The sequence below is a fragment of the Muntiacus reevesi genome, chromosome 2, assembly GCF_963930625.1.
Source record: "Muntiacus reevesi chromosome 2, mMunRee1.1, whole genome shotgun sequence".
Taxonomy (NCBI): Eukaryota; Metazoa; Chordata; class Mammalia; order Artiodactyla; family Cervidae; genus Muntiacus; species Muntiacus reevesi.
In genome coordinates this window covers 44,341,072-44,413,160 of record NC_089250.1, presented here as the reverse complement: position 1 = coordinate 44,413,160, position 72,089 = coordinate 44,341,072, and positions in this window count along the sequence as shown.

Sequence of the window (72,089 nt, the reverse complement as noted above, 5' to 3'; positions counted from 1 at the left end):
GTAATTCTAACTGCAAAAGATTGTTAGAAGCCCTAATACTCTGTTCATTTACAGAAACATACAATCAAGAATATACTAAGTGTACTTGAAAAGTCAAGCAGATGGAAAGAAAAGTTCATACAACTGACATGCGGTTGGGTTTGGAAAAATCATAACATAAGACTTGTTTAAGATTTATTAATGGAAAAATGCAATGTGTTTTAGCAGAGATCAGGCACAACTAATTAAAATTGATTAGATTGCAATGATTCAGTGGTACAGGAAGAGAGGGGAATATTGGGGCCAACATTTCAAAAAATATGATCAAACTTCCACGATATTAGCATGCTGGTGTAGAATGTGATATTTATACAGTGGGCATTGAAGAGAAGATCAAATTGCCTTTTTATGTAAGAAATTGGATAAAGAACAGGAATCAACTAAATCCAAAGTGTAATTTTCTCATGAACATGAATTGATGGGATGTGCTCAGGTCAAAGATAATGTGTGTCGTTATCCAGCCAAGGCAGGAATCTGACATTTCTTTGGCCTTGGTATAAAATTTAAAGTGACAAGCTTTTATTTTCCACTGGGACAGCTGTTACAATTCTCCAGTGAGAACTGGCCCCAGCTGGCACGTTTTAAATGGAAATACATGTGGATAATAACCATAGACTCGTGTGCTCGGCCAGCAAACCAGGAATCAAATTAAGGGTAAGGAAAAGCTTAGTTTATATTTCATTTGCTTTTAAACCTTTGCAGAGACTTGATTACACATTATTAGCATGGATATTATGGAAGAAAGACCCTAGGAGCCCATATAGCACATTTAGCATTGAGATTCCCTAGTTGTGTGTGTGTACCTGTACACACACAGGTCTTCCCTTGTGTGCAAAACTAAGATGAGTAGAATGTGTACCAATATGCTCACACTTCATTGTAAGTGGGGAATGATGCTACTCAGGGCCAAAAGCAATGCCATTTTAAATCTACTTTTATTTTTGGCCATATCACACTATGGGATCTTAGTTCCGCTATCAGGGATTGAACACTAGCCCCTCATGTTGGAAGCACAGAATCTTAACCACTGGTCTATGAGGGAAGTCCTAAATCCACTTTGGTCTTCTTCTCTTCAGGGAGGAACATTGCCTTTTCCATCTCTTGCTGGTACCCAAGGGTCCAGTGGCCTACTTAAGCAACAATTGCGGATCTGAAAAACGGCTGAATTCCTTGGGGAGTGTTGGGGAAATCACTTATTGCATTACTTGCCTTCTCTAGTTAATGTTTGGCACATTTTATTTGGGAGTCAGGACTGTGAAGTAAGTCCTGGGGGAAATGATGAAAAGGGCATGGGAGGAGGAAGGAAGAAGGACCCCGTGCTGTTCAACATTCCTGTTGCTCCCATTTCACTGATGAGGGAGCAGATACAGGGTTCAATTTGCCAAATCACACCAGCTCCATCACTGGAAGTCAGAACTGCCAAGACCAAAGAATCCGTATTTCACACCACACTACATTGTTTGTCATCTAAGTTCGTCATGTTTTCCCTGAGTGTTAGAACTGAACAGCACTTGCACATTTTAAGAAACATCTTCAGTTGTTTGATGACAAATGTAATTTTCCAACTGACAGAAAGAAACAATACTTGGCTATTCACTCTGGGTGAGACTCACCCCAGTGACTCGCGCTTGGTCAGAAGTGTGTTTCGAGCACAATTACACTCGCAGCCGAATCCTCTGCCTCGTCATAAATAAGAAAGTGCAGCTCCCAGCACTTTGCCTTCTGTTGCCATCTGACAGTTTTCAGGGTCCCATGCGGTCTGTTCAGCAAGGGACGATGGCGCTCAGGCACGCACCGCCGAGCAGCTCATGGGGCGGCCAAGTGCTCCTTTACATGCAGCAGTCTACAGTCTTCCCTGACTTCACACATCTGAATGGAGAGGAAGTTTTGCACATTGCAAAAATAACTTGACTTACAGAGTGCTTAGAAATTATCCCCCAAATGCAAACACCTCTTCTTCATCTTGGAAAATATGCTGCAGAATATAGCCTTCATTCACTGTTTAGGGACCTTTCTTGGCATCCTGGCACCAGAGGAAAAGTTCAAGGTCATTCAGGTCACTCTGATTCCCAGGATAAAAATGCACTGGATGCATCTTCCTCCAGACTGTTAGTCCTTTTTCAAAGAAGAGTTTTCATTGTGAAATACTGGAGTCACTCTCTACATTGTTTTCCAAGTGGTACTCATTCTGTCTTTATCCTCCCTGTGAACCACATCAGATAATGAAAACCATTTGAAAACCAACATTCACTGTTCCCCTTTCTACTTTATTGTTCTTCAGATCAAAAGTCCAAAGTTCTTTCAATTTTCCCACATGCAGTTTTCTCCCATACTCCAACAATTCTGACCTCTGGCCTTTGTACCATCTCTGAATCCACTTGTAAGTATTTTTCTTATTCCAAACCATCCACATTAACACAGATATCCAAACATGGTCCAGACAGCACCACAATCTCACCAATCATGGCATAGAAATCACCTTGCCCTGATCATCAAACACTAATTGTGGCAAAAGGACAAAATCCTTTCCCCCTGTCCCTTTTTCTGGAGCTTCACTTTGAATTGCATTTCATTGCAAATTTCCTGGTATTTCTCTTATAAATTCTTAGGTTAAAGATAATGACATCTTACAAAAAGTAAGTTTTGAAATTAAATGCAGCAATTGTAAATACTCTTTATGGAGTTTCACCTTTAAAAATGAATCATTGTCTCATGAATAAAAATAATTTTCAAAAATTATGCTTTTCTTTCCAGGATATATCTTGTGCTATTTTGCTGGAAAAGAACAATGATAGAACCTGATAGTAGGCAACAGAAATTCTCTTTTGAAAGTTTTGGTTGCTTTACCCCTCCAAAAAATATCCTTTTTTTTTTCTCCTGTTGTTCAGTCAACAACACATCCTCTAAATCTTCATAGCTGTGATATTATTAACTCCAGAGTAAGGAATTCAAATGTGTTTAGACATAGCCATTCCCTAACTGGGTATCCCTGGTGGCTGAGATGGTAAAGAATCTGTCTGCAGTGCAGGAGACCCAGGTTTGATCCCTGGGTTGAGGGATCTGCTGGAGAAGAGAGTGGCAACCCACTCCAGTATTCTTGCCTGGAGAATTCCATGGACAGAGGAACCTGGTGGGCTACAGTCCATGGGATCGCAAAGAGTTGGACAAGATGAACTAATAACACTTTCACTTTCGCATTCCCTAATTTCTGCTGTATGAGCCTTTTTGTGGCACACATGTTCCTCTCTTTGTCCCAGAGGAAACTGGCTCACATACATGCCCCATAGTCTCCGAGGTTTCCTATAGACTCACTTGAAGCCCATTTCTTTTTCCTTTTTTTTTTTTTTTTTGACTATTTTTTAAAGTCTTTATTGAATTTGTTACAATATTGCTCCTGTTTCATATTTTGGTTCTTTTGACATGAGGCATGTGAGATCTTAGTTCCCAGATGAGGGGCTGAACCTACAACCCCTGCATTGGAAAATGAAGTCTTAACTACTGGACCACCAGGGAAGTGCCACCCATTTCTTGCTATTAGTTTATAAAGCCACTCATTAATTCCTGACAGCAAAGTCATCTACTCTCCTTTAATACTTGCTTCCTTAGATTAGCATGTCTCACCTCCACTCTTGAGCCTGCCTATGGCAATAAAATAAACCAAGAGCCTTTCTTTGGGGCTTTTATTGTCTCCTCTGTCCAGGAGGGATGGGAGTAGATAGGGTGGCTGGGGAAAACTGGCCTCAGCCGGTGGTGATGCTGTAGATTGCAAACTGGAGAAGCATCCTGGCTAAGGCTTATTAGCCGGAATATGATGTAGCCGAAGTCCATTTCTGCTGCCCCATCCCTCAGCTCACGTTACTTCCTCCATTTTCAAAAGATAAATTTATTCCTTTAGAAAACAATAGCCCAGGTTTCCACTCTGTGGTGCCCCATGCGGGTCCTTTCCATCATCGAAACATTCTTATCCAGTTACTGACTACTTAACAGCCCAGTTGGAAAAAATGATGGTGAAACCTGGCAGGCATCACATTCAATTTAACTGTTGCCTTCCACCCTTTGATGAATTTCAGTCATTGAAGCTAAGTAAGGAGGAGAGTATTTTAGACAGGGGCCCTTTGTAAGCAACATGTTTTTAAATTATTTTGACAGTTGCTAACTTTTTTGTGCATTGTTGTCTTCTGAGTAGTAGGTAATTTGAGTGAGGTAGACAATTATGGAAAAAGAAAACACTAAGTTTGGAAAGATCCACCACACAAACCTTAATTGGAACCTTTTAACAGAGTCTTAGCACCTCTGCAGTGAGACCCAAGAGAGAAAGAGGTCAGGCAGGCCACACTGGTTGCTATTTAACCTGGAATGTTTCTGGCAGAAAACAAAATAGATCCTTGAGATACACTTGCTTTGCATCAATATTTTATTTGTATTTTGGGAAATAAGCAAACTGTGGAAAAAGAGACATTAAGTAATTCAATGCCCATAAAAGATTATATTAAAGTAGATGTACAGCTCTAACTAGAACAGTGCAATGGTTTAGTTATCTGATGAACAAGTTACAGCAGGTTGAATTATGCCTACAGCACCCTGCTATAAAAGATGTACCTTATTTGAAAAGGGGGGGTCCTTACAGAGGTAATCAAACTAAGATGAGGTCATGTTGGCATAAAGTGGACCCTAGTCTATTATAGGCTTCCCTGATGGATGGCTCAGTGGGTAAAGAATCTGCCAACAATGTGGGAGACATAGTAGATGTGGGTTCAACCTGTGGGTTGGGAAGATCCCCTAGAGAAGGAAATGGCAACCCACTCCAGTATTTTAGCCTGAAGAATTCTATGGACAGAAAAGCCTTGCAGGCTACAGTCTGTAGGGTCATGAAAGAGTGAGACACAACTGAGTGACTAAGCACACAATCTAATACGACTAGTGTCTCTATAGAAGAAAGAAGAGTGACCTTTGGAGACGGAGACACAGACTTCTCAAAAAAAAAAAAAAAAAAAATGAAGCAGGACTCCTGGGATAAAAAGCAGGTTCCAGGCTGATGTAGGGAAATGACAAGATGGAATTAGACTACATGATATCTGGAAACAGAAAGCTGCACGAAGGCAGCGGAGTGGGGAGTAGGGTGGAGACCTGTCAAAAGATCACAGGAAGGCACTTAGCCTGATCAACTTGAAGGCACTTAGCCTGATCAAATTCAGGACAATGTAAACAGTATATACATAACAATGCATTGTGATTCACTGACTAAAACAGAAATGAACTAGTAAAAAAAAAAAAAAACCAAAGAATACATGAAACAAAAAAGTAATAATAAATGAGGAAAGAAAGCTTTTCCTTATGGTAGAATGCCAACTTGTAACCATAGGAAGAAAGATGAAAGGGTGATGACCATCTGGTGACCAACACAGTCACCATTGACAAGCAAGAGACACACATGGTGCTACAGCCATCAAATGGGATTTCTGTAAGAAGCAGGATCTTAGCATTATCTCAGCAAGTACCTGGGAAATATTTGCTGGATTCAACAGGGAACAGCATGGTGGCCTTTATACTGAAGAACCAGGGCAGACATGGGGCGCAGGTGCTCTGCTGGTGGGGCTGGAGTGACACACGGGGGGCCAACTGATGACTCTCTGGTTCCCAGCCTTGAGATGGGTACGTGAGGGGCTCTGGTAAAACACCAGACCCCATAAGGGAATTCTGGGGAATGAAAGACCCCTTCCCCTTCCATTTATCAACGTCAAAAGGGAGAAAGAGACTAAAGACTCTTTGAGACCAAAGGAGCTTGAAACTGAAGGACAACTAAATGAAGCATGTGATTCTGGGTCCTGAGCCAGAAAAATTAAAAGGACATTGTTGGGAATTTGGTGCAATGTGAGCGGAACGTGTGAGCTGGTGGGAAGCTTTTTTCCAAGGCTGACTTCCTGGTTTGGAGGTTTCTGTGTTGCTAATGTATGATGATTTCCTTGCATGTTTTCAAAGTACATATTAGAATTTTGCATAGGTTGCTAGGGCAATTGTTAAAAAATAAATCTATTCTATAGTGTATCTTTGTCTTTAACTCTGCAGTTTGCTCACAGTAAGAGGCTATTGATAATGTGTGTATGTGTGTGTGCACCTGCATGGACAGAGATGAGAGAGGGTGGGTCATAGAACAAATGTGGTAAAATGCTAACAAATGATGAATTGGGGAGTATAATGTGAAAGTTCTTGGTGCTAATTCAAATTTTATCTGTAAGTTTTAAATTATTTCTAGAAAATAAAATTAATTTTTTCAAAGGTGAATGGCAAGTAGAATTCTGGACCTAATGATGGCTTCAACCTGCTAGAAATTTCCACTGCACCAGTGTCAGATGCTTTCTTGTAAGGCTTTTTTTTTTAATGTGTTCGGGAAATGGGAAATATCAAAAGAGGAACTGAATGGCCAAAAGCCAAACCAGCCCTTCCCTAGCCAAACCCCGGCAGGAAAACAATCCAAGGCTTCAGTGGGCCCTCGAGGCACCAACCCTGTGCACCAGCCACCCCTTATCCCAGCATCTCAGCGTCCCCGCTGAGGCCACGCTGCTGTGTGAGGGCTCTGACCTACCTCCCCACCTGTGGGACCCCACTCCCCTTTCCTGCTGAGTGATGGTGGAGGAAGCTGATTTGGTGGGGATGGTTGGGCATTTCCTCCTCATATCAATGTGGCAGAATAAAGCCAGGCAACACTCCGTTCTTCCCACAGCAGAGTCCATGGGCCCACAGGGGCCTCGGTCACACCCCTACTTCACAGCAACAACACATCATGAGTCAGGCATCCACTTCCCTCGGCTGGTGACAGAGGAGCCCAGTGAAGACCTGTATCAACATCACTACTCAGAGGTAATAGGTGCTGCCAGTCACTACTCCTTCTTCATGGAGGCATCCATGGGGACATAGGAGAGTTGAAATCCCACCCCATTCTTCTGTAACCAGGCACTCTGGGCCAGCACTCCTCTTCTACCTGGGTGGGGTCCACAGGGCCTGAGAAGAGGGTCACATGCCCACCACGCCCATCCTCCTGCTTAACCAGAGGGTGGCCTGAAGGGAAGACAAAGAGAGACAGGAGGAGAGGATGTTAAACAGGGACTCATAACCCTAGAAGCATTCATGACAAAATAAAAGTCCATCCATCACACCAAGAGCCGGGAAAAGTACAAGTTGAATTAAAAAAAAAATCAAGAGACATCACAACCTGATGACTAGATGTCAGAATTATCTGACACGATTTCCAGGTGGTCAGATAACAATCCTCATAATAACCCTTCTACAAGCGGATATGAGTTCTAATTAAGTAAGTGAAAAGATAGAAAATCTCAGCAACAGTATTATTTTCTTAAAAGAGAACCAAATGAAAATTACACAATTGGAAAGGAAATGGAATAAAAATCTCAGTGAATAGGATTAATAGTTGAGTGGAGAGATAGGATCAGTAAATTCGAGGACAGATATATATAATTTACCCAATGCGAACAACAGAGAAAATAGATGGGAAAAAAAAAAACAAAAAACCTCAGTGTCTTGTTGGAATCTGAGAAATCATAAGAGCTAACATTCATATCCCCAGGTTCTTAGAAGTAGAGGTGAAGAAAGCAAGTGAAATGAAAAAGAAAAATTTTTAAATAATGGATCAAAAAAAAGTCCCCAAATTCAGCAAAAAGAACAAAATATAGATCTACAATTCAAGAAGCTGAGTAAAATCCAAATAGGAAAACTAAAAGAAATCACTGTTCATGACACATCATAATTAAACTTCTGAAAACTAAAAACAAAGGCAAGAAATGACAAGGGCCAGAGAGAAATGATGTATGGCTGATGGGAGGACCAATCAGTGATGGCAGATTCCTCATCCAAAACCTCGGAGGCCAGAAGAAAGGACCACCTCACCTTTCAAGTTTTGAGATCAAAGGAGTGTGAGATGAGAATTTCCATCTGGTGAGAATGCCCTTCATGAGTGGAGGAGGAATGCAGACATTTTCCCAGGGAGAAAACTAAGACAAATATCACTAACAAACCTACCCTGAAAGAGCAGCTCAAGGAATGAGTCTTAGGAAACAAATTTTGGAATTCTAAAGTTTCAACAAAAAAGAACATATGTAGAGGAAATACTTATGACAATTATATTGAACCCATGGAGAGAAAAAGGGATTTAAATGAAAGTGAGGTTTCTACACTTCATATGCAGGGACAACATGTTGGTAGAGGAGGCTGTGTATGTGAAATACGTGTATTATAACACCAAGAACATTAAGAAAACTGCACACAGTGACATAATCAGGAACACCATAAATAAATGAATGGAATCTAAAGCTTTCACATTTCTGATCTCTTAAAGATTAACCATTAAAGTAAATCTTTAAGAAGAAGTGAATATGTTTGAGGCATAGCAAGTGAGAAAAACAAAGTATGGCAGGGAGAAGAGAGGAAGACAGAGACAAGGATGTAGAGAGAGGGAGAGACGTTGATTTTATTTGCAACATAGAGATGAGAAAGAGAACAGTGTTGTAAAAAATCAACAAATGCATCGAAGAGTGAAAAGAACTGTTTTCTGAAGCACGCACATAGGTTACTGTTTGTGTATGCTCACTAGCTAAGTCATATCTGACTCTTTTGTGACCCCATGGACTGTACCCCACTGGGTTCCTCTGTTTATGGGATTCTCCAGGCAAGAATACTGGAGTGGGTTGCTATTCCATTCTGCAGGGGATCTTCCTGAGCCAGGAATAGAACTTGTGACTCCTGCGTTGTCAGGTGGGTTCTTTACCACTGTGCCACCCAGGAAGCCCCACATAGGTTACTCTGGCGAGTGTTAAAATATAAATAAATATGTTTTAGAGTTTATCTCCTTTAAAAGAAAATGGTTCTTCTAACACCTCAGAATTATTAACTTGTTACTTCTTTTCTTCACACCCATCTGTCTCAGAAACGACAGAATGATCTCTGTTCGTTTCCAAGGCAAACCATTCAATATCACAGTAATCCAAGTCTATGCCCCAAACAGTAACACTGAAGAAGCTGAAGTTGAATGGTCCTATGAAGACCTGCTACTGCTGCTGCTAAATCACTTCAGTCGTATCCAACTCTATGTGACCCCATAGACGGCAGCCCACCAGGCTCCCCTGTCCCTGGGATTCTCCAGGCAAGAACACTGGAGTGGGTTGCCATTTCCTTCTCCAACGCAGGAAAGTGAAGAGTGAGAGTGAAGTCACCCAGTCGTGTCTGACTCTTCGTGACCCAATGGACGGCAGTCTACCAGGCTCCTCCGTCCATGGAATTTTCCAGGCAAGAGTAATGGAGTGGGGTGCCATTGCCTTCTCCAATGAAGACCTACAAGACCTTTTAGAACACCCAAAAAAGATGTCCTTTTCATTATAAGGGACTGGAATGCAAAACTAGGAAGTCAAGAAACACCCGGAGTAACAGGCAAATTTGGCCTTGGAGTACAGAATGAAACAGGGCAAAGGCTAATAGAGTTTTGCCAAGAGAACACACTGGTCATAGCAAACACTCTCTTCCAAGAACACAAGAGAAGACTCTACACATGGACATCGCCAGCTGGTCAATACCAAAATCAGGTTGATTATATTCTTTGCAGCCAGAGATGGAGAAGCTCTATACAGTCAGCAAAACAAGACTGGGAGCTGACTGTGGCTCAGATCATGAACTCCTTATTGCCAAATTCAGACTTAAATTGAAGAAAGTAGGTAAAACCACTAGACCATTCAGATATGAGCTAAATCAAATCCCTTTGGATTATACAGTGAAAGTGAAAAATAGATTCAAGGGATTAGATCTGAAAGACAGAAAACTATGGACAGAGGTTCGTGACATTGTACAGGAGACAGGGATCAAGATCATCTCCAAGAAAAAGAAATGCAAAAAAACAAAATGGCTGTCTGAGGAGGCCTTACAAATAGCTATGAAAAGAAGGGAAGTGAAAAGCAAATGAGAAAAGGAAAGATATACCCATTTGAATTCAGAGTTCCAAAGAATATCAAGGAGAGATAAGAAAGCCTTCCTCAGTGATCGGTGCAAAGAAATAGAGGAAAACAATAGAATGGGAAAGACTAGAGATCTCTTCAAGAAAATTAGAGACACCAAGGGAACATTTCATGCAAAGATAGGCTCAATAAAGGACAGGCATGGTATGGACCTAACAGAAGCAGAAGATATTAAGAAGTGGTGGCAAGGATACACAGAAAAGTGTACAAAAAAGATCTTCAAGACCCAGATAATCACAATGGTGTGATCACTCACACTTACCTAGAGCTGGACATCCTGGAATGTGAAGGCAGGTGGACCCTAGAAAGCATCATTATGAACAAAGCTAGTGGAGGTGATGGAATTCCACTTGAGCTATTTCAAATCCTGAAAGATGATGCTGTGAAAGTGCTGCATTCAATATGCCAACAAATTTGGAAAACTCAGCAGTGGCCACAGGACTGGAAAAGGTCAGTTTTCATTCCAATTCCAAAGAAAAGGAATGCCAAAAATTGCTCAAACTACTGCACAGTTGCACTCATCTCACACGCTAGTAAAGGAATCCTCAAAATTCTCCAAGCCAGACTTCAACAGTACGTGAGCCATGAACTTCCAGATGTTCAAGCTCATTTTAGAAAAGGCAGAGGAACCAGAGATCAAATTGGCAACCTCCACTGGATCATTGAAAAAGCAAGAGAGTTCCAGAAAAACATCTATTTCTGATTTATTGACTATGCCAAAGCCTTTGACTGTGTGGATCACAGTAAACTGGAAAATTCTGAAAGAGATGGGAATATGAGACCACTTGACCTGCCTCTTGAGAAACCTGTATGCAGGTCAGGAAGCAACAGTTAGAACTGGACATGGAACCACAGAAAAAAAGAAAGTGAAGTCACTCAATAGTGTCTGACTCTTTGCGATTCTGTGGACTATAGCCTACCAGGCTCCTCCATCCACGGGATTCTCCAGGCAAGAATACTGGAGTTGGTTGCCATTTCCTTCTCCAGGGTATCCTCCCAACCCAAGGGTCAAGCCCAGGTCCTCCACATTGCAGGCAAATGCTTTACCTTCTGAGCCACCGGGGAAGCCCTGAAATAGTAGACTGGTTCCAAATAGAAAAAGGAGTATGTCAAGGCTGTATATTGTCACCCTGCTTATTTAACTTATTATGCAGAGTATATCATGAGAAATGCTGGGCTGGAGGAAGCACAAGCTGGAATCAAGATTACCAGGAGAAATATCAATAACCTCAGATAAGCAGATGACACCACCCTTATGGCAGAAAGTGAAGAAGAACTAAAGAGCCTCTTGATGAAAGTGAAAGAGGAGAGTGAAAAAGTTGGCTTAAGACTCAACATTCAGGAAACTAAGATCATGGCATCTGGTCCCATCAATTCATGGCAAATAGATGGGGAAACAGTGGAAACAGTGACAGATTTTATTTTTTGGGCTCCAAAATCACTGCAGATGACTGCAGCCATGAAATTAAAAGATGCTTACTCCTTGGAAGGAAAGTTATGACCAACCTAGACAGCATATTAAAAAGCAGAGACATTACTTTGCCAACAAAGATCTGTCTAGTCAAGGCTATGGTTTTTCCAGTAGTTATGTATTGATGTGAGAGTTGGACTATAAAGAAAGTTGAGCACCGAAGAATTGACACTTTTGAACTATAGTGTTGGAGAAGACTCTTGAGAGTCCCTTGGGCTGCAAGGATATCAAACCAGTTTATCCTAAAGGAGATCAGTCCTGAGTGTTCACTGGAAGGACTGATGTTGAAGCTGAAACTGCAATACTTTGGCCACCTGATGCCAAGAGCTTACTCATTGGAAAAGACCCTGATGCTGGGAAAGATTGAAGGCGGGAGGAGAAGGGGATGACAGAGGATGAGAAGGTTGGATGACATCACTGACTCAATGGACATGAGTTTGAGTAAATTCTTGGAGTTGGTGATGGACAGGGAATCCTGGCATGCTGCAGTCCATTGGGTCACGGAGTCAGACACGACTGAGTGACTGAACTGAACTGAATCGATCTGTTTACCAAATCTTGTTGCTTCTGCCTCAGTAAGATTTCTTGAATCCATGCTTATTTCTACCTAATTTTATGTGAAGGGAGGAGAGATTTGCTCCTACTAGAAGTGACCTGGAAATGACTGACTTGTAGCAGGAGTCCCCTTCCTCAATGGCAGTCTTGCCCCCACCCAAGACCCCTTTTTTCCTGCTAATTTTCTTCTCACCCCAGGTGTTCCCTAAAAGGGGTTTACAGGTAAATCATGGATGCCTCAATGTGGGTTTAAATTAGCAACTGGTTTCTGTCAGATTTATCTGTACTGAGAGACTTGTTTTCTCTTCTGTAAGTTTAGTTACATGGCAAGAAATGGGAGTGAAGTTTGGGGTTTAGAAGTGATCTCACTGTGTTCAGTAAAGGCTGAAGGCCATGGAGGGGTCACCTTCTCCATCTCTCAGCTTCCCCCGTACAAGAGAGGAGGTCTTCAGTTTGGATCCCAGCAAGCTGAGGGTGGAACACGGCTGGGCGGCAGGGCTGTATATTGTCTGCCCTGTCTCTTCACCCCATCCTAGGAAACTGGGATGAAATTGTCATGTAAGCCCAGTTACCACCACCACATGCCCTATGGGAAAGGAACAGCTGTGTTCTTCTCCACAGGCGACAGGGCGTGGAGGTGGCTGGTGGAGGACAGAGAAGCAGGGGGGAGCATTGAGGAACACCCGCCGTCTCACCTGTGATGCTCCCACGTTTCTCAGTGAGTGTGGTTTGATGCACAATGTTTCTGCAAAATAGATCTTGATTCCCTTTGAGAAAATATTGTAAATCACACATTCTGTTTGATTCTATCTTTTTTTATTGAAGCACAGCTTATGTGCAATATCATGTTCGTCTTGGGCATACAACAAAGTGCTTCCATTATACATATACATACATATATAAAAATATATATTGAGATTCTTTTCCATTGTAGATTATTACAAAATATTGAGTAGGGTTCCTTGTGCTATATAGTAAGTCTCTGTTGGGTTGTATATTTTTATATATAGTAATGTGTTGTTGGATTACCTACCTTATTTATAATAGCATGTTGTTGGATTATCTTTTTTATATACAGTCGTGTGTATATGTGTTAATCCTAACCTCCTAATTTATTCCTCCTCCCATTCCGTTTCCTCTTTGGTAACCGTAAGTTTGTTTTCTATGTCTGTGACTATCTTTCTGTTTTGGAAATAAGTTCATTTGTTTCGTTTTTTTAAGATTCCATGTACAAGCGATATCATGATATTTATCTTTTTCTGTCTGGCTTACTTCAGTTTAGTATGATAATCTCCAGGCCCATCCATGTCACTACAAGTGGCATTACTTCATTCTTTTTAATGGCTGAATAACATGTCATATATATATATATATAAATGAGATATTATATATCTATACCTATATCTATATATATATATATATATCACGTCTTCTTTATCTATTCAATTGTCCATGGAAATTTAGGTTTCTTCTATGTCTTGGCTATTGTAAATAGCCCTCTAATGAACACTGAGGTACATGTATCTTTGTGAATCATGGTTTTCTCCAGATATATGCCCAGGAGTGGGATTGCTTGATCTTAAAGTAGATCTGTTTTTGGTTTTTAAAGGAACCTGTTTACTGTTCTCCCTAGCGGTTGTACCAATTTACATTTCCACCAAGAGAGTAAAAGAGTTCCTTTTTCTCCACACCCTCTCCAACATTTATTATTTGTGGGGATTAACCTCCAAAATATGCAAACATTTCATAGAGTTCAACACCATTCTATGTTGTCATGGTGTGTTAAGTTGTCATGATTCAGCATTCTTGTTGAAAAAGAAAAGCATTGTTGCACTAGCAGTCTGAAAATCTTCAACTGCTGCCTCTGCAGGGTCATCCCATTGATATGATTATCCCTAAATTCCAGTCAAAAGAAGGTTTTCTCAACCTTATTTTAATCATGATTTGAGGTAGCTCAATGAATACCTCTGTAAAGATGACTGAATAAAACAATGACATCAAAGAACAATCAAGACTAACGTCAGTTTTCCACCATGAGACCAGGTGTGGGAGACTGTTATGGTTTCTGATTGGTGTTAATTTAAAGTTTTTTCTATGAGTCCTTAACCGTCCACAGTAATAGAATAGTTGTATGTCTCAGGTGTCAAGTTATATGCAAACTGTTCCTCAACCGGGACAGTTGGAATACATTTAAAATGTAGGGGCTGCCTGTGGTGAAAGGCATTTTGCTCTGACTACCAGCTCTGTTGGAAGCACTGAGTGCTCCCTCGTGCCCTAGAGCAGAACGTTTGTCACTGTTGAAGTCAGAGGCTGCTGGATCCATGAGAGACGGCAACTCCCTCACCATTCCCTGCATGGTGGGCACATTGTTCTGCTGAGCTGGGACCTCAGGAAAGACAAGAGAGGCCAGATGTCATTTCTATTGATGACACCTCTGTTGATCATATTGTGAAACACTCAAGCACAATGTCTCAATGAAGCATCAACACAATCGGAAAGAAAGCGTATTTTGATAAGAACATCTTGAAGTGCTGTGCTGGGTGGCGTGGGAATGACCTTGAGTGCCAAAGGGGCCCCAGCAAAGAGGAGGCTTGGGGGAAATGTCTCAGAGTCACAGACTCTGAGAATAGAGGGAATGGTTTTGTTTTGCTTTTTATTTAATCACCAATATCTGCTAGAGAAGCTCGAACTCTTCAGGAGCGTTTGTCTTTGTGATTCATGATAAAAGGGGAAAGACATGAAAGAACTGCTCAGAATTACTTTCCTTTACCACTAGTCCAACAATAAGAATAATATCTTTAGTGTGAAGCCATGGAAAAGGGTGTCACATTAACCATATGAAATGCATTTACTTCCTCGTCAATGCTAAGCCACTCAAAGGAGTATTTGATGAGAAAATTGAATGAGCAAAAGGTTAAAAACAATTGAGATTTCTCAGAATTTGAAATTCAATTTTGTGTACAACTATTATTTACCATATGTCTTATCTTCACTTCTACCATCAGTTCATTTAAAATGCAATTATTTGGTGACAGTATACATACATATATATGTGTGTGTAATCATTTTAAATATGAGAATGATTTTTTTAAAGATAAATTTCTATTTTCTGCTTTGTTGCAATTTAATTGTCGGTTGTTTGGTCATTACATTTATACTCAATACTCTGAGAAGTGCAGTCGTTAATTTTACGTAAACTTGACTGGATGTAGCTGGTAAAAGATTATTTCTGGGTGTGTTTTTCAGTGTGTTTCTGGGGGTCTGAAAAGAACAAAAGCAGGAGGAAGGGTGGATTTGCTCTTTCTTGAGCTGGGATGCACTCCTGCCCTCAGCACGGCCCTAGTTCTCAGGGGCTTCAGACTTATACTGATCTACCCCATCTGCTTTCCTGAGCCTCTGCCTTGCACACGGCAGATTGTGGGGTTCTTTGCTTTCATAATCACACAAGCCAATTACTGGAATAAATCTCTTTATATCTACCTACATCTATATCATCTATGTCTACTTCCGTTTACATCATCTATATCTACATATGGGCCTCCCTAGTGGTGTAGCGGTAAAGAATCCGCCTGCCACTGCAGGAGACACAGGTTCAATATCTGGGTTGGGAAGATCGCTTGGAGAAGGAAATGACAACCCACTCCACTATTCTTGCCTGGGAAACCCATAGACAGAGGAGCATGGCAGGCTGCAGTCCATGGGGTCGAAAAGAGCCAGAAACGACTGAGCGACTTGTCCAGTCAGTGAACAACAGCAACATATCTTTATGTGCATTTCCTCCTGACTCTGTTTCTCTGCAGAACCCTGACTCATACAGGAGGTGTTTGTCTATTTTTATGGAATAAATACTTTCACCATGGACAAGTTAAAGCTCATCATTTAACATCCGTTGGCTTGAAATTATGACTATTTTGCAGACTGTTTACAATCAGGTGTGCACCACTCCTATCTAGGAATCTATGCCCAGAAACTGTCCTCTGCCTTCCCTCTTTATTATACAAGATTGGAAGGATTAATTTATTTGTTGACAGTGAAAAATCAGAACCCTCTCCTGAAGAAGTTCCAGTGCAGTTGGAATACTGAGCTACCTGAAAACTATAATAACATTGTAAGAGTTACATAAGAGACGTGCCATCTGGAGAATCAGTCGAACTTCAGTGCTGTTGGGTGATGAACCCTTTCTGGAGCTCTGGGCGGGCATGGGCCAGCTGTCTGACCTGCCTTGTTTCCTTGACCCCTCAATCCCATTCTGCACAAGAAAGGAAAGAAAACTGCAGCTTAGTGAAGTGAAATTGCTTGGCCAAGTTCATGTAGGTGGTGAGTGTAACTCCAAGTGGAGTTTACTAACTAGAAGTTCTGTGGTTTACAGGAAGGTGAGGTAGCTATGCTTGGAAGAGACTGAGTGTACGGACAAGGCAAGTTTGGGATTATGGGTGAGATTTTAAGGCCTAAATAAGTATTTATAGTTAACAGAAAGGGAATATGTCTCATATAAGTCTCATATTATGTTGCCAGAATTCCTGGTGATTCTGTTTTTTGGTTTTGGTTTTTACAATAGCCACATCATTATCCTGATTACACAGATGCAAAAAAAAAAAAAAAAAAAAAAACCTGAGAAAATTAGAAGTTAAATAATCCATCCAACATTAATATTTAGGAAATTATTAAGCTGCAACTTCAGGTTTTTGCTGAAGCGCAAACATTTACTCAGCACTGCACAATCCTTCTTGGCGGCTTTGTTTGGGGGCACAATACAGATTTTCTTACCCTTGGATATTAGCTCTTTAGTTCAAATTTTCTATAAGATGTTCAGATATCAAATATTGCTGTAACTGCTCCCAACTCCCTATGGTTTTTCTCACTCAAAGACAAAGTTTCAAAGTCAACCCTGGCACTTTCTCTTGCAGTGTGAGCCTGGGCCTCGAGGGGGCGCGTGAGAGAGTTGAACAAAAAAAAAATAGAGATTATCTAACAAAATAAACATAGAAAAATCACATTGCTTTTTTTCTTAACATTGTTAGTAGCTGGTACACAGGTACACATGCTGTGAATTGGAAGATATATTTGCAACTTAAGTACTGATCAAAGTGTTCTGACAGCTGAACAATCAGTGCTTGTCTAATTTAGTCTTCACAACAACCTTACTCCAGGTGGTTTGGTTATTATGTGAATGGCAAAGAGCCCAGCCCAGAGAAGTTAAGTGACTGGCCCAGGATCACGCCATGTGTAAACGGTGGGGTGTGGGCAGGAACCCCTGTAGCAGACACCAGCACTCACTCTCTTACTCCCTGCCCTGTACTGTATCTGCATTTCACCACTACTGAATTCCATGAGTCTAATGCACAAAAAGTTGGTGCAAAGTAATTCTATTTATTTTGTTGTTAATTTTTTTTTTATTGCCACAAAATGCCAAAACCTCAGAGGCTCATTTTCTCACCTATAAAATGGGAGCCCTAAGAGTTCCTCCTTCATTCAGTTGAAAAGGTTAAAGTGCACAGTGCATGAGACATGAAAAGTTCTTAATTAATTAATAGATAATATTGTTATCTATCATTTGTTTTGAAAGATTTAATTTTTTAAGAGATGATTCAGGTTCAGAGCAGATTAAGAGGGTGACACAGATCCTGTACACGCCTACCGCGCATCAGCACAGCCTCCCCTATTGTCAGCAGCGCCCACGAGAGCCAGAAAGGAATTTTGAATAAACGTCCAGGCTTCACCTCTGAAACCTACTTCTTATTCCCAACCATTCCTCTCTTCCTTCACTCCGACTTGCCAAAGAAACAAATAAAAAGCTCTCAGTTATATTTGTTCTCCAAAGGAAATACCACTGTTGCAGAAGGAAGAAAGCAAGTAATTGACAGGAGATGTAGTCTGAGGTAAGAATACAAGGAAAGGCTGACACTATCTCTGGCCTGAACAGAGCAGGAGCACAAGACCACTTCCTCATCAACCACACCCTGAGCAGGGAGCCTCCCTGACTGGCAATTTTAACGTCACAGACAGTGAAAACGAAGACACAAGCTCAGGAGTCAACAGACGCTGGGAAATTTGAAAACCCTGGAGGAGAGGAGCTTTCAAAACGGGGCGTCAGCTGCCACGTGATCATGAGAACCAATCACAGAAGAGATCAGACCTCACACGGGAGCAATAGGTAGCCATGCATTTTGTCAGCCGTCAACCAGGATCTCGCGGTGCCGAGGGGACCAGAATGTATTTGTTCAAGTGTTTTGTTTTTGTTTTTTCTTTAACAACGAAACATTGGAAACAGAGGTGAACGTGAAAGATGAGACAGCCCCCAATCATTACGTTTCTGAACAGGAACTCTTACAGGTCTGTGGATCACTGTGCAACTTTCTTCATTCTTTTTGACTTTTGATTCTGAGACTGGATGATCTCCACTGACTTACCTTCCAGCCCTTCTGCAAGTGCAAATGTGTTCTTCAACCCCTTTACTAATTTTCATTTAAGTCGTTGTACTTTTTAACTCCAGAGCTTTTACTTGATTCCATTTATAATTTATATCTCCTGATATTCTCTATTGGGTGAGATGTTATAATACTACATTATTGTAACTTTTTAGACAGTTTTCTTTATTTCTGAAAACATTTGTTATAGTTTAAAGTTTTTCTGTTATGTTCAACATTTGGGCGCCCTCAGGCATATTTTCTGTTGACTGCTTTTTTCCCCTCTGAGTATGTGGTGTATTTTCCTATTTCTTTGCATGTCTTATTTTTTTGTTGTTAAAACCTTACATTTTTGACAATATATTGGAGAATCTCTGGTTTCAGATCTTTCCCCTTGGGTCTGTTTTTGTTAGTAGGTATTTTTTAATTTTGTTTTTCTTACTGAAACTTTTTTGTTTGTGTATGTTGTATTTTTTTGAGTTAGTTCTGTAACTTCTATAATTCCTACAGTTGGTTACTATTGATTGAGTTTAGAGCTGGACTTTTTAAAGTTATTTTACTTTTAAGTCTGGTTTATACAACCCTCAGGATTAGATCCTAAACAATCTGTGTGGAAGGCATGTCTTCGAACTTTGGAACAATTACAAGACAGTGTTAACTTTCTCTTTCTTCACTGTTAGGGTTTCAGTGGGGGATCTTTTCCTTTCTGGTGTCTTTCCTGGGCAGACACAGACTTCCTTATGCATGCAACTTTCTAGATCACTAAGAATATGTGGCAGGTTTTCAAAGTTTCTCAGAGTCATCTAATTCTCCTAAAATTCCCTTTAAGTTCCCAGCCAGGCTCCGGCATGTCCCAAATGAGATCACAGACCCAGGCAGCTGCAGCACTGCGGGCCGAATGTCGTGTCTGGTCAAACCCTTAGATGCGGCCCCTTTTATCCACTGCATCAAACAAAAGAACAAAAAATACTAACAGATCCAAATCATAGCTAAGTATGGATATGAAATAAAGCTCAAGTAAGTGGCAGACATCTTTTACTATAGCTCTTAACGTATTATGGACTAGTTCACAATATAATTTTTGTTGCTCTCTATTCAGTATGATTTATGGACTCCAGGTTTTCTACATGTTTCATTGTTTCTATGTCCTTGTGGTATACAATTAGATATAATTAATTCTTTTAAAAAGCATACAGTTTGGATTGGATTGTTGGATTTGAGAATATCTACTGGTCACACAAAACAAAGATGAGAAAGACTTGCAACTGAATTAAAATGATCACATACTTTTCGTTATTTAGATTACTATTTCCATGGATGTAGAAAGTTAAGATTTTCATTTATTCTTTCATTTTATTCATGGACAATATTTTTGTTTTATTGAAGTATGCTTTTCTCTAGGCATTCATGATGTATAATAAATTTCCTAATTTAACTCTGACCCATTGCAATGTAATTGATTATAAATAAACTTTTGATTCATGAATTTGAGGCTATTCATGGCAAAAAAGAATACTGAAAAAGTTTTTCATCAGAGAGTATCTAAACACATGTTTAGACCACTTGTTTCTAATTAAACTTCCACTTGAAAGTGCAGCAAAGAAAAAATTAACGTGATAAAAATTAACTTGATAAACCTTAAGGTAAGACTTACATAGCCATAAGATCAGGGTTTGAAAAACTAAAATTGTTCTAAAATGAAAGACACTCAGTTGTTTCCGACTTTTTATGACCCCATGGATTTCAACTATACAGTTCATGGAATTCTCCAGGCCAGAAACTGGAGTGGGTAACTGTTCCCTTCTCCAGGGGATCTTCCCAATCATGGCATCGAACCAGGGTCTCCTGCATTGCAGGCAGATTCTTTACCAGCTGAGCTACCAGGGAAGCCTGAAAATTGTTATAAATATGAAACAAAAAATAATATTGCTTTAATTGTGATTTATATAACTGAAATTATCATTTCAAAAAATTGAAACTGGTAAAAATGATTTTACCTCTCTAATTTAGTTGCCAGTATCTGGTAGTCTAGAAAAACCAGATGAATATACAAAAGGTGTGAATCTTAAAATATTGCAGAAACTCTGCTCTTAAGGATGTGAATTGTCAGATTAATTAAGAGAGACTAGTTTTTCTGACTCCAACATGATCAGTGGCCTCATACAATATTTATGTAAAATCATGGCCATGGATTTAAAATATTACAGCTACCTCCCCTGGCTATCTATTTTCCATCAGGCTCACTTGTAATCCTGTTTCTCAAAACTATACTAATCCTATAAAGCACACGTTGTTCCTTAATGTTATCATCAAGTGTAATTTTCACAATTCTCTTAGAATTGATGTCATTACCAAGGGTTGAAGACAAGAACACCATTCACTCTTAAAATGGCGGTGACTTTGACTTTGCATCTTTCACAGGCTATTGTCATCGTAGCAGCGAGAGGAACATGAGGTCTACCCAGAGCAACACCACCAAGCAACATCATCTCACTCACCGAATCTGCGTTTAATGATTCAGTTGGTAACATGCAAAGGCTGCTGGTGCCATGTGCTACCTAGAGGTGAAGGCTTGGGAACAATCGCAAGCAGAAGAACACCCTTCAGAGAGCTCTGTCCTCCTATTGTCTGCCAGTTTAATTCAAGGCATACACATGGCCCTGGGATGAATGCCCTTATTCTAAAATTGCTCTCATTCATTTTCCATCTATTTCTCTTTGGATGACTCATTGTACTACAAGAAGATTTTTACTCAGGCTGCCTCATAAATCATGTCGAAGCCCTCTTACCAGCCCACATCTCATCACTCAGGTGTACAGGTTACTTGTACAGATGTATGTAAGCTTGGCCTCAATCATACTGCTGTCTTCTTAGCACAATACGTTAATTCTCAGATCCACATCTGTGCTTGTATACTGCCCTGGAAATATTCATGATTATGTGACAAAGAAAGAATACTTCTCTAAAGTTCAAGTCAAACCTCCTCTTGGCAGGTATGTGATATTTCACTATCATGACTTCTTCATCTTCATGTTGGAGAAACAGTTTGCTTTACTGTTGATAGAATAATTGTTTCTAATTCCTATTTTGGAATCATCAAGTCATATGTGAGTTGAAGCAATCTTAGGGTCAGGCTAGCTTATTTTCCCATGTGGTTGTTGCTGGCTTTAAAGTACCAATGAAAGATAGATATTTTTCCTTATACAAAAAGTTATGATGCCAGATAATTTTTGTGGGTTTTTAAGTAAACACTTTAATTTTAGAATGGGTTTTCATTTATAGAAACACTGTGAAGATGATACAGAAAGTACATGCGAAGCCCATACCCAAGGTCCCCTAATATCTTAGTAGAGTAGATTAGTATGGAATATTTCTCACAGTTAATGAACCAGTATTGATGCATTATCACTAACTAAAAACCACACATTATTCTGAGTTCCTCAAATTTTCCCATAATGTCCCTTCTCTTTTTCAGAATCCCATGAAAGATACCACATTAATTTGTCCTGGTGTCTCCTGGCTTCCTCCTGGCTGTGACACTTTTTCAGACTTTCCTTCTTGCGGATGGTCTTGACTGCTTTAAGGAGTAGTGATCAGTATTTTGTAAGATGTACTAAATTGGGATTTCTCAGGAGTAGATTAGGGTTAGGTGCCTTTAGGAGGAAGACCACGGAGGCAAAGTGCTCATCACACCATCTGAAGGGTACCGATGGTCAACAGGATATTTCTATTCATGCTGAGCTTGAACGGGTGACTGAAATGCTGTGTGTCTAGATTTTCCCACCATAAAGCCATTATTTTACCTTTTATCAATACTGTGGTCCTCAGGAGGAAGTCACCATGCAGAGCATGTTTATCTGATGCTCCTCCTTGGGGGTGGAGCATGAAATAAATATTAGGATTTCTATCACATGGGAGATGTGTTTCCTCTTCCTCTTGTATTTATTTAATCCCTTATTTGTACCAGTGTGCACTTCTGGTTATTGATTTTATACTTTGCATTACAATCCAATCAATACTACTATATTTATTTTCTTGCTCAATTGTTCTAGCTTTGGCCATGGCTCTTGTGTCCCTTGAAAAAACCCATCATTGTGTGTGTTTGACACAATCTTACTTTCTGACACTATTGGCCACTCCAGGATCACCTTGTGGTCCTAGAATCAACCATTTCTCCAAGAAGCCATGCCACTGGGGAATGGTAAGAAACGAAGATTTAATGTTTAGTGTGCTCACTGCTAGTGGGAATCACTGATTACAGATCCTTCCAGATGACAAGGCAAGTAAATATATGTGTATTAACCTACACACACACACATGGATAAATATAGATGTAGTTATCAGTATCATACTAATGTCTCTAATTGTAATCCATCATGACATAGGCAAGGAGATCAAACCAGTCAATCCTAAAAGAAATCAATCCTGAATATTCATTGGAAGGACTGATGCTGAAGCTGAAGCTCCAATACTTTGGTCACCTGATGTGAAGAGCCAACACATTGGAAATGACCTTGTGCTGGGAAAGATTGAGGGCAGGTGGAGAAGGGGACGACAGAGGACAAGTTGGTTGGATGGCATCACTGACTCAATGAACATGACTTTTTGAAAACTCTGAGAGATTATGAAGGACAGGGAAGCCTGATGTGCTGCAATCCATGGGATTGCAAAGAGTCGGACACGACTGAGTGACTGAAAAAAAAAAAAAACTACATAGACTGTTCCAGCCTTCCCCTGGATTATCTATAATCTCCCACTGCAATAGCAAGAAAACTGGTGTCTACCACTCAATTACTTAGTTGTTCAGTTCCAGTTATGTGTGTAATGGTTTCAGAATTTCTCACTGGTACTTCTGTGAGGAACAACCTTATCACCTAGAGTACCTTGATTATGTGCAGTTTTTCTTTTTTTGCATTTAGTCTTATATTCCATGCATTTCCATTGACTTCAGTTCAGTTCAGTCGCTCAGTGGGGTCAAACTCTTTGCAACCCCAAGGACTGCAGCACACCAGGCTTCCCTGTCCATTACCAACTCCTGGAGCTTACTCAAACTCATATCCATTGAATCAGTGATGCCATCCAACCGTCTCATCCTCTGTTGTCCCCTTTTTCTCCCATCTTCAATCTTTCCCAGCATCAGGGTCTTTTCAGCTGAGTCCGTTCTTCGCATCAGGTGGCCAAAGTATTGGAGTTTCAGCTTCAGCATCAGTCCTTCTGATGAATATTCATGACTGATTTCCTTTAGGATGGACTGGATTGATGTCCTTGCAGTCCAAGGGACTCTCAAGAGTCTTCTCCAACACCACAGTTCAAAAGCATCAATTCTTCGGCGCTCAGCTTTCTTTATAGTCCAACTCTCACATCCATACATGACTACTGGAAAAACCATAGGTTTGACTAGACGGTCAGCATTTTTCACCACTCTTCACCCTACCACCTGTCCTGGTTGGTGAGATTGTCTCACATCTATAACACAGTTAACTTTTGTCACATTCTGTATTCCACCCAGGTATCCTTGACAGCTTAAATTTTGTTTCTTAATTTGCATACTTTGAGGTGTTCTTTTTGTGTGTAAGTTTTATGGGTTTTGCCAAATGCCTCTTGTAATTTTTCTACCATTGGAGTATAACACATAATAGTTTCACCATCCTGAAAAAATCCCTCTGCATTACCAACCACCCATCACCCCAGTAAACACCTGGCAACTGAAGACCAATTTTACCATCTCTATAGTAGTGCCTTTTACAGAAAGCCCTGTCAATGGCTTCATGCAGTATGTAGCCTTGTTAGACTGGTTTCTCACACTCAGTATTGTGCATTTCAGATTCATTCATGTATCTACATGGCTAGACAGATTATCCCTTTTTACTGCTGAATAATATACACATATATATGTATGTGTGTATATATATGTGTATGTGTGTATATATATATATATATATATATATATATATATATATATAGCTTGATTATCCATTTCATAGTTTATCCACAATTTTTTCATCCATTACCCTATTAAAGGGCATCCTGTTTGTTCTGGTGACTATAGATAATGACATATTAGCATTTGTGTGTAGCTTTTATCTTGAACATAATTTCAAAATCAGGTGAATAGATACCTAAGAACTTGTTCAGTGTTCCTGAGGTTCACATATGCTATAACCAAGCTTTGTAAGAAATGGACATGAGTTTGAGCAAACTCAAGGAGATAGTAAAGGTCAAGGAAGCCGGGTGTGCTGCAGGCCATGGGGTCACAGACAGTCGGACATGACTGTGACTGAACAACAACAAGAACCCACTAGAGTCTCCTAAGGTGGCTACGCTGGCTTTCCTTCCTGTGCTTATGAAAATAACTTATCATTTTTGTGTTGGTTTTGCTTTTCTGCCATCGAAGTCCTGTTTTAAATCAACACTGCTCACATGTTGTTAATTTATTCTAGTAGTCCAGATACCAGGATACACTAACACTTCCCATCCTACTTCTGATGACTTATCTGCAGTTCTTCTTTCCTCTCCTGCTGCTACTTTATTTTCTATAAAGGCACATGTATGTGAGAAGGTTGTTAGCGTTTTCATTTTTTGTTTGTGTCTCACGAACTCTGTTTTATTTTCCTTTCCCAGCTGGAGCTGGTGGAGCTGTCACTGTTCTGCTGTGTTGATTCCAACCCGCCTTTCTCTTTCCTCCAGCAGGAAACTCCTGTCAGGCCAAGAGCTAAGAAAAGGGCTCCCTGAGCAGTTGATTAGGCTCGGTTAGAAGGTCCAGTCAGTGTCAGTGAGAAACATGGATAAGAGAGAAGCCAAGGAGCTGTGTGCAGCCCCAAACCCCCTAAAGATGCAGAGAAGACTGAAATGGAAGTGATACTGTTTGAAATGGTCAAATGCCTCCTATGAGCACAAAGGGATGTGAATAGTTTTTGTCTTTTCTTTCCAAAATGTAATATCACCTTGTATCTATAGAAGTCACACATGAGAGAGTCAGAATGAATGTTCTTGTATAATAAATGAGAATTGATTTAAAAAGCATTATTACACACAGGAAGTGTCATGTCCAAATGAGATTATAATTCAGAAAAATCATCAGGAAAATACTTACATTAAGGGTTGCTATTCATTGTGGGATATACCTAATTTTAGCCAATGAATGGGCTTTCCAGTGGCCCTAGTGGTAGAGAACCCATCTGCCGATGCAGGAGACATAGGAGACTTGGGTTCGATTCCTCGGTCGGGAAGATCCCCTGGAGGATGGCATGGCAACTCTCTCCAGTATTCTTGCCTGGAGAATTCCATGGACAGAGGAGCCTTAAGGGCTACAGTATTTGGGATCACAGTCAGACACGACTGAAGGGACTTAGCACACAGACACACATGCAGCCAATGAATATGGGGCATTATAGGTGGATGATAGATAGTAGGTAGACATATAGAAGGAAAAATAGATAATAGATAGATGTGTTCTTCAGTCGTGTCTGACTCTATGCAACCCTATGTGTAGCCCATCAGGCTTCTCTGTCCTTGGGATTCTCCAGGTAAGAATACTGGAGTGGGGTGCCATGCCATCCTCCAGGGGGATCTTCTTGAAGCAGGGATTGAACTGGGGTCTCCTACATCTCCTGCAATGGCAGACGGGTTCTTTACCACTAGTGCCACCTGGGAAGCCCAATAGATAAATGATGGGTAGAAATATAGATAGATGACAGAAAGATATAGATAAATAATAACTAATAAATATCTCTTATAACATATTCAGATATGTGATATTAATCTCCATTTTGCTGTTGAGGAAGCTGAGGAGATGCAGATGAGTCTATATCTAACAGGAAGCAGAATCGTCTTTGAATCCAGTCTGAGGTCTCTTCACCAGCAACCCATAGCTTGCGATTTTTGAATAATGGTATCCTCTTGTTAAGTGACTGTTTCATGTGCTTTAATTTCATCACTAATGGGCACAGTGAGCACTATTATTGTTTGACACACATGGTCACAGATGCTCTGAGACATCCAGTGACCTGCTGAGATTCTGCAGCTGGCCCAGGGGACGTGGACCTGTCCCGGGTGGTCTCAGGCTGGAGCCTGCAGTCCTGGCCGGTCCACCCTGCAGCCCCTCTTCCCAGCAGCCCCGTCTGTGCTCGCCTCAGCCTCCATCCCTCTGTTCTGCACTGGGATGTGCCCTTCTGGTTTCAGAGCCGCCTGCGTCTTTCACTGTTTCCCCTGAAAATGGATGTCGAATCTTCTGGCACTTGTCTTCCCAACATGAGTGGATTTAGCCCACGATCTCTTTTTTTCTTTTTATCCCTCAGAGCAGTTAAGTCGATGTGCACTATGGTGACAGAAGTGTGGTACTAAATCTCTCTTCTGAAGAGACAATTCTTTCTAGGAATCAAGCTGAAAATAAATCCCATGAAATAAGGAACATAAAAACTATCTAGGCGAGGGCCACAGTGATTGTGCAGAAAGAGTGGTATGTCTCATTACAATCACATCAAAAGCCTGTTTAGAGAATGGTATTCAGATGAAAGGCTTCTCAGGTGTGACTGGAATGACCAAACTCTGGCTGACATTCTCTGCATTGTATTTAAAAGCTGATGCTCTAAGCTTCAAGGTGATGAGGGAATGTTACATGTGATGTGTGAATTCTGAGCCTCAGAACTTTGGGAAATCAGTTGGGATGGATGGAGAGTCAGATGGTCCATGAGGATCAGACCCAGCTCCATGTTATGTGATAAGATAGGCAATTTATGTGCTCTTTTTTGATGTTGATTAGGCTTCTTCCAGACCCTATCCTGAAATCCAGGATTAAAACATTATGCATGAAATGCTATCTTGAAATTATCAGGCTTAACTTCTGCTCCATAAAACCCTTCTGGGAATTCCCTGGTGGTCCAGTGGTTAGGACTCCATGCTTCCACTACAGAGGGCCTGGGCTCGATCCCTGGTCAGGGAGCTAAGATTCCAAATGCTACGTGGTGAGCAAGCAAGCAAACAAACAAACAAACAAAAACACCCTTTCCCTGATTCTATCCACATTTCTGGAAAGGCAGAAGATCATGTTTCTGCATCATTATATTTCTCCATCTGCTGCCAACTCAAATTATGAGAGGCAATTCTAAAATGTTCTGTCCTATTGTTCCAATAGGTCTGGGAACACGTTTTAGAGATACATCATGAGCATCATGTCCACAGCCTCAAAGCTCTTGTTTTAACTGAGAAAACGAAGCACCCTGTCCTCCCTCTTTTTGGGGGGAGTTTGGGGTTTGGATAGTGCTAAGGAATTGGTGTATCATCCCTAATTCCAGACACATATCCAGGAATTTCACAGACATGTCACAGGAACAAAATGTGAGCTTTGCAACCAAATCTGTGAACGTGAGCAGAGCCAGGGCAGAGCCATGGTGTTAGAGATTTGGGGACGTGGCCGCCCTTTTTGGGTGGTACAAAGACAGAAGAATGGCTTAGGAAGCTGGAGGAGAAAAGAATGGATCTTTGGAGGCCCTGGGTCAGTCTTCTCTGCAGCAACAAGACCCCAGCTAACAAACTAGCCCAGCATAAGGAAGAGTAAACAGACCTCAAGGTGGGTGGTTCATCTATGACACTCCATCACCTGATTTCTAGATTGCTCTGTTTCCAAGGAGTGGTAAGTAAGGCTCCAGGAACACAGCAGATCCACATGTCCCTCCTGTTTGTGGCCATGAAGCTTGTCTTTTCTCAGGGAGATCACTCCTCACTTCTGTTTCCTGCCTTCCTCCCCTCGTCCACCCCCATCTGCTCTCCCTGCCTCACCTGTTTTCTTTATCTTTACCTCCTTGTTTCTCTTTTCTTTCTCTCTCCATCCTTCTTCTGTTGTCATTTCTCTTTTGTCAACTCTCCTTTTCTAGTAACCATCAATCAAGATATGAACATGGTCTCTATTTATCGAAGCAAAAACAATCTCTGCCCTGTTATTTTTAATATAAAAAAAACACAAAATCTCTGGTGAGTCTGTCATTGAAGGTTTCACCAACTGTCTGAAAATCAACCTTCTTGATAATTTTTACTATTTCCATCTTCAGGCAAAGACACCAATGCTCTTAGGAACTTGAGAAAAGGCCGATGGCTCATCATTGAACAGAACCTGTTTTTTCAGACTAGCTTCCTTCTACTTTCGGTCTGTGAGGCAGAAGATAAACAAAGGGGGTCCTGGGTTGTGGTCTAAGTTTCACTGTAATTTTCTCCTCAGTGGAAAGTCAGGCTCACACACATGAAATATGTAATTTCCTCGGAGGCATGACCAAAGTTCTGGCTGGGAAATTATGGAGTTTAGCCAAGGGGAACAGAGTCTGTCTGATCTCACTCATTATTTCATCTGTGTCCGAGTCAGATAAGAAAATAGGTCCGTCATTTTTCTCAGTACATAGTACTATCATTTTTGAAATGGTGAGAGAGCTTAATTATATATCCAGTTTTCATGCATTTTACCTGCCTGTTCATTTTGATGCTCATTTAAAGGCTGGTGTTTCCTTAGCAACCTCTCTTTTCTTTCTTCCCTCCATTGTGTCTTATCAGTTCATGTGCTGTTAAAAAAATGTTTTAAGAGAAAATCATCATTTATAGCAATTTATCTTGTTTAACAATAACCTGGCCATTATTGTCATTCTTTCCAAGTTAAAAGGGAACCAGGTAGCAAAGATGGATTATAAAGCCTGTTGAAGACACCTCAGGAGGTCAGCAGTGGGTGGTGAGTGAAGCCACTGAACATGAACCCTGAGAGATGCTTCAAGACACCTCTGCTGTGTGGAGATGGCAGGTGGTTGTATGTGTAGAGCTCAGGGCAGAACTGAGGTGATCTTCAGGGCTTGGTCAGTCCTGGTTGGAAGACGTACAGCCTCAAGGCTCCTCATCCTCGAAATCTTGGAAACTTGAGTTCCATAGGAACCCTCTAGCTGGAGCCATGGAGTCCATTTTTCTAGAGTGTGTGGGTCAGCCCTTCTCATGCACTTGCTCTGTGTAGCCCCACAAGATGAATGGGGGGTATGGTATGTGGGAGGGTCAGCTCCAACTGGAGTCTCCAGGTCCTGCAAGTGCCTTCTCCCTAAGGAACAGAAGAGAAGTGCCTGCGGGGAGGCTGACAGTTGACTGCACTATGTTCCATGTTTGCAAGGCCTAAATCCAAATCTGTGACTCCTTCTTCTGAAGCATCATTTTCTAGCACCCTCACAACATGTCTTATCGTGGTTTTAATTTATGTTTCCCCAGTGGCTAATGATATGGGCTTCCCCAGGGCTCAGTGGTAAAGAATCTACCTTCATGCAGAAGATGCGGGTTGAATCCCCAGGCTCCTGTAGAACTCAGATTTCCAAGATTTTAGGAAGATGCCCTGGAGAAGCACATGGTAATCCACTCCAGTATTCTTGCCAGGATGATCCCATGGACAGAGGAGCCTAGTTGGCTACAGTCCATGGGATGATAAAGAATCAGACATGACTGAGCACACACTATTAGCTATTAATCATTCACCATGAGTCTGCTTTTCTCTCTACAGTTCTACTTTTTCCAAATGCCACATAAAAGGAATCCTACCTCATTCAGCCTTTAGTCTGGCTTCTCTCACTTAACAAAATGTATTCGAATGTTGGAAACACAACCACTGTGTTCATTACCTTTATCTGGAAATGAGAAGTGAACATGAACATTTTGTGTTTGCCAGATACTGACAAATTTCTCTCCAAATATAAGTTTAATTTTCTTCTCTATCATGGTGGCAGTATGCCTATTTTCCAGTCCCTTTGCTGGAAATGGTTAGTAGTATTTAAATCTTTCCAATCTGCTAAGGTGTCAATTTGTAGAAATAGATTCTCTCAAACTTCCACTTGGCCCACTTATTGTCAAACTGGTCATTCAAGTTCTTAAATTCCTTTTCCCAAGTTCAGGTTGACAGTGGCTCACTCTTCAATTAAATTCTTCTCTTAGAACTCAGCTCATTTAAAATTTTTATTTCTCAACTGTGAGCCGAATCGTCAAGCAGATTGCCTTCTGATTCGATTTATTAGAGGAACTGCAAAAAAATAACACGTTCGGCTTCCTTGGGTTATGTCTTATTTCATAAGCCGTTTTCATGTGTCACTGTAAAATACTGAACCTATTTCTCACATTAGCTGGTAACTATAAATAAACTATGGAAAAAAGAGGAGACATTCACTGACAGGTCTAAAAGGAAAACCTTATATTTGATGTGTTAGCTTTAAGAAGAATAAAGGTATTTTAAAAGTGCTGCTAAGCACAACAGTTCACACTGAGTGTGTGGGAGAAAAACATGAATATAAGATTGCCAAGAATGAAAAAGATACATACTAAAATGTATATAAATTGGACTCATATGTGAGTATCCCAGACAGATTCACATATCAGATTATTCAGAGTGAAAGGTTGAGAATAAACCTGAGTATTACAATAAAAACAATTTTATAACTGTCTTGAATTGAATGTATATGAGTGTTCAGCTACTGAAGTTCAGACTTTTTGCGACCCCATGGACCGTAGCCTGCCAGGCTCATCTGTCCTTGGGATTCTCCAAGCAAGAATACTGGAGTGGGATGCCATTTCCTCCTCCACAGGATCTTTCCCACCCAGGGATTGAACCCACATCTCCTGCATTGGCAGGAGGGTTCTTTATCACCAAGTCACTTGGGAAGATATGGCCTGGATTGAATGAAAATGAAAAAATGAATGAATTTTCCTGGATTGAATAGTGTCCCTTAAATATCCACCCAAAATCTGTGAATGTGACTTAATTTGGAAAAAGGGTCTTTGAAGATGTGATCAACATACGTTCATACTGAATTTGAGTGAACCTTAACCCAGTGACTAGTTTTCTTATAATAAAATGGAATCAAAGACAGGTTCTCAGGGAGAAAGCAGATTCTGACAGAGGTCAAAGTGATGTGTCTCCAAGGCAAAGAATGCTGAGGGCTCTTGGCACCCCCAGAAACTGGAGAGGCAGAGTAGAGTTCTCCTTTTGAGTCCTTCAGGGAGCCTGGCCTGCAGACGCCCTGGCTTTGGGATTCTAGCGTTCAGAACCAGGGAGAATAAATTCCCCTTATTTTAAGCTGTATAGTTTTTGCTAATTTGTTACAGGAAACCCATCCAGTGACTATGTTCCCAAGTTACTCTAACTCATTGGGAAAAATAGAGAGAGAGAGAGAGAGAGTGAAAACACACACAAGGTAAATGGCAGGTGATGCTCTCTGACTCCAAGGCATGTTTGCTGGTCTTGAGTTCATTCCAAGTTTCCTGGATTACATGAAATTCATGGACCATGTCCTCTGATTCCAAGCAGGAAGGACAGGGAAGGGGGAGGCATCTCCAGGGAACAGTCTTGAAGCACATTGAGAAGTCTGGGAAATGGGTCATCACCCCAGGATTCTGACTGCTTTATCTATGAAACCCCTCATCCACACTGCAGAAGTGAGCAATCTAGGACCTTAGAGCTGAGCCTGCATTTGGTCCACATCCCTTGCTCTCCTCTGGAGTGTTGCTCCCACTACACTCACGTGCTTGTCCAAGAAGCAAGCTGATTTATTCCAAAGGTTTGAGTTGTCTAATAACAAGCTGACCCAGAATTTACCCAACTCAACATCCATGGGCCGTTTCCTGGTATTCCAAGGGTGAGGTGAGAGTGAGAACCAAAAAAATCGAATGAAAAACTTGGGACTTCTCAAATGAGAACAAACACAAGCCCTAGAATTGGTGAGTTAGAATGAACTGTGTGGTTGGCTGTTTAATCAATAGACGCAGGAAGAAGTAGCTGAATTCATCATCAACGGTATAAATGAAAAGATGACGAAGATGGTGACTGCCAAGGATGAGGAGTGCCCAGAGCCAAGTGAAGGTGAGAAGTAGAAGGTGCAAGATTAGGAATGAAAGGCCAAGGTTGGAGTGAAATAATATGAAGACTTGTAAGTGCTATGAGTGTGCAAGTGTCGCTGCCCAGCGGGAGTTTAGCCACCTTACATCGAGAGACATAGCGTCTGATCAGGTCTTGCTCCTTTGTCTCTGTCTCCCCCGCCTCCTAGGGCTTCCTCTGGTGCCTCCCGTTGGCTCAGCTGTCATCATTCCATCTCTCCAGGGAGCCCAGATGGTACAGTCTGCAGGATTCAGCCTCGCGGGTCATAGAACACAGCCCAGAAGCAAAAAGAATGGATCCAAAATAGCAAAACCAGCTGCCACATGTGCATTCATTTACTCAAATTGTATTTACGTGAGACTGCATTGGTCCACACTTACCACCGATCTCTTCCAGGGTAGGGACTGGACCTTCATTATTTTGCAACCACAGTTCCCGAGACAGTGTCTGACAAGCAGTAACAGCCTAGATATTAACAGAATTCTTATTATGAGACAGCCTTCCTTGTGAAGTACATTATCTAGTGCACATTATCTTCTTGGATTCAAATAATTCTCTATAAGTAGGTACTATAGTGCTTTTAATGTCTAAAATAATTTAAATATGATACTCACACAAAGCTTGCCATATACCAGACATTTCTTCTGTGTTCACTCTCCAGCACTGCAGGCACAAGACAGGCATGGCTATTGAGCACAAAACTAAATTAGGATGGGCTGAAAGTGTCAAACACAAGCTATGTTTTAAAGACTATGAACAAAAAAGAATGTAAAATACCTCATAATATTTTATATTGATTACATTTGGCATATATTGTGGGAAAATAAAATATATGATTAAAACTCATTTTACCCATTTGTTTTCACCTTCTTAATGTGGCTACAGGGCTTCCCAGTTGGTGCTAGTGGTAAAGAATCCGCCTGTCAATGCAGGAGACACAAGGGACCTTGGTTCCATCCCTGGGTTGGGAAGATCCCCTGGAGTAGAAAATGGCAACCCACTCCAGTATTCTTGCCTGGAAAATCCCATGGACAGAGGAGCTGGGCAGGCTACCATCCATGGGGTCACAAAGAGTTGGACACAACTGAACATGCACCACACACAGACAAAATGTGGTTACTAGAAAAGTTCAATAAGTGGTTCACATGTGCAGTTTCCATCATATTCTTGTTGGAAAGAACTGTTCTCAGCATTTTATGTAAAAATCAAGAGGAAATGAATTTGAACCTAGGTCTCCTCAAGAGGTCATGGTTTAACCACCATGCAATGCAGCGTATGAATTAACTTGCCATCTTGAGAGCCTTTTGTGTGTCAAGCACCATACTATTTACTTTGTATATCAGGCTCCAAACAAACCATCATGGTAGTTATTGTTACACTCCAAATGGGAAAAAATAACTTAATGTAACATACTCTACAAAACCAGTAATTAAGAAACCAAAACACAAATACAAAATGGATGACAAATCTGTGGTCTTGAGCACCACTTTCTAAGACCTTCTTGGCATGAATGTTTTAAAAATAAGGAACAAATATGTTGAAATTTCAGAGACGATATAGATAATAGTTTCTGAATACACTCAACACGCTGAATTGTAGAGACACTTAATAACTTATTCTGTAATGGGGCATGATTAGCATGATGCAGAATTTCTCATCCATGAACTGGTAGATTAAGAGATATTAATAAGGAAATCTACATGATGAATAGCAGGGTGGAAGCATCTAGCTGATCATCAATCACTGAGTGTTCCCAACATACAAGAAGTGTCCATCATGCCACCATCATGCACACATTCACACTCACAAACACACACGCACAATCCCTGCAACTCTGGGGCCTGACTTCTCTACCACACGACACAACTGAATGGTGAATGGAAAAGATGGAGAGGACTAAACACACGCAATTTGCTCACTGATAACGTGTCAGAAATCTGCAGGGGGAGATGATTTATGTAGGAAGCATAAATAATTAAGTCCTTTTCAGTCATCTTTTATATATAGAAATTAAAAACTATATGCAAAATCAAAAGCTGGAAATAATCTTCCCTATGATACAGCAATATTAAAAGAATAGCAGAAATCAATTTTGCAGTATATTCCTCAGGTTTTTCCTTTCCTTTTATTTCTTCTGTTGTGATTTTTGGTCCATATTTCATGTGAACTCTCGGTTACCCCACAATCTTTGTGTACCTAGAATACAAATGTTTTCCAGAATAGAAGCATTCTCCAGAAATAATTTTCTCTTTTAATTCACAAGAAATATTTGTAGTTATTGTTCAGTCAAAATAAATGTGTTTGTCATTGGCTTCAGAATACAGAAGTCCACTGTTTATGTATAAATTTTAGTATTTTGATGACATCTACCAGTGATGTCCTTCATGTGTGTGATAATAACACACATTAACATAATTACAAATTTTATTTTGAAGGTTTGGGGACATTGCAGTGGTAGAATACGGAGGAAGATAAGGAAGGACACCGTGGAACACTTAGAAAAGAGAGGCCTGAATTCCCACCTGCTCCAACAGAGGTAGAACAGAATAATATTTCTGATAAATTTTAAAACATTTTTTGAGCTCATCACTCAAATGAAGCCAAAAATGTTATGAAACCAGATGTTGAATAAAGAACAGTTTGTTGTTGGGTGCTAGAATCATGCCTGGATTCTAAATGTGTGCATTCCAAACTGGTCTGATCCATTGGAGGCTGCAAAAACTACGACCATTCTCTCTGCCCTGGGTTTTGTGATGCCGAGACTTGTTATTTACTTTCAATGCATCCCCAGCTGGAGACCCAGTAACAGAAATCATTTCCTCTCTCCTTTTCCTTCTGTAAAGCATATGGCCTAATCTATCCTGTGAAAACTCCAATTTATTTTAGCATTCATGAACCTTCATGACTAATTTCCTGAGCCAAACTATAATTACTTTAATTCTACACTGCTGGAGAGAATTTGAAAACAGGACTTCTTTAGAAGAAAATTAACTTATATAATGAGTGAAGAGATAAATCATATTAGCTCTAATTAAAGTATATTAACATTTTGGTTGCATATGAATAAAAATCAGACACAATGAAAGCAGGTTTCTCATAGAGAGTCAATTTATGGAGATTTATGAAGATTTTTAGGAACTTGCAAAATTTCATTACTTAACATCTCTATTAAGATCTTTACAAGCATGCATAATGAAAAGCCTAATAAAAGATTTAATAAATGGACTTTTGCTTAAAGTCACACTGACTCAGTGCAAGCAAAGGTTTTAAATCCATAATGGAGATTAACATGATAATTATCAGTTTAAAAGTACATATGCTGTCTGCATGGTGAGAAATACAGAAGTTGGAAATCAGAGTTAGGAAGTCAGAAAACTACCTTCCATTAGAGCAATTCCAGTTTTTTCTCAGGTCCTAAGAGAGTAACTAGTATGAAACTATATGTCAAATCCTTCTCTTCTGCATTAATGTAAGATCTTTTAGCTCTCTCTTTGTGCCTAGAATGAATGTTTAACACAAACAGTACACCTCCAGGGAAGCTTATTTAAGTTAAACTGGAGGGCTAACAGAATTAAATTCCTAAAAAAAAAAAAAAATTTTTTTTCTCTAAACTTACACAACAACACTGCCCAATCGTTTAGTTTTCAATATTGGTCCTGAATGACTCATAAAGAAGATGCTCTCAAACTAAGTCACAGAGAAGTTCATTGTCTATAAACGTGCTCAGGGAGCACCAGGGTCTGTGTGTCTAGTTTGGAGATAAGACTTACAGCCAGCATTTACCATGGTGCTCCTCGGTTCTCCAGGGAGACTCTGCCCCACTTGATCTGGCATTTCAAACCAACCACCCTCAATAGGCCTCTGGTACTTTTATCCTTAACTGTTTGCTCTTCCATGGACATCAACATCTCAGAGTGGGTATTTTCCCCTGTCACCCACATGCATCCTTCTTTACCGCTACTATATATATATATATATATATATATTTTTTTTTTAATTGTCAAATAACATGCCATCATATAAAGCATGTAAACTCTACAGCTATATAAAAAAGTTAAGTTTACTCTGCAGCAAAATATTCATTTGTAGATTACAAAACAACAAGGATAATTATTTTGGTAGAGAGTATGCCAGAGTAAACATATTCCAGTCTCAGCTTTAATGCATTGGCCATTTGATATTGCAAACTGGTATTTTCCATGCAGTGTTTAGTTATTCGTTTGCAGAAGTGACCATGTTTTTAGTAGTCAGCCTCTCATTTCCACATGTATCATCTCTCAAACTCCTTGGAAATATTTATTAAATTGCAGTTTAAAAACTATGAATTGTATTGCTATGGATACCAGGGAATGAAGAAATCAGATAATAGAATTTCCAGAGTATTCAGAGAATAAATGGCAATTTAAAAGCAGAAAGAAGAGGAAGGTATCTTGAAAGAAAGATAAGAAAAACTAATGATTGTAGGTTTTCGGATAGTGTGGTAGGAAAAAAAATCCTAAACAATCCTAATGCAGTACAATAAATAGAATTCCGAATAAGACAGAAGTGTTAAAAGATATATTTAAATGCCTCATTGAGATGCTCACAAATGAAGAGAAAGAAAGGTAAAAAGCCAGAGAGATAAAAAAGTAACCCGTGGTGGCTTTCCCAGGGGGCTCCTTGGTGTGGTCTTCCTGAGAGACACCCCAGGTCTCCTTAGGGTGTGGCCTCCATAGCCAACTGTTACCCGAAGATCTTCACCTAGTGTGAAAGTCTCCACATGACTGGTCTCACACCAAACTGAGATCTGAAAACACATAGCCTACATGTTACGAAAAGCCTCAGATGATACACTTATTTCTAAGTAACAATTGTCTTCATTTTTAAATGATCCTGAGTCCATGCTGAAAGAAGCAAAAGCAAATTCTTTAGAGGAATATGCCTTCAGCCAACAATACAACTACTTAAGGTAAAGCCCTTGGCTGTGAACTTAGGGAAACATGCGGTGCACACAAACTCAGGAAAATAAGGCAGTAAGAACTGGAAGGAGCCATAAACAATAAAATCTGACACGCAAAAAGATACGAAGACTATGAGATACAGGCTATAAACTAAGCTCAAATTATGGAGGAAAAAATAGGTAGGTTCAGCCACGTTCAAATCAGAAAATTTTATTTATCAAAAACATACAGGGTTATGTACCTTATTTAATAAATAGCACACTTCCCCTATGATAAATAACATTCTTTTATATTATTTTCTAAAATATTTAAAGGTTGCCATGCATATGCATGTCTCCAGCTTATCTGGAATTGATTTTTATATAAGATATGTTGAGACTTAATTTCATATCTTTTTATATGTAGGAACAAGGTATCCTTTCTGGATTTGATCATCAGAAAAGAGTCCATAAAAATAAATTCGTGACAAATATATTCTGCTTTTTACCTTATTTCTTATGTATTTAGAATACTTAGGATTCATACATTTGCAGTAACAAGAGAGAAAATGGAAAAGCCTCAGACAAATTTGAACGATAATAGGGGAATCATACAAAGATTAGATTTTCAGTAACAGCAAAGTGGACTTTTATGGGCAGAAGGCTTTTTAAAAAGAGATAAAATAGACCCTGTTTTGTTATCAAGGTCAGGTTTTTCTCTGAGAACAGTGGGTTCCATATAGCAGGCATTTTGTCTTACTCAAATTTGTAACCACAGATTTTGTTCAGTGTTGGGAATGTGCTGGTTACACAATAATTGTAAGTTAAGAAGTGAGCTTGACATCACGCCATATTCTTAAAAGTGTTGCCAAGTCTACTTGGTGATCACCATTGGCTAAGATTTAGGTGTTGGTGTGTAGAACTCTCCACTGGACAGGTGAGTCCTTCTTGGTTTTGCTGCTACATTTCCCAGGGGTCTCTGGGCACCAGAGTGTGATGTCTGACCCCGTGCAAGAAGGTCACATGAGAAAAGAGACAGCAAGACTCAGAAGTACCAATTCAGCCCATGGATACATCCTCCATTTCTACACAGCTAATATTAACCTTGCTATTAATAATCTCATCCAGGACCATGTGGAAGAAAATAGAGGCAACCCTGGGGACACAAACACACTCAGTGCAATTATTTTCCATCATTTTGTGTATGTGTCTTGAAAGATATTTATCATTAGCTGTTACTTGTTAATTTTCTATTAAGGTGATCACTCCATTACTAATTTGTCAAAATCATGTTGGATGTCACAATGTGCAGAGGGTAAAACTCATATGGTTTTCATTCTTGTTTTTCAGAGGAAGATGGTAGCAATGAACTATCAGGCCTCTATTCCTCATACTGACAAACAGAAATAAACATGGTCTGTTCTTACTTGGTACTTCATCCTTTTCACAAGAGACTGTCTTGATAACTTAGTTTAAACTGAATATTTTGTGTAAGTCAGAAATAATAATTTTTGCCTCTCATTTCCAATATGGCAAACACAGCCAGATAAAATATTCAAGAAGACATTTTAATTCTCTGATTATTGTATCTGTTATATAAAATCATTCACAAATACTAAATAGCTTGAAAAGCTACAGACATATAACTATAATTGGTTTTTATGGTGTCTAAACCATGATCATCTGTTTTTACATTTTCGTGGTTTCTAGAGTATATCTGAATTATGCCTGCTGCTCATTACTTTGGAAAATATCTTCTATTTTTACTTCCCAGGGCAAGCAGCAGGACATTCATAAGGTTACAATTAAGTTCAGAAGGAACCTCACCTCAGGTCCTGAGATCTGTGTTTTGACAAGTCTTTCTAATTATGAGCTTGGCAACACCCACACAGGTTACATCTATGCAAGAAAGTGCAAAGGTATTTTCTTCGTCAAAATGCTTACATATCTGCCGAGCCTCTCAGAAAATGACCCCCCCAACACTTTTCGTGAAATGTTTCTATTTTCAGAGAGGTTTGCAAAATGCACTTTCTTTTACTATCATATCAGTGACCCTTCTGAATTTGCACAGAGTCAAAAACTTACCCAGTGACTTAAAATTGTAAAATTACTACTTTCTCAGCAAAGTGCTGGATGACTAACTTTAATTTTCAGTCTTTGGCAAGCATGTGACTCTATTAAATGAGTCATCAATCTTCTTACTGATGACTCAGAACAGCACTTACCCAGGAATCTGTCCCACTCTGCCCTCCAGAGCCCTCCCATACAGCACATCTTGTCTGCCCCACATCTTCTCCTGGGGGCCTTCAGTTGCACCCCATACTCCTTAAATATCTCAAGTTCATAAGCAAAAACAAACTGAGAGAGTTTACTCAGCCAATCAGCCACTCTCTTCCTAAGGGAAAATGTAGATTCAAAAGTATATAATGAGATTGTGTTCCTGTCTCTGAAATATTTTGTTTTGATGACTTAATTGAATAAATTGACCGAAGCTTTGACAGGCTTCAGAAGAGTTTTAAGGCACTAAGGAGACGGAGCTTTTACAGCAGGTACATTCATGACCTGCATGGTCTCTGGGAGGTGGTGAGAAAGGAGTGTTCTTTCCATATTGTACCCACAAATCTGTGGAGTCCCCTCCACTGAGTAGTTTAGATGAAGGGCATCTGATTTCCTAGGCTTTCCAAACTTTAAAACCAAACACCCCTTATCATGCTTAGCAAACGCATAAACTAGAACCCACCTTTCTGCTTGGTGGGATGTACCCAAACGGATAGAGCCATTCAGAGGTGAGCAGGACCCCAACCTACAACCTGACTGCAAGCTTTGTTTTCGTCCTCATGCTCTCACCAGTCCACTCTTACCTCCTAGAGGCCACCACTGAGATCATCCCCCATGTGGCCCTCCCTGGTTGCCAGCCTGGGAATAGAGTCTTGCTTGCAGGGAAAGCCTTGTCCCTTTCAACTGCTCACTCAGTTAGCTTGGTACCACCTGAATGCTCTCCCTTCTAATAAACCAATTGAGGTCTATTTATGAAAGTACCACCCGTCACAGCCCCAGGGTCAGCCTGCACCCTAGAGGAGATAATTACACAGGATATGGACACCTGGAGGAGGAAACGTGGAGCGTCTTAGATCTTCTCCCATTTCAGTATCAGTGTGGGATTTCCAGAGAGAGATTTTGGTTTTATAAAGGGATCATGACAGCATCTACTAGTCTCTATGTTCCCCAATGTCAGGACCTGGGGGACTACTCTTTGGGGTCCTAATTAACATCACTCTGGCTACTCAAGTCCTCAAACTAGACATCCAGGCAGATCAATGGATTTCAAGTGACCACGCACTTTGGGTTTTGTTTTGTTTTTTTGCTTGTTTTTGTCCTTGTGCATATATGTGGGACTCTGCTTATGGGAAGCTAACCAAGTAGTTCAGTTGTTCTGCCAAAAACCCACCTTGGAGCACTGTTCATCCATCCTACTTCCATTCTTTCTGACTCTAGAGGGTAAAACCCTTCCCCAGTTGGTGAGAGATGCCCTCCAAATCCCCATGACAACTGCCTGTGCATAATCCAAGTATTGTATACTCTATTCTGCTCCCTGCATCATCGTATTTCTATTGACTTTTCAGCTATAAGATTTTGTTGAAATCATCTACCTGTTTTGTGATACTTCTCCATTTTTTTGTTCACTGTTAAACATAATGGTGGGGAGGGGACATAGGGTTAGGGTTAAAAAACAGTAAAGACAGACCCATGTTTTAGATCTGAAGGAACATCTATACTTATTTCTAAAACAAATTCTGCATCATTTTATTTTACTAGTTAGTTAACATGATAGTCATACAAGTCAACTACAAGTTCCTTCAGGACAGAATTTTGTGAATTATTCACCTCTGATTCATGATATATATCGAGGAATCACTGGTTTAAAAGGTGATGTTGAATACAATAAGCTGCCACTGCACACCTATCAGAATGACTAAATTCCAGAAACCCTAGGATCACAATTCTGGTGAAGACATGAAGTGAGAGCAGCAGTGTCTTCATTCCCAATGGAGGGAATGGGGCAGGATGGGGCTGCCACTTAGGAAGACAGCTTAGCTGTTTCTTACAAAGCAGAAGATGGGCTTTCCACGCTGTCCTAGATATTTACCCAAGCAATGTGAAAATATATGTTCACGAATCTTGCTCTCTTCTCTCTGTAGCAGCCTTAGAAATAATTGCCAAAAAGTATACTCACTCATCCACACCATAGAGCAGGAATTGTCCTGGAACTCAGGATGCACTCAGTCCAGAGAGACAACGGGCTTTTCTGCACTATGAGTCCATTCCACTCACAGACCCACCAGTTATATCCTCCCTGAGATGTGACATAAAGTTCCCGGAGGTCCCAGAGTGTGTTCTTTTCTCTCCTATGGGCAGAGATTCTGGCTCCTTAAATAAAACATTTGAATAAGTAAAAGATGCTTTCAACATGGATAGAGGCAGGTGCTTTAATGAAGCATATCAACTTCCCCTCTCATGCTCAAGGTCTTAGTAGAAGTGGGACAGATCTCCTGCACTCCTGGAATATCACTCACAATTGCAAAGTAAACCTCTCCCAAAATGCTGGCGTTTGTCCTTAGAGACGCAAAATATGGAAGTCTCCAGTCAATAAATGAACATGGTTTTATCTGTAAACAATCTCTGATTCTGAGTTGATAAGCAAGTTCTTGCTGTTTCGTTTCTGCTTATCACGGCACACTCTTGTTGAATTAGTCTGGACTCACAAGCATTTCGAAAGGCAGGACGCATCGATTTCCTCATTATGTCAGAAAATGGCAAGTTAAGCAAATTTCTAAACCCTTTTAAACTGCAAGGTCTGTTCAGAAGTGATAAGACAGGACACCATATATAAGTTGGGGAGTTTTTGTATTGAGATGGTTCTCAGTGGAAGCATTTTTGTCCTGGAAATTTTTCCTCTCCCCAGAAAGCACTAGGAGAGAATGAAAGAGGGGAGAGTTCAAGGGCTGATGCACTTAAAAGATCCTTGAGTGTTTTCCCCAGTGAGAGACTCTGGTCAAGGCTCTGCACTTCATTTTTTTATTTGCTTCACACACAATTTTCCTGCCTTCCTGAAAAAGATGACTATAATACAAAGATTAATTATTCTCACCAATCATTTACAAAAGTAAAAGGAGCATCAGGAATTCAAAGTCCCATATCAAGTGTGTGAAATGTTGATGATTTCTGAAAATCAGAAGAAGAGGAGGCAGAAAAGACACGCTGGTAGTTTGACCCAAAATGTTTCTTCTGCAGATCACTCCCAGACATTTACAAGTGCACTTTGCAGAACAGAAATGCCAGAGGCTGGGGAGGAAAAAGAACATAAAGAAAAACAGTATCCTGGAGAATTATAAATTAAAAGGACAGAAGTAGGTGATCTGAAAGGTCAAAGGAATAAAAAGCAGGGTTTTCTAGGAAGAATCAATTTCAGAACTGTGAGTAGAGGTCCTTACAGAACAGGAAGGCAGGGGGAAATTTCATGCATGTTTGTAAGGTTTTCTGACATTTCGTTAACTGAAAAAATATGAATAATGGAATCTGCACATATTTGATTCTTAAGTAGAAGATAGCATGTTAAATACTCATTTGGATGTTACAATTACATCGGACACAAAACATTGATTTTACAGTCTTCTGGTGCTTAAATATCTAAAGGTTCAGGGACCATAGGTTGTTCAGTTCAATTTCTGCCGAGTCAGAAAAGATGGAAAACACTCAAACAGGCAGAGAATTGGTTTTTACAAATTTGAGAAAGTTTCCAGTTACTTTAGTTCAATGCAACCCAATGACTTAATTAAAGATAGAGTTAAAATGTGCATGCATGCATGTTCAATCACTTCATTCATATTTGACTCTTGGCAATCCCGTAGACTGTAGCCCACCAGGCTCCTCTGTGCATGGGATCTCCCAGGCAAGAATCCTGGAGTGGGTTGCCATTTCCTTCTCCATGGGATCCTCTTGACCCAGGGATTGAACCCGCATCTCCTGCACTGCAGGCAAATTCTTTACCACTGAGCCATCAGGGAAGCCCTTACATACCTGACTATCCGATTCTATAACTTGATGGCTCTTATAACTTTTTTCACAGATAAAGATGCTCATAGGGTTAAAACCCTATTCAAGTTCACATAGCCAATTATCTTAGGGGGAAGCCTCAATACCAGTGTTTCTAACCCAAATTCATATACTCAGGAATGACACTGTGAGAAAATACATCCACACATGATTCCCATGTTTTCTAGGACATTGGATAGAATCAGAGTAGGACATTTATTTTGAGTTCTGCAGACTTGTAAAACTCTTACTCTTCAGATATAATTGTCAAAATTTAATTAAATATATTATTGAAATTAGATATCTTAGATGGGAGCTATGTTTTCAAGCAATTTTGTTTCTTAATTTTTTGTTTAATATAAACTGTATATGTCTTTATTTTCAGCATTAAAAAACGCAGGTAGTACTTTGCTGTGAAAAGATACCACAGTTCTTAACAGAATTGAGTTGGTTCCAACACAGACATTTCAACTGAGGATAACAATAGTAATAAAGTAAAGGATGGAGAAATAACATTCTGGCAATGTGCATTAAACAAACCCCTTCCACAGAAGGCAGCACAGGTGCTCACTGGTCAAGGATCTAGGAGAAAATATGAAATTTTATCACAAAGAAAGAAAATAGTCCTGGGACTTCCTTGGTGGTCCAATGGTTAAGATTCCAAGCTTCGAATGCAGAGGGTGTGGGTTCAATCCCTGATGGAGGAATGAAGATTCCACATGCCTCCTGGCAAAAAAAAAAAAAAAAAAAAAAAAGATTATATACCATAAAAAAGAAAACAGTCCCTTATTTGTCCTCAGTATGAAAGTGAGAGCCATTCAGTCATACCCAACTCTTTGTGACCCCATGAACGTGGCCTGCCAGGCTCCCCTGTCCATGGAATTTACCAGGCGAGAATACTGGAGTGGGTAGCCTTTCCCTTCTCCAGAGGATCTTCCCAACCCAAGGATCAAACCCAGGTCTCCTGCATTGCAGGTGGATTCTTTACCATCTGAGCCACCAAAGCACCAGGCACAGTCTCTAGAGACCCACTGACGGTGGCTTTACAGGGTGTACAGGTGAAGACTCATGCTTTCAGGAATATGACCCTAAAAAATTTACATTACCACATACAAAATACATAGCCAATGGGAATTTGCTGTATGGCTCAGGAAACTCAAAGAGCGACACTGTATCAACCTAAAGGGGTGGGATGGGGAGGAAGAAGGGAGGGAGGTTTAAGAAGGAGGGGATATATGTATACCTATGGCTGATTCATGTTGAGGTTTGACAGAAAACAACAAAATTCTGTAAAGCAACTATCCTTCAATTAAAAAGATAAAAATTAAAAAAAAAAATGCTGTCCCTTTGTTGACACCAATTTCATGTATTGAAGAAAAGAGTGGAGTGGGGACAACAGGGCTTCCATCTGAAAAAAGTTTGAACCAATTAATTTGCATAAGTCGTCTGTTGGTTTCTTTCATGGGCTATGTGTTCCCCCTGTGGTCCAAAGGAAACCTCTCACTTTGGTTGCAAAGATCCCGTTGTTGCTCTTTTGCTAAGTTGTGTCCGACTCTTTGCGACCCCACGGACTGCAGCATGCCAGGCCTCCCTGTCTTTCATCATCTCCAGAGTTTGCTCAAACTCATGTCCATTGAATCAGTGATGCCATCCAACCATCTCATCCTCTGTCACCCCTTCTCCTTCTGCCCTCAATCTTTCCCAGCATCAGAGTCTTTTCCAATGAGTCAGCCATCAGGTGGCCAAAGTATTGGAGCTTCAGCTTCAGCATCCGTCCTTCCAATGAATATTCAGGGTTGATTTCCGTCAGAAGTGACTGGTTTGATTGCCTTGCAGTCCAAGGCAAAGATTCCATATGCCAGGAAATAGATTCTTGGTGTTGTTTAATCCAGCAGGCAATTCAACTGGAGATCTAGGTTTGTCAGCAGCCCTTATGATATCATTGCCTCTCTGAGGTCTGCTTATCAGTTTACTACTGATCTTAACAAAAAGGAAGTTAAGGACATGATTGTCTTCACCTCTGAAGTGGGGCAAAGCTGACAAGAAATAAAAATATGAGCCATTCAGAGATGCGGCAAAGTCAGTTCTCATTTTCTTTCAACTACTGTTAGAATATCTATATTCTGCAAAGCGAGACACATAGAAGTTATATGAGTTGAATTGCTTCCTTTTTAACCAAAAGAAAGGGAAAAACTACTAAAGCTTGAAAAAACCGATTCCAACATGCCCTGATGAATTTTTATTATTTTTATTACCATTTTCTGTCTTAGCCGGTAATCATTCCCCTCTGAATAGTTACACTGAAAAGTTTTGCAATAACATTCAAATCAGTTATATAATTAGATTTAATTATGTTAAAGGGGGAAGAGGGACTTCAATATGCAGTTTTTAATTCCAGAGTTCTCCAAATAATTATTGACACCGAATACAAACAATTCCAATCATGGGAATTAGAATAAGTACCCTCACCTGTCCCTGACACAAGCAGAAATTGGCAGGAGCTGCAGATCCAAAATAGGAAAAACATGTCCTCGACCATAAACTCTCCCACATATAATTAAAATCTTACACCAAGTGACATTTTTTTTTTTTTTTTGGCCATGTTTCCAGGTCAAACCAAGGTACAGGAACAAACTCTGGCATTTGTGCTTCTGTCCAAATCACCCTCATATTGCACATTTTCCTTGAACACACTCTGAACACACAGAGGTCACTCCAGAGCAGCTGCTTGTCAGTTTCTCCATACAAGTGATTTTGATTGCTGTCCTGATTTGTTCCGTATTGCCATTGAAATATTTGCTGTTACTTTCATTCTCTGAATTCAGTCTGGTCTCCCCACCTTGTCACGGGGCCCTGAGATGGTCTCATTTTGCCCTCACCCCACCATGTGTACTGTGCTTCAAAAGAACTAGGTCTAAAAGAATCTTGGCTTAATTGTATTTCAAGCTAGATGCAAACTGTGGGTGTTATTTTCTGAATCTATTTGTTGTCTGGCTTTTTACCTCTCCCCTGAGCATAGACTCTTTGAGAGCAAATATTGCAGGTTATGCTGCTGAACTAGTGGCCTGGTCAAGTGGACACCACCATCCTTCCACGCACGTCATCAGCAAGCATCCCCAACACTGTTTGATAGGGGCACAAATACTAAAACCTTAGTGACGCTGACATGGCCAATGAGTCAAGAATGCAGTGTCTTTAAAGGTGCTTTTTAAAGTATAGCCTGACAAAATCAGTCCAGTGGGGGACATGGGGAAGTCTCATTTTTCCTACATAATTTAGCTTCTCCCCTTCTTTTTTGAAAAGAAAACTAGGTCAGCAAAAATGGGAAAGTGTTGTATAATAATCACCACAAATCACTTAGAGTTCCGGTTCAAGGGGTTTTAACCCGGTAATAAATTATCCTTCTGAGATGAGACTCACAGTTAATTATGTCCATTACTCTAATTTTATTTCATATCTAGAGGGGAGCTAAGGGGAAGGGAATCTCAGATAACTCACCACCCAAAGCCTTTACATTTCCCCTTTGGTGCATCGAAGAATATTCTAAATGTTCTGCACCATTTCTGGCTGGGAATTGGAGGGGTCTTTCATTCTATGCTGAACAAAGGAGCAAAAAATGGACCGGTTGGAGGGCCTGAGAAGCCATTCTTCCTATTTGTAGACATCCGTCAAAATGCTTCTTTGTCATCATGGCTCCACCCAGGTCTTTAGAGAGAAGATCGCTCCTTCTCAGCAAGATACTGGACATTCAATCTGGCCCTACTCTCTGTCTCAGAACTCAGGGCTCTAATACTGCAAAAGCCTAATTACCCAGAAACTAAGTAGTCAATCAGAATTCTCACTGCAGGAATAAGTAGGTCACATAAATCATGAGAAAGGAAACTTGATCAGGAATTGAGACAAAAATCACTGCTATCCTGTGCTTTAAAATCAAATCAAAAGTGTAAGCTTCCTCTATGGAATGAAATGGCATTTCTTAGTAATTATCCTGACAAACCTCAAGAACTTCAGTCATTAGAAAAGATTCAATTACAGTGATGAGTCTGTACTGACTTGTGATGGATTCGGAACTTGACTATTTTTAAATGATTTCCAACCACTCTGGCTTTAAAAAAATATAGTTTCTCAGTATCTTTCATCGCTCAACAAGAATACTTGAATAGTTGTGTAGGTCTTTAGCTAATGAAATTCATCCGATATATGCTGTCCTGTAGTATAGACTCAAAAATACACACAATTGGAAATTTTCCTACAGTATATTTTAAATAATTTCTTCAAGCTGTTAACACTTATGTCCTCCAAATTAATCCCTCTTTTTTTTCTCACGTTCTTAATTTTTGGAGGATTAGACTAGATCTTTTCTTCTACACTGTGGATCAACTAAAAGATAAACCTTTAATGCCTTCATATTAAATTTGAAGATTAGATGTATATGACAAGCACACAGGTAATTCTTGTACCAGCACACTCCGGTATAAAAGCCTTGGCACAAACATCAATTAATCTGAACCATGAACCCCATCTCTGGGAGTGTGTCTGGGAAATGGATCATCCTAGTGTAACTGGTTTGCTGAACTGTCTCAACCGGGTAAGTCACAGACATGATAGCTCTGAATTTTTCTCTAATGATTGCCCCCAATGTTCAAGTCCACTTCTGTGCATGGTGTCACAGCCCACAATACTCCCTTAAACAGGTAGCAGCACATCCTCTGTGATGTTGGTCATTTGGAGCAGACCTGGAGAGGTCTGTGTGGGGACAGACAAGCCAGCACTGAGGGCTGCCTGTCTTTCCTTCAGGCTCCAGGAGCAGGGCCACCAGGAGAGCCACATGTCTCTCAGAAATGGACCAGTTACCCTCCCTCTGAACCCACTCAAGAGAAGGAAGCTCCTGCCCTGACTCCCCATGACCCCTCTTCCCACCCCCAGCCCCCCACCCCAGCGCACTCCCTGTCTTCTGCTGGAGGTTGACTATGGGTCTGGAAAGGGAGATGGACTGACGGTGCTGGGGCCGCTGCTTCCCACCCCTCGTCCTTGTTGAGGGCAAGTCCGGCTCCAGGGTTTGAGGGCCATCTCTAGAATGCTGGGTTTTATCCCCACTTCTGAACCCAAACTGACATTCCAGACAGTATAAAAAGTCTCCTCCATACAGAATATCCTGCTAAGCAAGACTCTGAAGGCTTTTTGTGTTTTATAAACACTCGACTTGGGGTTTCAAAATTTTATATTTATATACATATATATATACATGTATATACACACACACATACATACATGGGGCTTCTTGGGTGGTGCTAGTGGTAAAGAATCCTCCTGCCAATGCAGAAGACACAAAAGATACTGCAGGTTCAATGCTTGGGTGGGGAAGTTTCCCTGGAGTAGAAAATGGCAGCCCACCTCAGGATTCTTGCCTGGGAAACTCCACAGACAGAGGAGCCTGGTGGGTACAGTCCATGGGTGTCTCTCAGAGACAATGTGTGATGGGCTCCAACATGTGAGCAGCACAATGCATCCCGAACCTCTGAGTCTGGAAGGGTTTAGAAATTTGCTTAACTTACCATTTCCTGACACAATGAGGAAATCGATGCATCTTGTCATTCAAAGGACTTGTAAGTCCAAAGTAATCCACCAAGAGAGTGCCATGATAAGAAGAAATGAAACCCCAAAGACTTACTCATCACAGAATCAGAGATCATTTACAGATAAAACCATCTTATTTATTGAGTGGGACCCTCTGTAGTTGTGTCTGTAGAAATAAACTTCAGCATTTTGTAAAAGGTTCTTCCTGCAATGGGAAGCGATCGTCTGTGACTGTGGTTCAGAGCCTGCCGCAGGTGTGATGGCGAGACTTCCTCTGAGGATGACTGAAAGAAGCAAAAGAAACATAAAGAGAAAGTGCAGATCTAGCTTGGGAAATGTTTTGGTGCAAAACTGAAACATGGGTATGTACTATTTAAACAAAAAATGGCTTGGAGGTCCACTTATGCAGAGAAGCCCTGGAGGACAGGCCTGGAGAAGCCCTGGAGAAGCCCAATCGAGTGGGAAGAAGAAATGACCATCTTCGGGTGGGGACACTGGTGACATAAAGGAGCATGTCAACAGCTCAGACAGCTCCCTCCTCTTCTCTGGGGAGAGAACGATGCTGGATCTGTAATTGGAACCTCGCTTAAAAGATCCAGGCAGCTGCTTTTGTTCATAGCACCATTAGTGATGCTGGAAGATCTATAGGCTTCTTAAAAGTGACCAAGAACCAACAGTCCAGCAACATGGCCAAGCACAGTGTATTCAGCACATCCGAGAGGAAACAAGGTTGCCTCTGAAGATTCTGTGATAAATACGTATTTCCTTGGATTTGCTATGCCTTAGCAAAGGCATAGTATGCCATTGCCATTTCCAAGCGAACAAATAAGTTGTGATACCTCAAAACAGATCAACACACATCTCCATTTTCCTTTCCTATGAGATGAAGCAGAGTTATGGTATCAACAGGGAAAGGAAAGATGGATGTCCACTGAAACTCAAGCGTGTTTAAACCTACAAGCTTAATGTTCCAGTCAAAATGTAACATAATTAAACGTTTTAATGAGACAGTATTTTGTTGTTTTGTCAGCAGAGTGAACATCTTATATTATCCAAGAAGACTTAAAAAAAAAAGAAAAGGATGTTACCCAGTAGCAGTCAAAGAAATGAATGAATCCATGAGGAAGTTCACGAAAAATCACACTGATAGAGATGATGTTTTAATTTTGAGATGCTATGGAAGAGCCAGAGTGGAAAGTAAATATATAGCATTAACAGAGCTTGTCTGGAGAAGTGGATTTCTCAGTCAGACTCAGATGTTGGTTCTGAGAAGCTCTAGATAATGAAGATACTGGCCAGAAAGTGTTGAGGGAAGCATGACTCTGAGGCCAATCCCAGGGAAACTCAGCAGAGAAAGCTGAAAAGGTATACTCCAGAAATGAGATCATCAAGTTTACATCATTTAGGGTCTCAAATTTTATACAGTGAAAATGCATAATGTGTTGCAAAGAAAAAAATGTATGTGAGAGAGAAATTCAGGGAGAGGAAGACCTATGGAGAAAAAATATTGCAAATATTAATATATTTTTATTTTTTTTGTATATTGGTATTATTTTCAGTTCAGTTCAGTCAGTCAGTCATGTCTGACTCTTTGTGATCCCATGAACTGCAGGTATTATTTTAGTATTTTATATCTTATAATAAATATTTTATTATTCTTAGTCACCCATGAGTTTGTAGGCACAGAGCATGAGGAGTGAATAACCATTTGATATAAATATGAAATTATTTTAACACCATGGTCATTATCTTCAGATTGATTTTTAGATATTATTAAAACAATGAAAAGATTATAACAAAATTGAGGCCTCTGAGACAGTCTGTAGCAGCAATCAAATATGATAATGCCCTCTGAAGTCACCATTCAATAGACTTTAAATGTATTGATTTGAAATATGTTATTGATAATGCTATTAGAATCACCAATAATAACTACCAGTGATTAGATACATAATATTTTTCTGGGATAAATACTAAAACCATTTATATTTGTTGCCTCCAATGCACATAGAATTTTTCCAGATGAAAATTATTTTTTCCATTGTATTTTTTAAGAAGACTAAGTTTCAGATACTTAACTTGGCTAGGAGCACACAGTAAATATTGCATTTGAATGTGGGTGGTTGTTGTTCAGTTGCCCAGTCGTATCCGACTCTTTGCAACCCCATGGACTGCAGTAGGCCAGGTCTCCCTGTCCCTCACCATCCATCTCCCGAAGTTTGCCTAAGTTCACGTCCTTTGCATTGGTGATGCCATTCAGCCATCTCATCCTCTGATGCCCTCTTCTCCTTCTGCCCTCAATCTTTCCGAGCATCAGGGACTTTTCCATTGAGTCAGCTCTTCGTGTCAGATGACCAAAATACTGGAGCTTCAGCTTCAGCATCAGTCTTTCCAAGAGTATTCAGGGTTGATTTCCCTTAAGGTTGACTGGTTTGATCTGAGCACATACACACACAGATTAGTTTACTCCAAAGAAAGCAATGAAAACTCCAAAATCAACAACAAAGAGAGAGAGCCAGAAAATCCCCAAATACATGTAAATTAAAAAAAGAAAAAGTTCTCAATAAATAACACATGGGTCAAAATGAAGTCTCAAGAGAAATTAAAATATATTTTCATCAAAATTGTAACAAAATAAAAATTATCTAAATTTCTGGGCTGTAGTATAAAGAATGCTTAGAGGGAAAATCATAGCATTGATTACATATATTGCAGGATAAAAATCTAAAGTCATACACTAAACTTCCACCTTAGGAAATTAGGGAAAGAAGAACAATTTAAACCTAAAGCAATCAGAGCAGAAAGTAATAAAAATCAGAGCACAAATCAATAAAGTTGAAAATTAGAACTGCAAAGCAAATCAGAGGGCCCTGGAGGTCTAGGAAGACCCTTAATAGCCTGCATGCATGTGTGTTCAGTCCTGTCCAACTCTTCGAACCCATGGACTATAACCCACCAGGCTCCTCTGCCCATGAATTCTCCAGGCAAGAATACTGGAGTGGTGGCCATTGCCTTCTCCAGGGGATCTTCCTGACCCAGGGATCAAACCCCAGTCTCCTACATCTCTTGCACTGGCAGGCAGATTTTTTACCATTCACCACAGGGGAAGACCCATTAGCCTACATGCCCAGAAATAATGTGGGAGTAGATGGTAGAGGTGCTTTTATCTGTGGATCTACCAATGGGATTGCTCTGGTAATTTCATCAGAGAGAAGAGACAAGACCTTGAAGACATCGAAGGTATATAAAGATGCTCCCTACTCTACTTGCCATCTACCAAGAAACTCTTCCTCACCATCACCACCAGCATCAGCATGAGTTTGAGGTCCCTGTTGTTAGACCTGGCAGTTGTCCTGGGTGACCGTGATGTTTTCACCAGGTAAGAGTCTCCTAGAGCTTCTCATGCCTTTACTAACCGCCCCCCACCCACCCGCATAGGCCTGAGGAAAGTCATGATCAGGAGTTTAATTCTGCCCCAAGTCTGAGAACAGAAGGGGCAGAGTTGACTGCCAGGAAAAAGACATGGTTGTCTAGACCCTAAACTGTAATTTGTCCCACAGTGATCTGAAAAGTTCTCCTGCCCCATTGGCAAAATGAATTCATGGACAGTCAATTGAATAATTGCATCTCAAGTAGGGCAAAGTTAAAAAATCTGCCCAGAAAATTTATTCTGAGAAAGATCAATAATAATTGCTTATTGTAAATATCTCAGAGTTATCAGGAAAACAGAATTCATTTCAAAAGAGAACAAAACTGTAAATGAGGCCCTGAAAAGGTTAAAGAATGATGGTCTGCAGAATGGGATGAACTGATGACAAGGGAGCTGAAGGACTATAGAAATGCATGAGACATTAGGCCCCACAGAGACTGAGGGCCAGAATCAGGGAAATGTCACACAATGAAAATGAATGCCATACATACAAGAACATTGATTGAGAGATTCAATTGACTGACTGGGACAAAGAGGGGTGCATCAATAGAGGAGCAGGAATAATTGAAGTAGCAGAATGCACTATAAAGGTACAGAAAAGAAATCTTTGACTCTGTCAGAAAATGTGCTAAATCACTCTCTCCATGGCCGTGTCATCAGAGCAGCAGATGGCAAAGAGCTAATGAAGCCAGAAAGCATCAATAACTGCTCAAAAGAATTGTTGGTGAATTTCCAGAAGCTGTTAAAGTTATCAAGAATTTCCCCCAAGATTTAAAGTCTGAAAGTAAATCATTAGTTACTTAACTATATGAGAGGGGCAAGGGGAAAAGATTTTTGCTTAAATATGAAAATAATTGAAAAGTAAAAAACACCTACTCTATTCATTATTAATATTTCATTAGCAAAAAAAAAAAAAAAATTCCTGGGCTGGAAATCAATAGTCTGAGATTAGCCACTAATTATCTGTTTGGCCTTGGGCAAAGCACTTAATATTTCTAGGCATCAGTCTTCTCCTTTATAAAATAAGGTAGAGCAGGGAAGGATGAATAGGCAGAGCACAGAGGATTTTTAAGGCAATGAAAATACTCTGCATGAGATTACAATAGTGAATAAATATCATTATGTATGAGTGCTAAGATGCGTCCAACTCTTTACGACCCCATGGACTGTAGCCCACCAGCCTTCTCTGTCCATGGGGCTCACCAGGCAAGAATACTGAATTGGGTTGCCATGCCCTCTACCAGGGGACCTTCCTGACCCAGGGATCAAACCTGTGTCTCTTATGTCCCCAGCATTGGCAGGCAGATTCTTTACCACTATAGCACCACCTGGGAAGCCCAAATGTCATTATATGTTTAAATAAACATAGACTGTACAACAGCTAGAGTGAACCCTCAGGTAGAACATGGACTCTGGGTGATGATGGCATGTCAGTGTTGTTCCATCAGTGATAACAAATGGACCATCGGGTGGAGATGTTGATAGTGGGGGAGGCTGGGCATGTTGAAGTTGGAGCAGGAGGTACATGGGAAATCTCAACTTAAAACTACTTAAAAAATTTTTTTTAAATAATATGTCCCGCATTTTTCAAACTGAGCTCTACTGTCAGAACCTTGGGAGCCTCTCAGGGTATCAGAAGAAGAAGAACCACTGGGAAAAACAAGGACCACCTTCTCCCAGGCCCCCCTCCCCGACCATGTCTTTATCAAGAATTCTCTTGATAGAGGAGAAGATTCCTCTTTGGAGAAGTGGTTCCACTGAGGAAAACATATTTGAAAAATACTGAACTTGAGGATCCCTCATAAGTAAAAATGGGTAGATTCAATCCCATTTTAATGAAGAAAGGCAACCTGTGGGCTGAATCAAAGTATCACGTCCTTAATCTCCATAATCTATGATATAAACTCATACGGTTTCCTGATCTGGGACCTCCAGCTTACAGAAATAAATGTCTGTTCATTGAGTCCCCCATTCTCTTACTCTGTTAGAGCAACTGAGCTGACAGAGACCCCCACCACAGCCCTTCAGTCCCTGAGTGGGTGGGGGTAGCAGGGCCACAAAGGTCAGCTCTGAGTCTGGAGCGTCTGCCACTCTTTGGGCTGTGAGGTACTTAACGGACTTTAACTTTTGTGACCTGGCTGAAATTCTGAGATAACAGAAGGCAGGTAAACACCAGTTATTTACACAGCTCAGCAGAGGAAAAAGCCCTGGTTCCTCAGAAGTGAAGAGTTTGAAAAACACCTTCTGCAATATGCCAATAGGAAGCACTTTGCCAAGGTGTTCACTTCTGTTAGTTATGTTGGCACCACTTCATGGAACCTGGTGTGCACAGGATTCAGTGAAAATGAATGAAAAAAATTAATTCCCTGCTATTCAGTGAGAATCCAAACCTAGTCCAGAAGAAGGACCAAGAAAAACCTTACAAGGAGAGATGTCATATTTCTCTTCCCTCTGACGCTCATTCCAACAAAGGCACCAGACCCAGGTTGCATTGCAACATTGCCTCGCATGGAGGATGACTTGCAGACTCAGGGTGTTTCGCGTCCTCTTGTTGGGCTCAGAAGAACTGCAGTGTTTCAGGTTTCTAGTTTTGTCATTTTCCCCCTCACAGCTTTTCATCCCTGCTCCAGTGTTTGACAGTTTCATTTCTATAACTCATTAAATATTCAATGATTCATAATAACAATTTCCCATGTAATTTTATTGTTCACATTCTGGCATCAACTTCTTGTACCAAATAACAAAAGTATAAATACCCACTTGAAATAAGGACACTTCAGTTTTTATTTTCATTGCATTAATATTGTCAAAAGAGCTTGTTGCAAAAGACTTCCAAATATTACTTAGGCTGCCTCCCTATTATAACTCTGTGCAAATGGGAATTATGAAACGAAAAGCCAGGAAGGCAGGGAAAAATTCAACCAACCTCACACTAACTGGAGAGGAAGCTAAGAGAGTGTGAAATCAAAGAATAATCAATTTCCTGAAGGAATGAGGTGGTGCGCCATGTCATTACAGATTATCTCAAGGGCATGAGAAAGGCAAGGAAGACTGAAAAAGTTGGAACGAGAGGTACTTAGAGCAGCAGTCTGGATTTTTCCACTGGGGAAAACAACCCCTGCCTTGCACCAACCACTCATAATGAATTTCTATATTCTGACAGGATTATGCTGTCGGGCACACACACACACAAAATCTGTCTTCTGTCGAATGGGGCTAGCTGCGTGAGGACAGGACTTCCAAAACAGTAAAATAATGTTTTGTCACACACACATACACACACACACACATGCTCATGGAAGACAGTTATCAGTATGTTTTCCTCACATAGTTGGTCCTCTTTTAGCACTTAGAGGAATCTAGCTCAGAAACTCAGGTTTGTCCTGTCTTTTCCTTCTAATCTAGCTCAGTATCTGAGAGCCACCATTTCCACAGCACTTCCTCTGGGGCCTCAGAGTCCCTGGCTTGTCATCCCCACATGGAGTAATGCAACCCAAGTGCATGGAGAGTCTCCTCCTTCTTGACAGACCTTCCACCCAATCAAGGGCAGGAGTCCCGTGCAGAGTAGACATGCCATCTATGAACTCAAGCTTCAGGACCTCACATGAGGTCTCATCACATGAGACCGTAGTGATGCAATGGGCTCCCTGTGGCTCTCAGAATATGTGTCAAATCCCAAACAGATTCTCAGCCTGTGCAGATCTTGTCTCAACCTATACTTCCACCTTCACCTCCCTCTTCCCTGCATCCTCCTCTGCCCTGATCTGCACCAGGACTCCATCTGCATGTCAAGAACCCTTGGGGAATCACTTCCTCACCATTGGTCCAGTGTCTTGGATTTTGCAAAAAAAAAGAAAAAAAAATTTCAGACTTCCTGCCCCTCTCATTGTGGAGAAACCCATGAGATTTTAAGGTGTTTTTTTTTTTTTTTTTAAGCCAAAATCAATACAACTCTGTAAAATTCCAGGCAAATCAGTTCCATTGGGAAGCAGGAATTATATTTGTCAGCAGTCAGTCTCCTGAGGTCATGTTCCTTCCTGGTGTACCTATGCCAAACTTGTCTACTTCCGTCTGCCTACTCAGTCACTTCAGTCACGTCCAGCTCTTTGCAACTCTATGGACTGTAGCCTATCAGGTTCCTCTGTCCACGGGATTCTTCAGGAAGAATACTGGAGTGGGCTGCCATTCCCTTCTCCAGGGGATCTTTCCAACCCAGGGATCGAACCTGGGTCTCCTGGATTGACAGGTGATTCTTTACCACTACCACATCTGCAGGGGCCCTTTAAGCTTCAGACTCAAGGGTAACTTATCTGATATTATAATCATGCCTTAAAAATCTCCATGGGGACTTCCCCAATGATCCTTTGGTTAAGACTCTACTTTCCAATGCAAGGGATATGGGTTTGATCCCTGGTGGGGGAAATAAGTTCTCATATGCCACTGGATGAGGCCAAAAATTATTTTTAAAATATCTTCAAGGACTCTTCAGATTCTGTAAGAAAAGATCATCTTATTGTTCTTTTCTTTCTTTCCTCCAGCCCCCTTTTCATTATTTAAAGAGAATGGTTTGTGTAACACATGACCATAAATGAAACACTGGGACTGATCCTCATGGGAGCATTTCTTCATGACTATAACCATCTCATTCAGCATTTCATGCCTAGTTTATTTTTAAATATCTAACCATGATCTCTTAATTTGCTACCCAGAGATTCCTCATAAATCTTGGAGTTTTTGGTAATATCTGTGGTAAGGAAAATCACTGAGTCATTCTTTGAATTGTTCATGCACTGAAAACCTAACACAACATTCAGGTTTGTGTTAAACAACAGGGAAAGAACCACTGGCTGTGTTTTTAAAGGTGCTTAGCTAGTAAAAAGGGTTCCAAAAATGAGAATCAAGACAAAAAAATACAAATAAAACAAATAGCTTCTCTGTAATGATAAGTGCTAAGGAACAGAAACAGAGCTGTAGAGCAGGCAGTGGGGTCAGTGGGTCTTTAGTTCAGGTGGGTGGGAGGACCCCTCTGCCTGTTCTGAGAAAACACGGGGAGGTGTGACTGGATACAGGGGTGACAAGGTGAGGCCAGGAATGGGCCGGACCATCCAGGGCCTGGAAAATAGACCCAGGACTCTGGCTTTGTCTCCGATGCCAGGACAGAAAACACGGGGATTTTAATCACGGCAGTGACCTGCTCAAACATGTGAAAATAGGTCTGATAAAAACAGACAGGGAAGCCACCCTAACACAATGTGAGAACTGATTTTGGAGAAGAGCACAGTTCTAAGAGAGTGGGCTATTTCTTACTAAGCTGGGCTACTCTGGTGTTTTAAGTCCTGCAAATCATGATGAAATGTCCAAGCTTTAAAATAATATACATAATTGAATTCCATCAAAATGCTGATAACAGTGTCTCATTTCCAGTAACTGGAGTTTTAAACACCTATTGCAGCAATAGAAACACAACCCAAATGCCCAGCAGTGAGAGGAAAAACGTGGCAATTTCTCCAAGAAACGAGTCTGACATTACATGTCCATACGAAGACAGATGCCTGAATCCCCCACAGCCATGCTTGCGTTCTCACACCCACCACACCCAGTGTCAGCGTCTTAGCTGGTGGGCTCCTGAGTCAGGTTCACTTGGCATCCAGTTGGCACTGTTGTAACATTTGATTCCTACAGTAGAGTCCATAGGATTTAGGGTCACTGCGAAATACCACATCCAAAAGACATGACCATTTAAATCTACATTAATGAACAAAAATGAGATAAAATGTCAAATTGAGCTCCTCAGCCCCACTGGCCATGTTTGAAGTGTTCAGTTGCTATATCTGAACCCTGTATGGCATGGCTGTGACACTTATGAGGTGACTTTTCTAGACAGGGAAGGAGCAGGACATTCCATTACAGAGGAGGGTTCTCTTGGATAGCTCTGTTTATCCTGTTCTACCCTGCTGGACAAGCCTTGGATACAGCAAAGGAGACTGGCCTTGGTGCAGAGTACTCCTAACTGCTCCAGGCAATACAGGTTAAATTCACCCAAAGACCTCTCTTGCATATATGGAACTCCAAGTAGGGCCCCACTGTTAACTCAGCAAGAGGAATGGCCAGTCCAGGCCCTAACAGACACTCATTTAGCTCAGGAAGAAAGCCAAACAATAATAGTCATTGTAATAGTAATAGCGGTGATAATTATAGCTTAATGTTATGCAAATTGCTGGAAAACTGGTGCTATAAAAAGACTAACTTCATAATGCTGCAAATACATTTCGGCTCAGAGCTCCTACAAAATTGCAGACCAGTTTAACATCTCTTCTGCACCTGTCCCTTCTATTCTATTCTCTGGATGACAGGAGTCTCCCACCTTTTCCTTCTCCCTGTTGCAAACATCTGCAAGATTTTGATCCTGATAGCAACTAAGACATCCACTCTGTGCTGGGCACCACTACATGTGCTTCACGTATAGATTCATTTAATCCTCCAGCATCCACGGGAAGTGATAGCGTTATTAACTCCATTTGGCAAGTAAGAAATGAGATATTTAGAAAAGGTAGCTCCTTCACAGTCACACAAGTAGAGAGAAACAGAGATGAGACCTGCACCCCATGAGCACAGCCCTGTACCACCGGCTCTCATGCAAGCATACTAAGCTGCTTCAGTCATGTCCAATTCTCTGTGACCTGACAGACTGTAGCCCATCAGGTACCTCTGTCCATGGGATTCTCCAGACAAGGATACTGGATTGGGTGGCCATACCCTCCTGCAGGGGATCTTCCTGACCCAGGGATCGAACCAGGGTCTCTTATTTCTTCTGTGTCGGCAGGTGGGTTCTTTACCTCTGAGCCACCTAGGAAGCTCCTTCAAAGAGGGTTGATGGGACAGAACCCAGGGGCTCTTAACGCTGTGACCAAAGATCGAGTTCTCCATTGGCTATGGTTTCCTGATGAAGACACAAGCCATTCATATCCAGGATGGGTGGTGTGGGAAAGTAAAAAATGAATGTGAAAATCTTCCAAGTTTTGAAAAAGAAAAAATAAAATAAAATCTGCTTTACTATAAACCCTTGAGTTTTGAGAACTTATCTAACACACTGGTATCACTTTATTGTACACTAAATTGTACCAGTGCTAGAGTTTTAGCAAAAAGCTAAGACACATGGTATTATCTACCAATAGGGCGGACATGACTGAGCACACATGCACGCAGGCCAACGGGCCTCAGAAATACGCAGCACTGGAGTTGGGGAAGTTGTAGCCCACGTTGTGCAGAGATAAACCTTTAGCACAAATATCAGCTGCATCAATCAGGAAACCAGTCCCCACCACTACAGAGTCAGTATTTGCAAGCCAAGTGGCTGGAAATGGCCACCTTTCCTGTGTATTGGCTCTTACTTGGTTTCTCCTGAAAATTACGACCAAAAAATTATCTCAGGCAAGAACAGACTGGTGTTCAAAAAGAGATCAGAAGTGGCTGAGTGCAGCAAGCAAGAACAAGAAATGCTGAACACTCCTAGCTCCCAGACATTAAGAAGCAAATTTGGAAAATATTTAAAGTCACAGATGCCCAGAAAGACTTCACAGATTGAAAAACAACAACAGAGTCTTGATTAAGGGATGTTTTTTCCCAGCAATTGTATCAGTGATCTCAAGGTGACCTCTCAGCTGCAGAGAGACAAGGAGATAAGCAAATATTAGAATCTCATCTAAAGAACATGGAAAATATCCCAACCCATGGGACTGACCATAAACAAATGGCTCCAAAGCCTCCTAGATGCAGGGGGTGTGGGTTGCCAAAGAAACCACAAGTGCAGAATTAAAAGCCTTTGATGAGCATCAGCCAAAACTGCACAGTGGAAAAGCGGAGTCGTTCTGATATCATCGTCCTGTGGGTGGAAGGACCAGGAGTCACAGAGGAGACAGAACTCTCTATCCAAAGAGGCAGTGAGCAGAGGAGACTTAGAGCTTGAGGAGTGGCTGAATACGCTAGCCAAGTATGCACTGGGACATGAGAATTATTCTGAGTTAAAAGCACTTGAAAAACAGAAAGTGCAAGGAAGGTGCTCTGACCTCGCCCTGTTTCTCCCTGAAAGCAGGAACTGGAAGACCTCGTCTTCCACTGTCTCCACACTCAGAACAAAGAAACACTCTGGTGACCAGAGAAAGGGAGTCGGGGGGTGGCACATTGTACAAACAGACCTTGTAGAAGTGACTTGCATCTTCAGGTGTACACCAGAGTGGTTCAGTTACACATATACACATATATATTCATTCCTTTTCCGATTTTTTTCTCGTACAGAATATTCTTTTCACAGGATATTGAGTAGACCTCCCTGTGCTACACAGTAGGTCCCTGCTGGTCATCCATTGCTGCCCACCTGAAATTAACACAACATTGTACATCAACTATACTCCAATACATTTTTTTAAAAAATGAAAAAAGAAAATCCACAATGTTGCAATGCTACTGATTGAATAAATCTTTTTTTTCTTTTTGAACTTTTTATTTCATATTTCAATACAGTCAATTAACAGTGTTGTGATAGTTTCAGGTGGACAACAAAGGAACTTAGTTTCTTCTATAATATTTATTGATGATTTGTTGTATAAAATTTGTTGTATAATATTTATTGATGGATTTGGCTGCACTGGGTCTTAGTTCCAGCAGGTGAGATCTTTAGTTGTGTCATATGGAATCTAGTTCCCTGACCAGGGATTGAATCCAGGCCTCCTGCATTGGGAACACAAGGTTTTAGCCACTGGACCACCAGGGAAGTGCCTTAAAAAACTGATAATAGCTCATAGATTGTACTGACTGTATGCTGGATAAACTGGCTTAAATCTAATTAAATTAGACTGTAAAGAATATCTTACATTTTAATTATCATTGAATAAAATAACAAAATGTAATAAACCAACAACGAAACTTTTATCTTACTTCACTCCCCATTTGCTTTGTAGTTATTTCTCCAGCATTGGCTCTCTGTCCAGAAACACATAGGCTTGGCCCTTCCCTGGGTTTTCAATTTTTTAGAGGCTTTAATGTCATGTAAAACTTAACTAAAGCTGTCCCTGGTGGTCCAGTGGTTAGGGCTTCACCTTCCAATGCTGGGGATACAGGTTCCATCCTTAGTTGGGGAGCTAAGATCCCATATGGCTTGGGGCCAAAAATCCAAAACATAAAAAACCAGAAACAATATTGTAACAAATTAAAGACTTGAAAAAAAAAAAAAAAAAAACCTACACTAAATAAATCCAAACGCTTTTCTCCTGTTGCACTGTATTACGTCAATTTAATTCTCAGCTCTACTTGGAGACGCTAAAAGCAGAAAGTCCTACCTCCTCCTGCAGGCTATGTGCCACCTGAACCCCCAGATTAAGGGTTTTCTAAAGCTTTAATGTGTAGAATGCTGGGTGGATCATGTTAAATGCAAATTACAGAGAAACATCTAAAAGATTCCAAATCGGACCTGGGAATGCTGAGCATCATTTTAAAAAACAACTCCAGGTGATTCTAATGTAATTTCCAGTTTGAGAGGCATTGAACAATATTAAACAATAGAAAAAAAGATGGCTCCTATTAAGCTATCAACTTTTATAATTAGCTGTATAATTAAAATTAATATAAGGTGGAAAGCAGCTCATCAGAGATATGGTTTTGTTCCTTAGGTCTTTTGAATCGTTTCTACTTACTATCACTAACGTTGTTGTTTTTGCTAAGTTGTGTCCGACTCTTTTGTGACCCCATGGACTGTACCCTGCCAGGCTCCTCTGTCCTTGAGATTTTCCAGGAAATAATAATTGGAATGTGTTGTCATTTCCTTCTTCAGGGGATTTCCTAACCGGGGATCGAACCCGTGTCTTCTGCATTGACAGTTGGATTCTTTACTGCTGAGCCACTGGTGAAGCCTACTTTACCATTATATACATGATAGTATAAAATATCATGATATTATATAGAATTGTATATGATATTATGACATCATATGTATAAACATTTAAGGCTTGAAAATGTTTAAGTGCCAACTAACACTGAGCTCTTAAAAAAGTCTAAAATGACTTTCAAAGAGGAATATATCCATCAAAAGTCTTTTCCAAGGGAAAAGAGGAAAATTATGCTAAGTTTAAAGACGAATTATATCACTTTGTAGATTCCAGTCAAATGAGGCATTGAAATAGCAGGGACAGAACATAAAGCCGGACGAGGTATTATTTAGAAATGTCCTTCTGAATTATACTTATTCAGGGTGGAAAATGGTATCTATTTCCTAAAAGACTATGTGCTATTGAAGATAACGTATATGTTGTTTGAAGTCGGTAAGAAATAAATTTTTCCATAATAATAAAGGAGTAATTTATGCCTGACAAAATGACTTTGTAATTGCTGAATGAAGATAAAAGGGGAATTTGATTGTCCTAATTAAGGATGATACTACAAAGGTGCCTCTGGAGCAGTGAGGGGCGTGTGAGGGATTAATAAATACTATTTGATTATTTGAAAATCTGCTGCCGATTGTGCTGAACTATGTGCAGATATGCTGATGCCTTTGCCAGGACAGCCACGCTGCATTTGGGTAGGCGGTAGCGGATGCTGGGCCCAGCAGTGGAAGGCAGACCGCAGAATCACTCCTGCTGCGCTCTCCTGGGGGCTGTCTTAGGAAGCACAGCCCTTGAGCTTCTGTGAGAGAAGCTGGTACAAGATAAAACAGCTTACCACCGGGCTCTCAAATGATGCCATTTGTTAGAAACTGTGTCCTAAAAGCCTTCAGTAGAATCCAATTCATGCAAAACAAACACAACCAACAGATTTTAGAATCTACTTGAGCCAACATGAGATTCGTGTCTAAGTATGTTCTCATGTATTAGACATTGTCAGCAGGAAGCAGAGACCAGACTGAGGATAAAGAACCAACCCTTGGGTTGGTTGTAAATAGGGCAGAAGTGCAGGTGATATTTTTCCTGTTTCCTCCTAACAAGGAAAGGAGCAGGTTTCACAAGGAGCTGGCAGCTGGTTCTCCTGGGGTGTGGGCCTGCGATGGAGACTGTCAGGGGCTTCTCCCTGGGCATGTCCTTGGCATCACCCTCTTGGAAGGAAGCAGAGGAAAGGAGACCCAACTGGGTCTATTTGGTGGGTGACAAAAGTACCATCTTCCACCTGCTTGCCTCCGAGGGGGCTTTAGAATTGTTTCCAGCTGTAAGGCCCATTAGATATGGAAACAAACCTTTCAGTGGGAAACTAAAAGTGCTGGATGGGATGCATATGAAAATGTATTTATTGCACCAATTATCTGTGAAAACCACAAGGCTTCTGCAGAGGTCAAAGTGAAGTAAAAACAGGGAGGAGAGCTGTTTGAGCTTCAGATGCTTTGAAGATATGAGGGCAGCTGGAGTGGGAGACACAGGCTGAGGCCCCCAATCTGGGAAATGTGACAGGATACCACAGAACATCCTGGGGGGCCAGTGGGCACATATAATGGTCATGGGGAAGGTGTCACACCACTCCATCCCCATCCCAGTAAAGGAAGGAGAGAAAATGTCTCCATCGCATTGTGTCCTGGGACCAAGGAGCGTTCAGAATCTTGGCTGGTCATGTGAGGGCTCCATGGGCATTCTTAGGACCTGAGTGGTCAACACACAACCTCACCTGGGAATTTAATTTGGAAACCCCACTTGGCAATCGACATAGAGGACTTGGATTATCAAGTACAAATGTTCTCTGTGAGACCTCATGTTTCACCTCAACATCACACAGAAAACCACAGCAAACAAATGAAAACAGTATGCCATGAACAAAACCCAGAAGGAACAATTAGAAAGAATCAAAACTGAAAAACCTTAAAATACTAGGTTAATCCAACATATAAAAGAATGTTTAAGATACTTAAATTAATAAAAGAAGGAAAGGTAAGAATTTATATGAAATTAGCAGGTAGATTTGGAAAAAAAAATTTAGGTATTAAACATAATATGAATTTCAAATATAATAATCTCAAATGAAAATTTATTCTATATCTGTAACCATAGGTTAAACATATTTGAAGAGAGAACAGGGGACCTGAAAGAAGGTTTTAACACAGTACCCCAAATCCAGCCCAGATAGATAAAATATGGAAAATATTGAAGATATTAAAGGGCAAAAAATCTAGTCTGAAAGAAAAGATTATGTACAGAGTTGGAATCCTGAAAGGACATGAGACAAATGTAGAGGAAATAAAATATAAAACACCAACATCTATGCATGTGGGTTTGTAAATAGATAAAAGATTCTTCAAATCCAGGAATCACAAAGAATCCCAACTAAGATATGCAAATAAAAAAGTCCATCTTATTACAGAGGAACTTAAGAACATGCAAAGCAAAAAGGGTTACAAAAGCAGCCAGGTAGAAAGACAACTGAGAAATGAAATCAATTTGTACTGATGCCGATGTTTCAACAGGTGAGGATCTTCAATAAATGGAGAGAATAAATGTCAGCCTAGAATTACGGACCCAGAGAAAACGTGCTTTGAGAGCAAAGGCAAAAATAAACAATTCCCAGGAAATGGATCAAGCAAACTGGTTTTGCCATCACCAGGTCCTAAATAGAGGAATTTCTGAAACTTGTGTTTCCGAAAGTGGGAAAAAAGAAATTAGAGAAGGCAGAGTGGGGGCGCTAGCAGGCAGCGGGGAGAGAGGTACTATTTGGGGAAATTGGTGTTTATAAAAGTAGGTGAGGTCCCCTAGGAATGAAACTTGTTCCCAGAAAGTGACTCATGGTGGGGCTTCTCTCCATTCATGTAGAGCACTGATGCTGTTCAAGGCATGCGAGGCCATACACGGGGGCAGGCAGAGGCTCTCTTTCCCTGGTCTAGTTCCATTCTCCAGCATCTTTCTGCACCCAGGACCCAGTGTTCTCAATGCTCTTACTGAAGCTGAATCTGGCTTCTGAACCCCCAACACTGCATTAAAACTCAGAGGCAGAGTTTTGGCTGAAGTGGAGAATAGCTTTATTGCTTTGCCAGGCGAAGGAGGCCACAGTCTGCTAAAGTCTTCAAAACTGTGTGGTCCGAATCTGGAGAGAGTAGTGAGGAGTTTGACAGTAATAATTCAAAGAGGGTGGGATCAGCTTGTGGACATTCTCTGAATGGCTTGGTGGTGAGGTATGTGGGAGTCAGTATCACCAAACTTCCGGTTCCAACTGGCCTGGGGTCTTCGTGCTTGGGGGAAGCTTACAGCTATAACAGCTTCTCACTTCCCGAGGGTTTAAGCCTCTGCAAAGCATCTCAGACATATTTCTGTGTATCCCTTGAGGGGGAACCAGGACCCTGCCCCAAGGCTGCACTACTGTTTCTCTAGGCTGCTCCTCCCTTGTCTCTGCATTCCCTCCTGTCCCTAATTAGCAACTGCTTGAAATGGCCTCTGGGAACTTAGGAAAGATCAAGGAGGTTGAATGAAGCCTATTTCCTTAAATAGGTATGGTCTATTTAAGGCAACAGGGGACACGGAGAAGCCTTTGTGCCCAGGAGCCCCAGAGGGTCCTGCTTGGTTTCCTTGGCCTCTCTCACCACGGTAACCAGACCTGCACCACAGTGCCTGGTATCTGCCCAGGTCTTTTGTGAGAGTTTCCCACCACTCCTGTAAGTGGCAGCAGATCCCAGGGTTGGGCTGGCTCCCAGCCCCTCCATCAGGAGCAGAGGATTTTGAGGTGACTAACCCTCCGTGTTTACCTGCACCCTGAGAACTACGAGGTCCACAGTCTCTCCCCTAGTGGCATGAAATCTCTGCCCTGTGTGAGATAAACCCAGGTCTGTACCTTCCTTGTCTTTTCACCCCTTCCTCTGTGCCATCTGGAGCATGAGGGTTGATTTTGTGCCAACTTGACGGGCTAAGGGTCACCCCGAGAGCCAGTGAACCATTTGTGGTGTGTCTGTGGGGCAGAGGGTGCTCTGGAAGAGATTAGCATTGAGTCCCTGGATGGAGTAAAGATCACCCTCCCTAGCATGGGTGGCCATCAGCCAAGCGGCCGAGGGTCTGAATTGATCAAAACTGCAGTGGAAGGGGGATTTGCTCTCTGCTGGAGCATCTTCTCCTGCCCTTGGACCTCAGGGCCCCTGTATCCCAGGACTCCAGACTTAGCTTGAATCACACCCCAGCCCTCCCAGGCCTCCAGCTTGCAGAGAGCAGACGGTGGGACTTCTGGGCCTCCACAGTCCCATGAGCCAATCCCTCATAAGCCTCTCTCTGTGTCTCTCTGTAGATCCTTTATGGTTTCTCTGGAGACCCTGGACTAACATGCCAGGAGGGTCTATGCAGCCTACCATGCTGCCCCTTGGTTCCTGGGAGTTCCGGGTGGTATCCACTAAAGAGAACCTGCAGAAGAAAAAGCAAATCCCTTTTGTCTGAGGCCCTGGAGTTCTACCCCACCTCACTAGGCCTGGAGCTGCAAGTCATTGTGATTCGCTGGCTTTTGTGTCGCCCTCTTCCTGCACCTTGTTGTGGCGGCAGCATCTCTCCTGGTCTCTGTCACACGTGGGTCACACATCCTGAGTCTCGCTGAAGAGCCATCTTCCTGGAGTCCAGGCTGTTTAGGCTCACCGGGACTCAGCTTCCCGATGGTTGCCAAAAAGCGATGAACTGTGCTTGGTCTCGCTTTTTTCTCTTGTTGTTGTGGGAGCCCAGAGTGTCCCGGCCTTCTACCTTCTACACAGAATCAGACCCTCCCCCACTCTTTCTTCATTTTGCTTGACTGGGACCACTCTCCCCTTCTGAGGCAGCCTTCTCCACACCTGTGCTAACTTGCTCTTTTCTTTCTTCACACGTGGTAACTCTAACTGCATAGCCCACTGACAGCTGGCATTTTAGTATTTAAGAGCTCTGAAGTACAGTGATCAAATTATTGACCATGGTGGAAAGTTTGGGAGAAGGAAATGGCAACCCGCTCCAGTGTTCCTGTCTGGAGAATGCCATGGACAGAGGAGGCTGATAAGTTGCAGTCCAGAGGGTTGCAGAGAGTCAGACACAACTGAAGTGACTTAGCATAGTGTAAAGTCTGAGGTCAGCAAAGAAAGATATAATGATTCTTAAAAAGACAAGACAAGAAATCCTTTTCTGTCCTTTGTTAAGGTGATCACAAAGGTGATATGAGAAAGGCCTTATATGGGAGTAACTGTTTGTTGTCGTTGTTTAGTTGCTCAGTCATGTCTGACTTTTGTGACCCCGTGGCCTCTTGCCCTCCAGGCTCCTCTGTCCTTGGAATTTCCCAGGCAAGCCTACTGGAGTGGGTTGCCATTTCCTTCTCCAGAAGAATAATGGTTAAGAGGGTACAGCTAGTAGTTAATTGATCTTCGTTTTATTTCCCAATAGTATTCCACATGGCGAGGTGGCAGATGAAATCTCCTTCAAAGAGTTCTGGTATCTTTGGATTTCCTTAAATTATCCCAGACCTCAAAAGATCATACCTATTTAAGCAGGGAACATGGGTGCTGGCTCTGGTGACAAAATACTCTTCTGATTTTAAAATTTGCTTATTCCACTACCACGGCCTTATTTCAGACTGAATGATCAATTCCCAGACTGTCATAAGAGCACAAGAGTCTACGAGAGAGAGAGAGAGAATCAATCTTCTATTTCAAACCTTTCCTGGCTTCCCACTGCCTACATAATAAAGTCTATTCAAATATATTCTTATTAGAGTGGCATGCAAGACTCTGTGATCTGTCTCCTGCAGGAATATGCTGCTGCCACCTATTCTATTTTATAATTCTAGTGTCAGAACTAACTTATATGGATATTTTGCCTTTGCTTTGCTTTATGAATGAATAATTTGAAGAGAATGCTTATCATGCCCTTTTTGATAACTCTTCAATAGAATATATCAAAACCCCACTTACTTCTTTTCCATGCATTCATATTTTAAATCAGCTTGTGATGCCAGACTTGTTTCTCTTTTTTCAGACCTGTAAAATATATTGTCCTATGCATTCTCCCTGTTTAAAGTTTTTGTAAGACATAATTTCCTTAGCGTCATCCTTTTCAGCGTATAGAATGGCAGTTACTTCAAAAAGAATTTTAAATAATGGTTGGAGGAAATTTCAAAACAATGCTTACATGAGGATTAGTGCGAAGTACAAATAACTCTATGAATTAGAATTTTTAATGAGTTAAAGCCTCATAGAAGCTGTTTGAAATGCCCTCGGATGATTAGATAATTACGTCTGCCCACTGCTAAGGGAGAATATTTAAGATAATCACTTTTTACAGCTTCGTGATAAAATTATTTGCGTGTTCTTTCCATGCTGATGGCAGTGCCACTTCATTTGTTTGCCATTGATCTCGTTCCATAACTGCCAAATTACTGATCACATGTTTTAACCAAGTAGCTTCATGTATTTCTTCTTTTTACTTTTTCCTCGTTGATACCCATGTCTCATTAACTACAATGCCAGGCCAGCAGGAAGGCACTACATTTCACTGAGGCAGGGACCCAGGGGGCTGGTGACATTCGAGACATTAAAGAGGATAATGGAGGGATGGTAATCACATGTCACACTAAAGAGAATGACAAGGAGTTTTTTGGTGGTAAAAGCATTCATGTATTTATGTTAGTGAGCTTCATGGCTGTGTGTGTATATGGTGTGTGAGGGTGGTGACCTTTAATGTTATTATCCCTTGTGTCTCGGAAGAGGAACTTGTGAGCTCACATGCTGTCTTAGCCTGTTCGAGCTGCTGGAACAAACTGCCACAGACTGAGTGGCCTAACGAACAGACACTCTCACAGCTCTGGGGCTCACAGTCTTAGATCAAGGCGTCAGCAGATCCAGTGTCTGGTGAGGACTTTTACTGGTTCACAGATGGTGTCTTCTCTTTTGTCCTTAAGAGGAAGAAAGGATGAGGGTGCTATCTGGGCTCTCTTTGTAAGGACACTGACCCCATCCTGGGGGCTCCACCTTCACGACTTTATCACCTCCCAGAGGCCCCACCTCCTGACACCATCACCTTGAGGATTAGGATTCCACTTATGGGGGGACACCATCTCTCGGGGGGATACAGTATTAGGTCAGACAATAGCACATGCCCAGGGCCAGACAGCTAGTCATGTCAAGCTGTGGTACAAACCCAACCAGCCCTAAAAGTTGGTAGTCTACATCCTTATATATGTTGAGATATAGTATTCTGAATTTACCTATAAACACATGCTTTACTTTATGATTAAATGTAAATATTGTCACTGAATCTTAGAATGATATATATTCATATTCACATCATATATTTCAATAAGAGATGAATGAATATTTAGTGTATCACTCTGTGTATAACTGTCATTTTAGTTGTCTGTTTTGCTCAAAATTCTTGAGTGTTCAAGGCAAAGACTACTTTATATGCATTGATGTATCCCCAACCCTCATACCTTGGCCCAAGGTAATAGCTTAATAATAGTTTGAAGAATGAGTTAATAGCATCAGATTCTTTCATGCAATTTGAACTTAAGCAAAGGAAAGTCACTGATGCATTGTCAGAAGACCTTGAAGAGTCCAGTCTTTCGGATCTAGAAGGCGAGATAAAAAGACATAAGCCTCAGTGTTACACCTACACTTACCTGGCTAGGGATGTTTTTCCTACTTTTAAAATTTGTCAAAATCTGACAAATCATGCCTTCCATTGAAGCCCTTCTGACCACCCACATGCCCTGTCTTCCTGTAGGTCTCAGACCCCCCTTCCAGGAGCATAAATAGGTCATCTACAGAGAAAACAAAGGATGCTGTGGTATAAAAATAAATCTTTAGAGACAAAGATGATGAAAAAGGAGAAAGTATATTTTAATAGCGATACAATTAGGGGTCATGATGAAATCCAAATGAAAAAGAAAATGTGACCTTTACTCTGATGAAGAATATCCTGTATGAATTCTATAGAATATCTCTTAGCAAATGTAATAATAAAGGTCCATTGATTAAAAGAAATTGGATCTATTGCTCATAATAACATCTCATTGATTGAAAAGCACTCCTTGTAATAGCTTCCTTCAACGCAGCATCTGTCTCACATTAACCTTTTTGCCCTCGTGATCCTGGGGAAGGAAGTTCTTGCTTATCCTACTGGTCATGCGACCCCATCCATGACATTTAATTAATTGCATATATTGAACATAGATTTGGGTGTTCTAAAAATAGGGAGAAACCCATTACAAAAACAAAACATTTCCCCATATGGTTTATAATAGAATTTAATCTTACAATCTGTATACCTGGAGATATTTTAGCAAACTGGATTACCTCTAATAAATGAATTTACTCAAATAGGTGAGCAATTTTAGAACATGTATTGCTTATATTGAGTTATATTTAGAAGCTATCACAATATGCTCCTTCACTAGAAGAATGTACTTTTAAAATACAAATCATCTTATTCTAAAAGATGAGCTAAAATTATACCAAATTCTGTAAGTATAAAAATCAACATGAAGATTTTATCATGAATACCAGGCAACCTATATGCATGTTTTAACAAGCAAGTAGCAAGATAGATGAACATTTTAATAAAGCACAATCTTTTTTTCTAGCTGTGAACTTGTTTACTTACATAAGCAACAGAAATGGAAAGATAAAAGAAATACATTTGCATTTTTAACCAAATACCTACAAATTTTATTATTCACTTAGCAAATGCAATCTATGAAATACAGGATTATATGAAGCAAAATTATATACCTTTTACACCATGTGCATCTCAAAAGGATAAAAGGCCTTACTTATTAGTTGTCCATATTTTTCACAGGGGTAATTACTTTAACTCTTATAGGAGTAAAATTAATAATGAGCCTTTTAATTCAGGTTAGAATGTGAATATGAAAATAACAAATTTTATTGAAATTTCTCAAAAAGAGCTTAGCAGTACTCAGGTTCAATCTCTGCTTACTCTTGTCAGTGTTCTTGCATTAATATATCCCCGCTCTCTTTCAAGATAGGTTTTAATGAATTCACAGTTTGCAAATGATTGCTGATCTTAATGGAAAAATAATTTCAAAGAAAATCCTCAGCTTTTCAAATGTCACTCACAAACATAGCAGAAAGAATTACAATAAAGGAGATAAACAGAAGTCGTGGCCATAAAGTTTATCTACAAACTTGATAAGAATGAATTTATTAAGGACTGTAGAGGATGCTGGTTGTGGGCTTGCCCTGCATGTGGCAAAATGCTACAGCTGGTGGTGCCTCTGCTGGCACTTCTGTGACTGATGACTGCATCTATTCATATCATGCCCAAACAAGAGGCTATGTCTGCATAGCAGCAAGTTGTTGAAAATTCAAAGAATCAGGAAAATTGTTTTGATGGAACAATTTAAAACATATTTGATATATATTTTTTTACTTAATATTTGATCTGGGTTTTGGTTTAAGTGAGATCCAGAGAAATCTCACATTTAATCAATAGAGTAACATGTCTGGTTTGCTTTGAAATAAGCCAAACATAATTCACAACCCAGGGGTAGGAAGAAATCAAATAGCCAGTGATAACTCACACTTCTGTTTATGTCCCTTGTGGAAGTTAACACTGAGCAAGCACTCAGTAAACATTTTCAAATTAAAGGAATAAGTGAAGGAATGGCCTCTTGTTTATTAATCAATCAATAAATATCAAGAAGGAAATAAAAAGACAACAACCTAAGAGGTGACATGCCATGGATTTCACTGGCAAATAGACAAAGTGCCTAGTAACTTTTTTAACCGGAAAG